The sequence below is a fragment of the Lepus europaeus genome, chromosome 2 (genome assembly GCF_033115175.1).
Source record: "Lepus europaeus isolate LE1 chromosome 2, mLepTim1.pri, whole genome shotgun sequence".
Classification (NCBI taxonomy): Eukaryota; Metazoa; Chordata; class Mammalia; order Lagomorpha; family Leporidae; genus Lepus; species Lepus europaeus.
The window spans coordinates 142,711,342-142,782,776 of record NC_084828.1 but is presented as its reverse complement, the minus strand read 5'-3'; the positions used below and the strand labels follow the sequence as shown (position 1 = coordinate 142,782,776).

The following is a 71,435-nucleotide window of genomic DNA, read 5'->3' as shown; positions in this document are numbered from 1 at the left end:
AGGCAACAGAAAATGTCATAAGTTCCTGGACTCCTATCACTCATGGTGGAGGCCTGGATGGAATATCAGGCTCCTGGTTTTGGCCAGACAGCTCAGACTATTGTAGCCATTTGGGGAATGAAACAAAGGATGGAATCTCTCTCTCTCTCTCTCTCTCTCTCTCTCTCTCTCTCTCTGTCAATCTGCCTTTGAAATAAAGAATCTTATAAAAATAAAAATATGTTCAAACAAATTCCTAAATCATTCAAATGGCATGCTGATGAGGTTTTAGTGTGCCCTTTTAATAAAACCAAGAACTAGTTATTCTAGCCTCTCTCTTCTACTGCCCTAAACTCTAAACTCAAAACAGTAGTGTTGCTTACCATGCATCCCACTTGGCCTGGCTGAAAGGGCTTAGCCCCTGCAAAGCTTCCATGAGCCTCTGCGGAACCAGCACTGGCCTAAACATTGCCGCACTGGTCAGCTCCACGTGCAATACGTGCTTCAACCAACAGAACACACAACAGGTGATTCGTGTTTTATGAAATTGTAGGATGGGGCTTTTTTACTGTGAAGAAACTATGCATGCATTTCAAATTCTTTTGCACAAAAAGAACCTTTTAATTCTGTTTTGCCATGGAACTCTTGGAGATCCCCTTGTCTGACTGTCACTTTCAGGCTCTCATTCACCCCACGGCAGCTCCCCTTAGTTCTGACACTCTGTCGCCTCTACCAAAACAAAGGGAACCTCAGCATCATCTCATCTCCACCAGGGGAATTTCTATTCCTCACTCAGACACACCAGAGACTCCTGCTGAGTAATCTGACCTAATATACCTGTTGACGCAAAATTGAAACTGGAGGTTATTACACAGCATAGGCAACTACTGATCCAAGTTCCCCTTTGGAATAGAGATTCCTCCCAGGGTTGAAATCGACCTAGATGGTAGAAATCAGTGCACCTGCTACAGCTGGTTAATCCCCTCAAGATCAGAGAGTACACATACAGAGGGTCTCCTTGTGGGGCAGTGCATGACTTAAGGATGCCTGGAGACAAAGGAGACTTCCTGCCTCTGCTGGAATCCCTTCAATAATAAACCAATGAAGGAACTTTAGGTGCTAGCACTGTGGCTAGCCACACCTGCAGTACCAGCATCCCATATGTGTGCTGATTCAAGTCCCAGTTGCTCCACTTCACATCTAGCTCCCTGCTAATGCACCTGGGAAAGCAGCAGAAGATGGCCGGACTGCTTGGGCCCCTGCACCTGCATGGGAGACCCGGAAGAAGCTCCTGGCTCCTAGCTTGGTCTGGTCCATCTCTGGCTATTCCAGCCATTTGGAAAGTGAACCAGCAGGTGGAAGATCTCTCTGACTCTCCCTCTCCCTTTCTCTCTCCCTAACTCTGCCTTTCAAATAAATAAATCAATCTTAAAGCAAAAGCAGAGGATGGCTCTGTGGCATAGTGGGTAAAGTCGCCACCTGCAGTGCCTGTCTCCCAAGGCACTCAGAAGGCAGCCTATTGGTGGCACCAGATGATATAAATGCATTACTGAAATTTTTCCAAGAAACTACTCCTCAGGATATAGACAAAGTGAGCAGGTATGTAAAGGGACCCAATTAATTTGAAGTCTTGAAAAAAGGAAAAACATAGTGTTTTACACAAATGCTGCCTAATTAAGAAATAAGTAGCATTTTGAAAACGGGCAATGATAGCATCAGTTTATTGGAGGAAAATAGTATGATAAAGTGTATAAAACAGCATATGGGTACTGAGAGACGTGGTGGGGCTTTGATTGAATAGCATCACTTATTCTCTCAGCAGTTCTAGTTGGAGACCCAGAAGAAGCTCCTGGCATCCGGCTTCGGACTGCCTGAGCCCTAGCTGTAGCAGCCATTTGGGGAGTGAACCAGTGAATGGAAGACCTCTCTCTCTCTTTCCTTTTGCCTCTGCCTCTCTGTAACTCTCCCTTTCAAATACATAAATAAATTTTAAAAAGACTGTCATTTCCTCATTGAGAGTCTCAGCAATTGCTGAATATCGTGAGCTCACGGGAGGAAGGCTTTTTTCTGGGGATTCTATTCTATCCCTCTGTCTGTCTCCATTTTCACACTGTTTTGGTTATTATGGGTTTGTAATAATTTTTTTAGATTTATTCATTTATTTGAAAGGCAGAGTTACTGGGGGAGGGGGCGGTGAAGAGATCGTCCATCTACTGGTTCACTCACCAAAAGGCTGCAACAGCCAGAGCTGGGCCAGGCCGAAGCTAGGAGCCTGGAGCTCCATCCAGGACTCCCACATAGGTGCAATGGCCCAACCCCAGGGCCATCCTCTGCTGCTTTCCCCAGTGTATTTGCAGGGAGCTGCAGCAAATGTAGACTGGAACTGGCACTGCTATGGAATGCCAGAACTCCATCAGCAGCTTCAGCTACTGTGCCACAGCACTGAACTCCTATAATGAGTTTTGAAAGTAGGATGTCTGTGAGTTTTAACATTGTTATTTTTCAAGATAGTTTGGTTACTTGGGGTTCCTTGAAATGCCATATGAATCTTAAGATGGATGTTTCTGCTTCTACAAAAAAATGTTGCTGGGATTGTGATAAGAACTGTGCTGAACTGTAAATGATTTTGGGTGGTACTGGCATCTTCACAATGTTAAGTCTTTCATTCCATGAACACAGAGTATCTTTCCATTTATCCATGCCTTCTTTAATTTGTTTCAGCAATGTTTTGTAGTTTTTCAGTGTTAAAGTGTTTTCCCTTGGTTAAATTTATTCCCAGTTATTTTATTATTTCAGATGCTGTTGTTATAATGAATCATCTTTTTAAAGGTGTCCACATCAATGTTGAGTGAAGAAAGTAATCACTTTGTCTATATCGTGATGAGTAGTTTCTGGAAAAAGGTTCACTGATGCATTAGACATCAGCTGGTGCCACCAATGGGCTGCCTTGTGAGTGCTGAAGATTATCGGGGGAAAAGTAGAGCCAGATTTTTAGAGTAAGATAGTTGTTTTTTGTTTGTTTGTTTAATTATTTATTTATTTATTATCATTCTTCCATTCCAAAATCAGGGGCTAATCACTGATTTAACATAATGACCTTTTGGAATGACTCCAGATTCACGCTGTGAAGGTTTATGTATTTATTGAACACAGAGTGTAAGATTTTATTGTCAGGCCTGGCATTGTGGCCCAGAGGGTTACACTACTGCCTGAGACACCTGCATCTCATATGAGTACAGGTTCGAGTCCTGGCTGCTCCACTCCAATCCAGTGCCCTGCTAAAGCATCCGGGAAAGCAATAGAAGATGGCTCAAGTGCTTGGGCCCCTGCACCTATGTGGGAGACCTGCATGGAGTTCCAGGATCCTGGGTTCAATCTGGCCTAGCCTTGGCAGTTGTGGCCATTTAGGAATTGAATCTCTCTCTTCTCTCTCATTCTCTTCTCTACCTCTCTGTGTCTCTTCCTCTCTGTAACTCTTTCAAATAAACAGATAAATCAGTCTTTTAAAAAAGATGTGACTGCCTTCATGATACAGCAGAAGATGAAGCACAGGTCAGGATCACTCAACCCTTTCTCACTTTATCACCCCCAGTTCAAACGCCTGCACCTTTCAGTACCCATATGATATTTTATACCCTTTATCATAATATTTTCTCCCAATTAACTGATGCTATCTTTGACCATTTTCTTTATTTTTTATTTTTTATTTCTGACAGGCAGAGTGGACAGTGAGAGAGAGACAGAGAGAAAGGGCTTCCTTTTGCCGTTGGTTCACCCTCCAATGGCCGCCGTGGTAGGCGCGCTGCGGCCGGCGCACCACGCTCATCCAATGGCAGGAGTCAGGTACTTATCCTGGTCTCCCATGGGGTGCAGGGCCCAAGGACTTGGGCCATCCTCCACTGCACTCCCTGGCCACAGCAGAGAGCTGGCCTGGAAGAGGGGCAACCGGGACAGGATCGGTGCCCCGACTGGGACTAGAACCCAGTGTGCCGGCGCCGCAAGGCAGAGTAATAGCCTAGTGAGCCACGGCGCCGGCCATTGCCCATTTTCAAAATTCTATTTATTTTCTTTATTAGGCAGCATTTGTTTAAATACTCTATTTTTCACTACTTCAAATTAATTTGGTATTCTTATATGCCTGCTTAATTTCTCTGTATCATGATGAGTAGTTTCATGGTAAAATTCCACAGTTCGGAATAGAACTGATGCCCATATGGGTTGCAGGCACTGAAGGTGGCAGCTTTACTGACTATGCCACAGCGCCATCCCCGCTTTTGTTTTGAGATTTATTTATTTATTTGAAAGGCAGTTACAGAGAGAAAAAGGGAGAGGGAGAGTCAGAGCAAGAATTCCATCTGCTGGATTCCAAATGGCTGGAATAGCCAGAGCTGGACCAGACCAAGCCAGGAGCCAGGAGCTTCTTCTGAGTCTCCCATAAAATTTCATCCAGGGGCCCAAGCAGTTCGGCCATCTTCTTCTGCTTTCCCAGGTGCATTAGCAGGGAGCTAGATGTGAAGTGGAGCAGCAGGGACTTGTACCGGCACACATATGGGATGCTGGCAGCGCAGATGTGGCTAGCCACAGTGCTAGCACCTGAAGTTCCTTCATTGGTCTGTTTTTGATTAGATTCCAACAGAGGCAGGAAGTCTCCTTTGTCTCCAGGCATCCTTCAGTCATGCACTGCTCACAAGGAGACTCTCTGTATGTTTACTCTCTTGATCGTGGGGGAGTGAACCAGCTGTAGCAGGCATAATGAGTTCTAGAATCTGCATTGATGTCACCCCTGGCAGGAATCTCCATTCTAAAGGAGAACTTGGATCAGTAGTTGCCTATGCTATGTAATAACCTCCAGTTTCATTTTTGCGTCAGCAGGTATATGAGGTAAGGATTCTCAGCAGGAGTCTCTGGTGTGTCTGAGTGAGGAACAGAAATTCCTCTGGTGGAGATGAGATGATGCTGAGGTTCCCTTTGTTTTGGTAGAGGGGACAGAGTGGCAGAACTAAGGGGAGCTGCCGTGGGGAATGAGAGCCTGAAAGTGACAGTCAGACAAGGGGATCTCCAAGAGTTCCATGGCAAAACAGAATTAAAAGGTTCTTTTTGTGCAAAAGAATTTGACATGCATGCATAGTTTCTTCACAGTAAACAAGTCCCATCCTACAATTTCATAAAACACGAATCACCTCTTTGTTTTGTGTTCTGTTGGTAGTGACGCCTGTATTGCACAAAGAGCTGTCCAGTGAGGGGATGGTTAGGCCAGTGCTGGTTCCGCAGAGGCTCATGGAAGCTTTGCAGGGGCTAAGCCCTTTCAGCCAGGCCAAGTGGGATGCATGGTAAGCAACACTACTGTATTGAGTTTAGAGTTTAGGGCAGTAGAAGAGAGAGGCTAGAAAAACTAGTTCTTGGTTTTATTAAAAGGGCACCCTAAGCCTCATCAGCATGCCATTTGAATGATTTAGGAATTTGTTTGAACATATTTTTATTTTTTAAAAGATTCTTTATACAAAGGCAGAGAGAGAGAGAGAGAGAGAGAGTGAGACAGAGAGTGATTCCATCCATTGTTTTCACTCCCCAAATTGCTACAATATAGTCTGATGTCAGGCTCAAATCTGGAGCCTGAAACTCCATCCAGGTCTCCACCACAAGTGCTAGGAGTCCAAGTATTTAGGACATTTTCTGTTGCCTTCCCAGGCGTATTAGCAGGGAGCTGGTTCAGAAGTGGATCAGCCGGGAGTCGAACCACTGGCTTTAACCCACTGTGCCAGAGCACCTGCTCCCGAACTGGTTTCTTTTAACACAGTCCTCACATACTGCACATCAAGCAGTCCCCATTTCCTTTCTGCTGTGAGGGTATCAGCTTGTTCTCTTGGTAGAAGCACATTTTTAAAAAATCCTATCCCTGAAGTTCTCTAAAGCATCTATTTTTCTCTCTTACCATTAAAATTAACTTAATTGGGACAGTTTTGGGTTTACAGAAAATTGGGCAGATGGCACAGAGTTTTTCAGCTAGTTACCCCACTGTGATGTCTTGTATTACAATCTATAGGTGTTACCATTAAGAAACCAATAGTGATACATTGTTAATTATGTCTGTTGTTACACTGTGTTCACTCTGTGTTGCAGGGTTCCATGGCTTTCAATAAAGGCACAATATTCTGTGCCTGCTATTTAAGTAGAATAGTCTCTCCACCCTAAAAATCCTCCATGCTCCACTTATTCCTCATCCCCCTCCTTCTAAATCCCTGGCTATCATTTTTTCAAAGCTGTATCTTTAGATTTGCCCCTTTCCAGAATGTCATAGAGTAGGAAACACACAGCGTTTAGTCTTCTCAGACCGGCTTCTTTTACCTGGTAACTGAGGCTTCTCTGAATCTTTTCATGGCTTCATCAGTCAAGCTTTTTAGACCAAGCAATATTCCATTGCATGGTTGTACCATAGTTTGTTTTTCCATTCACCTACTGAGGACATCATAGTTCCAGTTTTCCTAGCAATGTGTTTTCACAGTTATCAACAAGCTGATTTAGGTGGGCATTGTACTCAGTGGGTTATGTCCCCACAGGGGTGTCTACATCCCCTCTCAGAGTGCTGGTCTGAGTCCTGGGACCTCTGCTTCCAGTCCAGTTTCCTGGTTTGTTGTTGTTGTTGTTTAATATTTACTTATTTATTTGAAATGCATAGTTAGAGAGAGAAGGTTCACTTCCCAAATGGCCTCAATGGCGAAGGCTAGACCAGGCCAATCCCAAGAGGCAGGGGTTTCTTCCTAGTACCCCACATGGGTACAGGGGCACAAGGACTTGGGCCATCTCCCACTGCTTTTCCAGGTGCATCAGCAGGGAGAAGTATCAGAAGTGGAGCAACCGGGACTTGAACTGGCGCCCATATGAGTGGGATGCTGGCTCTGCAGATGACGGCTTAATGCACTGCACCACAGCACAGGACCCTCCAGCTTTCTGCTAATGCATCCTGGGAAGCAGCAGATGATGGCTCAAGTGCTTCCCTCCTTGTCTCCCCAGTGGAAAACCCTGATGGAGTTCCTGGATCCCTATTTGGCCTGGTTCAGTAGTGGCTGCTGTGGGCATTTGTGGAGTGAACCAGCAAGTCAGCAATCTATTTCTCTCTCTGGTCCTTCCTCTCCCTGCACTGCTCTGCCTTTCAAGTAAGATGGAAATTAATTTTTAAAAAGAGAGAAAAACTCAAGGACTTGTCTCAATAGTTTATGCAAAAAAAGACACAAGAGTTCCATGTGGTCAGGGTGTGTAGAGAAAGAGGCCACAGAGCAGCTCCCTTCAGATTACAGAAGATCTGTTTCACCTGGCCTGTCTCTGGACCGTTAGTTCAAAGGGAGGCATTTCTGTCTCAAATAAACACTAGCCACTGCTGTCTGCAATAGCCAGTTAAACCCAGAAATATTCGCAGTTGTCTCTTGTGAAGGGTATAGACTATGTCAGGATGATCTTTAGTCTGTTAGGAGAGAATGCTTTTTCCTCAAACAGGTCATACAGTATAATGTGGCAGAGTTGGAATTTACCTTCTAAAACTTGATACCTGTTTTCTGGAAAGCCTGGGGGAAGTCAAAATCATTTTTAGGGGGAGGCTTCCTAGATCTCTGATAGAAATTAGGATGTCCCATAACTATAATGTGAGAACTTAATACAAGGGGGTATTTGACATAGCAGCCATGGGGAATGACGATGTAGCACTGTGGATTAAGCTAACGCCTGGGATGCTGCTTCCTATATGGGCCCTGGTGTAAGTTCCGCCTATTGCACTTCTGATCAAGCTCCCTATTAATGTGCTTGGAAAAGCAGCAGAGAATGGTGCAAGTCCTTGGGCCCCTGCACCCATGAGTGACCCGGAAGGAGCTCCTGTTTTGGTCTGGCTCAGTCATGCCTGTTGCAGCCATCTGGGGAGTGAATCAGAGGATGGAAGATCTCCATCTTGCTCTGTGTAACTCTGGCTTTCAAAAAAATACATAAATATTTTCAAAAAAGGAAGTACCATCAGTGTCATATGTTTATCCTGGGGAGAGCCAAAGCAAAGGCAGCAACACTAAATATATTAACAGAAGCATTTGCATGGTTATTGAAAATGGTCTTGGTATGAATTTTAGGAGACTTTTCAGACTGTTGTTGAGCCCCAGGTTTATGGAGAGAAAGGTGTTGTAGGCTTCTTGTAGAGTAAGTCCCATCTGGTTTTGCCATCCAGGATTTAGCACCTGTGATTCTGTCCAGTATGTGGATGAGTTGAAGTGTCAGGTAATCCTAGATCATCTGTACCCAAAGGAATTCTCTAATCTCATCCATGAATATTTGGTGGTCTTATCTGGAATAGGGAGACTTGCTATTCTTAATTAATCTTCAGTGCAAAGTTTAAATTCTACAACAGTTGCCTAAATACCTGGTACATAAGGGAATGAACCTTTCAAGGTAACTGCCATTGTAGATTCTTGGGGGAGTTGGTGGAGAGAGTAGAGGACAAGAGCAGGGAGGATGGGAGGAAGGAGCCATCAGAGGTGTGGGAAGAGAGGCTGGAAGGGTAAGGGGCAGAGGAGATCTGGATGTAGGACCAGGATGCACGATGTAATGGGGAAATGAATCTAGCTTGTTGTTTGCCCAGTGCTCATTAGCTTTTGACAAAGAATCTTTTTTAAATTTTTTTGGTGCAATTTTAAAAGATTTATTTATGTATTTCTTGAGAGGTAGAGTTACAGACAGAGAAAGGGAAAGACAGAGAGAAAGGTCTCCCATCGCTGGTTCAATCTCCCATGGCTGTAATAAATGGGGCTGGGGCAAACCAAAGACAGGAGCCAAGAGCTTCTTCTGGGTCTCTCACAAAGGTGCAGGGGCCCAAGCACCTGAGGCATCTTCTGCTGCCCAGGCCAGAGTAGAGAGCAGGATCAGAAGAGTAGCCCGGAGATTGAACCAGCAATCTTGCTTGCACCACAGGTGGCAGCTTTACCTGCTATGGCACTGCAGCAGCTCCCACCAACGAATCTTTCTTGAAGCCAAATATGCAATATGTAAGAGATGCACAAATCAAACCAGTCTAATCCTGCCATGGGGAGAGTGCTTGTAAATTCACAGCTGTCCCTTCTGCAGGCTGGCATCCCACATCCCCGGGTGTATACTGAGCCAGTTGATACTACAAGCAGAGCTGATGGGTGGGCCAACGGGTGGTCCACCCCAGCATCACTACCTCACTGACACTGGAAACTGGTGTCCTCAGGCGATTGCTTGAGGATGACAGCTGTGATTTCTGAGTGGCAAAGTCCATGAGCACCACAAATGCTGTCTTATAAAGAACATAAGCAGAGGCCGGTGCCATGGCTCACTAGGCTAATCCTCCACCTGTGGAGCCGGCACCCCGGGTTCTAGTCCTGGTCCGGGTGCTGGATTCTGTCCCAGTTGCATCTCTTGCAGTCCAGCTCTCTGCTTGTGGCCCGGGAGTGCAGCAGAAGATGGCCTAGGCAGTTGAGTCCTGCACCCACATGTGAGACCAGGAGGAAGCACCTAGCTCCTGACTTCGGATGGGCGCAGCGTGCCAGCCTTAGCAGCCATTGGGGGGTGAACCAATCGAAAAAGAAGACCTTTTTTTCTGTCTCTCTCTCTCTCACTAACTCTGCCTGTCAAAAAAATGAAATAAAATAAAAAATAAAAAGAAGTGGCATAGCTGGGACTCCAAGTGACAGCAAAATGGAATGCAGTGTCCCAAGCCACCACTTGACCTGCTGAGTCATGATGCCCGACCCTTGCTATCAAACTTATTAAAAAAAAACCCAGAATTTTGAAAACTGGCAGTGATAGCATATTAAGATGAAGGGTACAGAACAACATGTTGGGTGGGCTTTGAATGGATAGCATCGCTTGTTCTCTCAGCAGTTCTGGAGATTGGAGAGGAGCTAAAATGTACAGAGGAAACTGACTCTTTATTTAAAATGAAACTTGAAGGGCTTAGTTCTCGAGATGTGAAAGGTCACTGGTTGCAGCAGACAGCTTTTCGAACACTGAACACATCCCACTAAACTGTAGAACATCAAAGTCAAGAACGCCAACAGCCTCATCTCATACAAGGAAAAGACAGCAGCCATGGCAGACTTCGAACATGCACTACTAGAACGGCAGGGAAAGGAATACAGGAGTATCTTGAAAGGAGTGAGAGAGTGTAGGCAGTAGTTGAGAACTTCAAACCCACCTGAAACCTAACACATGCTAGCTTGAAGGTGTGATTGAAATATGTGCAGATACACAAAACTAAGATTTGCCACACAGGCCATAGCTGAAAGAATTCTTGGAAAGCACACCTCGGTAGGACAACAGATACCGAGGAAATGAAGCCACGAAATGCAAGTACAGAAAGTGGGCAAAGACACTGATAACATATGTCAGTAAATCTAAATATAAAGAATGGTCAGAAAAAATAACATCTTGTTTTTCAGTAGTAATTTATTTTTCATGAACTATAATACAAACTTGGCAAAAGAATGGACATGAAAAATTAGCAATGCTGTCTAAAACATTAACCCAGCACACAAACAAAAATTAAAACCCCAAACAATCAAGACTAGAAGTAGAATCATTCATAGAAAATGGAATCGCTGACATGTGAAGATACTCAGTGGCTAGAAGTGTAAAGAGTCCAAATTGCCACAGGAATCGATTCAAAACCAAACCACAGTCACGTTAGTGCAATGAGAAAACCATTTCTTAATATGTACAATCTGAAGGTGATGCTACAGTCATTTCATCCCTGAAGATCCACGCTTGCTTTGTTTCCTCTTGTGCAAAGGTTCCACACACAGACATGGCCCCAAGTCTCCACAGACCTATTTGATATACATTCACAATTAAATGCCAACCTTGAAAATAATCTGACAAAGTCATGTAGTCAGATAGCTGAAAAATGAACATAGAAATCTATCGTTTTTTCTCGAGCAAAAAGGAGTTTAAACTAATTTCTTCTGTAGGACAAAGGTTGTTGACAATCACGTCCAGTAAATATCACACTCTATGGTGAAGTTCCAAAGCATTAACACGAGGCTTAAGACAGCAATATTGCTATCAATTATATAGTTCCACTTGGATTTCAAATGAAATCCAGAATAAAAAATTAAGAAAAAAAATAACGACTAAAGAGTAAATATTATTGTCATAATCAACCAAGAGAATCTACCAATGAAACACTACAGAAATTCAATAACTCTCTCGAATGCCAGATCCATGTTAGAAACAAATTGATTCTATACATTAGCAACAATATGCAACAAACACTCAGGATCCTAGAACAACACAAAACAGACATAGAATTGGAACATTTTACTAGCACAGGGCAATATCTTAAAAAAGGGAAGAAATGAATGGGAAAGAGTTGGTATTGGGGGGGTGGTAGACAAACCTAACTCCCAAACCTAACTACTTGCTAACCAGGTCATGAACAAAATGGGGGTACGTGGACAGGGTGCCCAGTGCTTTGTTTGGTCCACGTACAACTATTTTCCAGAACCCCTGAAAGGGACTAGGGCCAGCATCAGGAAGAGTCCACGGTCAGACGTTTGCCAAGAACTTGCAGAGTCTGGGACCTGAAGGAAACAGAGTCCATCATCATTCCAATGTGGGAGACGAGGGGTCAAGTGGTAGGGTGCTGGGGGCGGGCTGGCGTTTTCCAAAGTGCTGAGCTGAGGCTCCAAGCCAACATAAGGGCCATGACAGTGCCTGGGTGCCTTCTGCGCAGAGCAGGGCCCAAGCAGAACCTGAGGTCTCAGGGCGGCTGCGCTGCAGGCAGCATTGTCCTTGGGTGTGTGAGGAGATGGTCCTTCTCCCAGACTTGCTGAGCCAACAGCCCTGGAGAATGGTGCAAGGCCATCTACAGCCAAAGGGCCTCCCTCTCTCCGCCCTTTGTCTCCCCTTGCGGACACACAGCAGGGCACCCAGAAGGGCTCTCAGAAGCCCCTCACCTGGACGTCAGCTGCGTGGTGAGGGGCTGCAGGGGCAGGTCCTTCATTCCTGGAACAGGCGTCTCCGGGCCTTGCAGGCGGGCCGAGGAGGGCGCTGCGGGCGCCCCGGGGGCTCCGGGGACCCTGGACTGGGAGACGGAGGCAGAGGCTGGAGCGGAGAGCCGGGCAGCGGCCGCCACAACTCGAAGTCCAGGTCGAAGCCCGAGCCGCGGCTGGAGCCCCTTGCAGCGCCCAGGCAGAGCCCCGCAGCCCAGCCGGCTGCAGGCTCCCCGCGGAACGCCAGGAGCAGCTCGGGGTCGGCGTGGTCTTCGGAGGCCTCTCCCTGGCCGGCCATCTCCGTGGGGGCTGCGCACACGAATCCCTGCTGCAGCACGACGTCCTCGGCCGCGGCGTCCAGGACAGCGGGTAGCGCCAGGCCGCCCGGCGAGCGGCCCTGGCCGGCGGCCTCCAGGAGGCCCTCGGGGACCAGCAGCAGCGTGTGGCCGGGCAGAGACACGCTGAGGACCGACGTGGGCGCGGGCTCCAGCAGCAGGTCGACGTGGTCCAGCGGCACCTGCAGGGCGCAGCCAGCGGCCAGGACCAGGACGGAGGTGAGCGGCGCGGCGGCGGGCGGGGGCGCGGGCGGGGCCGGGAGGCCGGGCTGGGGCCGGGGCTCGGCGGCCGCGGGCTCCTGCACTCGGCGGCGCTTGGCAGGGCCGGGGGCTCCGGGCGCTCCGGGCGGCGGGGGCCCCGCGCGCTCAGGGCAGGCGCTGGGGCTGCGGGGCCGGACGCCCCTCATGGCCACGGCGCTGTGGGCTGCGCTCCGGGGCCGGGCAGAGGGTGCGAGGGGCGCGGGCTTCGCGGTCCTGCGGGCGCTGTCAGGCCCCGGGGACAGGGCAGGCGGCCTGCGGCGGATGGACGGCTGGGCTGCAGTCTGGCTTTGCAGGAGCAGCGCCCACCTCGGGGTCGGGCCTCGCACCTTGGAACCTTCGGCCTTCCTGCTAGCGCTCCGGATGTGCCGTGCTCCACCAACCGTGTTCCAAGTCGCAAAATGTCCCGCCAGACTCCGCCCCCTGGAGCCTCCGCCCCGAAGCGGAATCCTGGGTACGACCAAGATCCGGGCTCTGATGGTGGCTCAGTGTGGGGGAAAGACTTCGAGGAGTCCACAGGGTGCGGCTGACGACTATCCAGGGCTGTGGTTGGTTGGTCAGTGTGCGGGAACCGTAGGGGGCGGGCCCCTGTGCCACTCCTGGGCTTGTCAGTTCTCGGGCTTTCTCACGTTGAGAACTGGGTAATATTCAGGTCACGTGAGTGGGTTGCAAAACCAGGAATCCCAGGTGACAACGCTGACCTGGAAGTACCCTGGGCGCCATTTTTATTTCTGTGGTTTTTTTTTTTTTTTTTTATTTCAGGTGAGATTCTTAGGCCTGTGTTTCGCCTAAGGTGTCAATGACTGGTGTGGCCCCTCAGGGAGTTGGGAAGGTAGGGGTTGGAACGCGCTCACCCCGTGTGGCGATTTCTTGTCCTGTTTGACCTAAGTGGTAACTCTTAGGTATGTGAGTCTTTAGCCCAAGTTGCGGGTGGTGAGCATGTAGAAGTTATGAAGTAGCTTGCTGGGAGCAGGGGACTGGTTGCAGGGGTGGCGATGCCAGCGCCTGGAAGCCGCAACATTTTAGCGTCAGCGCTCCGAGTGAGTTGGAAAGCAGCCTGCATGGAGCTTGTGTAAGGGAAGGTGCAGCTCAAACCGCCTTCAGTGCTAGAAGGGGAAGAAACCCCACATGGCTTCCAGGATAGGTTATTTTTACAAATGGTTCCTGAGGACTACAAACTCTTTCTTGTCGTCTCTGATTTTATTAAGTCGTCACCTTGGAGATAACCATTGTGAACTCTTACCATTCAAAATATTTTGTGCACTTAAAACCAAATCACATGCATGTTACTCATCTCCCTTTTCTTTTTATAACATTTATTTGTAAGGGCTACCTAGTATTCCTTTGCAAAAATCAAACATTTCTGGGTGGATGTTTAAGTTAGTGGTCTGTCACTTGGTGGCACTGGCATCCATTTGCGGGTTCGTGGGATACGCACATTTAAAAACATAAACTTAATTCCACATCCATTGACTTAAAAAAGAGATTTATTTGAAACGCTGTGTGAGAGAGAAATTTCCAGCTGCTGCTTAATTCCCTAAATGGCTGGGACAGCCAGGCCTGGGCAGGGCAAAAGGCGGGAAAGCGGAACTCCATCTTGGTCCCCCAGTGGGCGTCAGACGCCGTCACCTGCTGCTTTCCTGGGTCCAGTAGCAGGAAGCTAGGTCCGAGGCAGCGTACCGGGGGCTGGGGGGCGACAACCCGGCACATTGGGAGAGGGGGTGCAGGCATCGCAAGCAGAAGCCTGAGGCTTGGCGCCAACAGCCCCGGAAATACGGATTCCTTGGCCCGCCTCAGGGCCACTGAGTAGGAGTCTTGGGACAAGGGCCCTAGGGATTGTGTTGCAATCACCTTCAGAGAATTCTTGGAAGCTGAAGTTGCAGACCGGTGACCCTGTCTCATGTAGCAGTTGAGGGGCTCAGGCAGCGAGCAGGAGCTGTATCTTTGCCACGGGCCCTGCTTCCGGGCCTCGCTCGTTGCCTTTCCCGGCCCCCGGGCCTGCGGCCTGCAGATTGGCTTTTGGCCTGGGTATCCGGTGTTCCCAGCTGCACTGCCAGAAATCTGTGAGAAATTCTTAGAAAAGAAATGACAGAGCACTAATCGAATTTCCAAGATGGCTTCACCTTGGAACCAATGCTTTCCTGTGACTTCCAAGATTCTGAAGAAACTTCAACTCACAAAGATACACCCCACCCCGCCCCCAAACCAACACATCCAAATCCCACGGGAAATTCCTGTAATGCATGCAAATCATTTTATATCAGGAGTAAATGGTGAAAACACATTTCGTTTCAAGAATGGAATGTGCTGTTGAAATACTTAGGTGAACCCTTTGTGATATATTTGTCCTGAAGGTCAAGGCTGTTACAAAGTTATCGATTGAGAAAACAGTGCAATCAATTCAATAGATATACATCTATTTGTTTATTGGAAAGGCAGAATGTCAGAGAGAGTTAAGGTATAGGGAGATCTTCTTTCTGCTGGTTCACTTCAAATTGACCACTAAAACCATGGCAAGGCCAGGAGTCAGGAACTCCATTCTGGTCTCCCACAGCGGTGCAGGGTCCCACGTACTTGAGCCATCATTCACTGCCTTCCCAGGTACACTAGCAGGAAGAAGAGCCGCTGGGACTTCACACAGCAGGCTGACATAGGATGCCAACATCACAAGTCCCACCCCCTCCCCTTTTTTCAAAATATGTTTCCCCAGTTTATATTCTTGGAAGCCAATTATGTTGCCATTTTACTACACGCTTGCTAATGTTTCTTCTTGCTAGAATCTTAAAACTTTTGTAATCTAGTGTAGAAACAAGCTATCCTATTGTGTTTTCATTTTGCATTTCTTATTAGCATTAGGGTGGATCATTGTTTCATATGCATTTCAGCGGTCCTTGTGTCTTCTTTGAAATGTTCCATCTTCTAATTTTCTGCTACTTTTTAAGAACTGAGATTCAGAATACTATATTCCAGTGATTGGTCTGAGGTTTGTGTCGTTTATACAACTAGTACTCCCTTTTTTTAAGAAATGAAATCTTTATTTGCAAATAACATAGTTTTGTGTATCTGTGTAAACACATAAATATAAATGTCATAGGATATATCACTAAAAACATATACTTGGAGCAATAAATGTATAGTAAGGTCATAAAGTACAAGATCAACATGTGAAATAAAATATATCTATGTCAATGAACTATTGGAAACATTGAATGAATTATTTATTTGAAAGTTTGAGTACAGAGACAGAGGGAGAGACATTTCATCTGCAGGTTCATTCCCCAAAATGAGCACAATGGCTGGGGCTGGGCCAGGCTCGAGTCAGGAGAAAGGAGCTTCATCCAGGTCTCCCATGGGTGGGGGGGTTAGGGGCCCAGGAATTTGGGCTTTTTTTTTTTTGCTGCCTGGAGCATTTAGATTGGTCTGTTAAACATCCAGACTCTATCAGTCTGTCAGCCACTGTCTGTCAGGTCTTTCTGTATGATTCCCCACTTCCCTGTAAGCAGCTCTGTCTCTGAAGCTGGCTCTGGGCACTTCAGCTAAATGAACAGTCCCAGACTCTCCTCCCTCCCTTCCCTGCCTTAATCCAATCGTTCACACTTCTCAGTGGGACTCAGTATATGATGGCTCAATGTACTATTGCTTGACTTTATGCTGGTGCAAAAGCAATGCACATTTGGTGGAAGTGATACTGGGACTCTGAATTTTGATCTTCTCCTGGGGTGCTGGATAGCGGCTGGATAGTGGCTGCAAGTGCAGCTCTCAGTCAGTCATGGCACTGGGAGGATAAAGAACCGGCACCCCATGGGGTGCTGTGTTGCCAAGGGTTTGTGGATACTGTCCTGTGTATATTGCTTCCATCACTTTCTATAAAGCTCCCTTCTGTGTATGTACATCAGATATTCAATGTTTTATTATCAAAAGACTTAGTGTTGGATGATTTTGCTCAAGTTTAGGCTAAAGTAAATACTCTGAGCGTGTTTAAGGCAGGCTAGGCTAAGCTACGATGTTTGGTAGGTTAGGTGGATTACATGACCTTTTGATTTTTGATAATTTTCAGCATAAGTTGATTTTTCAACTAATTATGGGATTATCAGAATGTAAACCTGTTGTACATCAAGGAGCATCTGGTATTAAACATGTTGCACATTTCTCTTACCATGTTCTCTATCTATATTCTTTCTAAAAAAGATCTATTTTATTTATTTGAAACAGTTACAGAGTAAGATAGAGACAGAGGTGGGGGGGGGTCTTCCATCTGCTGGGTCACTCCCCAAATAGCCTCAATGACTGGAACTGAGCCAATTTGAAGGCAGGAGACAGGAGCATCTTCCAGGTCTCCTAAGTGGTGCAGGGTCCCAATAACTTGGACCACCCCCTACTGCTTTCCCAGGCCATAGCAGAGAGTTAGATCGGAAGTGGAGCAACCAGGGTGCACACCAGTGCCCATATGGATGCCAGCACTGCAGGTGGAGGCTTTTACCCACTCTACCACTGCACTGGCCCCAAATGTTTTTCTCTTTGCTGTATTCATAGTTTTGGGACCTTTTTAACCATTGAGTGTGCACTAAAAATAGATGTTGAATAGGTAACTAACTTTTTTCTTCTATCAATTATGAGCAGTTTTCATTTATTATGAACCTATTTAAGTATTGTCCACTACATTTTCTCCTCTTGGAACTTCCACATGTTTGAGCTTTCCTGTACTAGCTCTTGTTGCCTACTTAGAATTTTTTGCCTGCATTCTTCTATGGTAAATTGTAAGTTTGTAAATTGTAAGCCTGATAACCTAAAATCTGAGCATCTTTTATTATCTTCTCTTTTATGCCTTTAGCAGCACAGCAAGTGGTAGCTATTTTTAATCTCATTTTAAAAGGCAAGAAAGTAGAAGCTTCAAGAAGTCTTAAAAACCCCTTCCTTTAAAAAAATACATGTATCCCACCCTGCCCCTACCGCCAAGATCCCAGCTTTGACCATACTCATGGTCATAGTTCCTCTGGGCTTCTAATTCTCTCTCCACTTGTTTCTAATCTTTTGTTTAAAGGCATAAATTATATTTTTATCAACATGTGTCTCTAGCGTGTCTAAGGAGGTTCATTTTAACCAACTTCTTTAAAAAGCAGTTCTGTTCTTTGTATCGTTCCATCTCCCTTAGCCTCATTTTCCTCTTCTTTGGTTGAACAATTTATAGATGACTTTTCAATAATATGGATCCAGTAAATATCTTCATTGTTTGAGGGACTGATTTTGCAGCTACTTTCAGCGTTCCGTCGTTTATGTTGGCTTGCTTTTGAATGTCTGCATTGGGCAGTGAAGGCACACTTACTGGAACTTTAAATTTGATTTTGAATTTTCATTTATTTATTTGAAAATCAGAGGGGGGAGGTAGGAGGGGAGAGAGAAAATGAGAGAGGGAGAGGGAGAGTGAAGGAGAGAAATGGAAAGGGGGGTTGAAAGAGAGAGAGAAAGAGAGAGAGAGAGAGAGAGAAAGAGAGAGAGAGAGAGGGAGGTATTTTTCCTCTGTTGATTTAGTCTCCAAAGCCAGGAGTCCAGAACTCCATCTGGATCTCCCACTTAGGTGTCAGAGACCCAAGTACTTGAATCATCAGCTGCTGTCTCTCAAGGTGTGCATTGGCAGGAAGTTGGATTGGAGACAGCGCTGGGACCCAAGCCAGGAACTCTGACACGGTAAGTGGGTGTCCCACGCAGTGTCTTAACCACTGGGTTAAATGCTGACCGTGGAGTTTGACATCTGAGAGGACTTTGAGGCTCTTTCTCAGAGAGGCTGAGGTTTGCTCTGGAAAGCTCCCTGAAGCATTGGCAAGCAGTGGATCCTTTGAAGAGCACTCTCTCCCTCCCCACCCAGCCCTCTCTTTCCTTCTCCCTCTCTTCCCCCTATCTGTTGCCTTTCCTTGCTTCTCCTTGTCTTGTCTTCCCCCCTCTTCCTTCCTCCTCTCTGTTTTCTTATAGACCACGTGACTTTTTCTTAGTGCATTTTCTGCTGCTATAGCAGAGTGCCTGAGAAGGGATAACTTATAAAGAAAAGCTGTTTATTCTGGTTCAAGATGTTGAGGCTAGGAAGTTCAAAATCAGGTGGCTGCATTTACTGAGGCCCCAGGGCTGCATCCAGCATGGAGGAAAAGCAGAAGAGCAGGCAGGGCTGGAGAAGAGGAACGGAGCTGGACTCCATGACGGCTGGCCTGTTCCCATGGCAAGGGTGCTGCTCCACTCAAGAGGCCTCCGCATCCAGCACCCAGCACTCACACCAGACCCTGCTTCCCAACACTGCAGTATCGGGGAGCAACTCTGTACGTGAGTTTCGGTGGGGACAACCATACTCAACCCAGAGCAGAATTCCAGATCAACTTCTGTGAGGGCCACCCTTGCCTTGCACTTCCCATGGATCTTGTGGCTTCCGTGGGAGGGAGACCAAACCATGACCTCTGAGAGTAGTGAGCCCCTCATACCAGTGAATCACCTGGGTGCCAAAAATATTCTCCCCTGCCCTCAATGTGAAATTTTAGATGAGCCTTTCGTTTGCCCTGCTATTGAGCCAAGATGCGGGTAGACAAAATGTGCCACTACTTCCTTTGAAAGATATCATCTTTTTATTTGCCCACAGATATATCATATTTGGGAGTCTGAGATCCATGCAGGTGGGCTCTTACACAATTCCCATCCTGTATGCACACTTAGGTTTATTTCATGATCCCCAAATTTGGTTCATTAAAACAAAACTCCAAGCTGCTGTAGACTTCTTATCTTAGTCCCAGCATTTCCTTTACTTGACAGGTTTTTTTGTGATTTTGAAGGGTGTCTTGAAAAATGTACCCAGCACTTTTACATGTTTGGTTCTTTTTTAAAGATTTATGTATGTATGTGAAAGGCTGAGTTGCAGAGAGAAAGGAAGAGAAAGAGAGAGAGACACATACACACACACAGAGAGAGAGATAAGAGACAGACAGAGAGAGATATAGAGCGCTCAATCTTCCATCTGCTGGTTTACTCTCTGAATGGCTGCAACAGCTGCGGCTTCGTCAGGTTGAAGCCCAAATCCTGGAACCATTGTGTCTCCTATGTGGTTGGCAGAGGCCCAGGCACTGGGAGCACAGCTGCTTTCCCAGGTGCACTAGCAGGGAGCTGAGTTGGAGGTGGAGCAGCCAGGACTTGAACCAATGCCCATATTGGATGCCACCATTACAAATGGCAGCTTCACACAATGTGTGGCCATGCTGGCTCATGTGTTTTGTCCTTGAGGAATTTTTTCTGGCTATTCTAGTCCAAAATGAATGTCTTCAGTTATTTCTTTATGTGTAGAATATGATGCTTTGGAGAAATTCAGAATTTGTAGAAGTAGAATCATCGTTGACTGAGACTTGGAGTTCATTAACCACTGACTCTTACGTATGTGCTATATGGAAGAACACGTGATTGTGTGTGTGTGTGTGTGTGAATCCTAGTCAAGATGGTAGCTGGTATAGAGAGGGGATAGTCTTTCTTTCCTGTTAAAATTGACAAGGAAAAATATTATATTTGGATGTCAGTTTTCAAAATGAACACACTTATAGAGTCTAGAAACAGAAGTCCAAATTTTAAGGCCACAGCTTTCTGTCAGTGAAAACAGAATAAATTTTCTAAAAGTTCTACTTAAATTTTAAAAATATTGCCTGACATTTAGTAAACCCTTTGAGGTACAACATTATTAATATATTTGCCCACATTTAATTTAGCTTGTACCTCAAGGAGTCATTAAAAATTGGTGCTCTTCTTCCTAACAGGCCACTGTTGATGACTGGGAAAGCATGGCCCAAGACCTTGGGCCCCTGCACATGCGTGGGAGACCCAGAAGAAGCTGCCGGCTCCTAGCTTTGGTCTGGCCAAGCCCTAGCTGTTGTGCCCATTTGGGGAGTGAACCAGCAGAAGGAAGAACTCTCTCTCTCTCTCTCTCTCACTTTCTTTTTGCCTCTGCCTCTCAGTAACTCTCCCTTTCAAATTCATAAATAAATTTTAAAAAGACTGTCATTTCCTCATTGAGAGTCTCAGCACTTGCTGAATATTGTGAGCTCACGAGAGGAAGGCTTTTTTCTGGGGATTCTATTCTATCCCTCTGTCTATATGTTTGTCTCCCTTCTCACACTATTTTGATTATTATGGGTTTATAGGAATATTTTTAAATTTATTTATTTATTTGAAAGGCAGAGTTACTGGGGGTGGGGGTGGAGAAGAGATCCTCCATCTACTGGTTCACTCACCAAAAGGCTGCAACAGCCAGGGCTGGGCCAGGGCTCAGCTAGGAGCCTGGAACTCCATCCAGGCTTCCCACATAGGTACAACGGTCCAACCCAGGGCCATCCTCTGCTGCTTTCCCCAGTGTATTTGCAGGGAGCTGCAGCAAAAGTAGACTGGAACTGGCACCTCTATGGGATGCCAGCACTGCAGGCAGCAGCTTCAGCTACTGTGCCACAACACTGAACTCCTATAATAAGTTTTGAAAATAGGATATCTGGAGTTTTAACTTTGTTGTTTTCAAGATAGTTTGGATACTTGGGGTTCCTTGAAATTCCATATGAATCTTAAGATGGATTTTTCTGCTTCTACTAAAAAAAGTTGCTGGGATTGTGATAAGGACTGTGCTGAATTATAAATGATTTTGGGTGGTACTGACATTTTAACAATGTTAACTCTTTCAATATATGAACACAGAGTATGTTATCATTTATCTGTGCCTTCTTTACTTTGTTTCAGCAATGTTTTGTAGTTTTCAGTGTTGAGTGTTTTGCCTTGGTTCAATTTATTCCCAGTTATTTTATTATTTCTGATGCTATTGTTGTAATTAATCATCATTTTAAAGGTGTCCACATCAATGCTGAGTGAAGAAAGTAATCAATTTGTCTATATCGTGATGAGTAGTTTCTCGAAAAATGTTCACTGATGTATTTGATATCAGCTGATGCCACCAATAGGCTGCCTTGCGAGTGCTGAAGATCATTGGATGAAAGGTAGATCCAGATTTTTATTCATTTATTGATTGATTGATTTTCCATTCTTCCGTTCCAAAATCAGGGGCTAATCACTGATTTAACATAATGACCTTTTGGATTGACTTCAGAGATTCACTCTTATTCTATTTATTGAGCACATAGTGTAAAATTTTATTGTCAGGCCTGCCTTTGTGGCACAGAGGGTTACACCACTGCCTGAGACACCTGCATCTCATATGAGTGCAGGTTCGAGTCCTGGCTGCTCCACTTCCTATCCAGTGCCCTGCAAATGCATCTGGAAAAGCAATGGAAGATGGTCCAAATGCCTGGGCCCCTGCACCTATGTGGGAGACCTGCATGGAGTTCCAGGATCCTGGGTCAGTCTGGCCTAGCTTTGGCAGTTTTGGCCATTTGGGGGAGTGAATCTTTCTCTGTTTCTCTCTCTTTCTTTCACTCTCTTTCTCTGTGTGTGTCTCTTCCTCTCTGTAACTCTTTCAAATAAACAGATAAATCAGTCTTTAAAAAAAAGAGATCTGACTGCCTTCCTGTTACAGCACAAGCTGAAGCACAGGGCTGGATCACTCAGCCCCTTCTCTCATTATCAACCCAATTTGAAAGAGCAAAATAATTTATTTGAAAGGCAGAGTTACAGAGGCAGAGAGAAAGAGAGAGAGAGGTTTTCCATCTGCTGGTTCATTCCCTAATGGGCACAACGGCCAGAGCTGTGCCGATTCGAATCGAGGTGCTTCTTACAGGTCTCCCATATGGGTGCAGGGACCCAAGGACTTGAGCCATTCTCTACTGTTTTCCCAGGCCATAGCAGAGAGCAAGATTGGAAGAAGAGCTACAGAGAGGCAGAAGCATGCACACACACGCGCACACACACACACACAGAGAGAGAGAGAGAAGGTCTTTCATCTACTGGTTTACTCCCCAGCCATGGCCACAATGGCTGGAGCCAGGCCCATCTGAAACTAGGAGCCAGATGCCTCCTCTTGGTCTCCCAAGTGGGTGCAGGGACCTAAGGACTTGAGCCATCTTCTGCTGCTTTCCTAGGCCATAGCATAGAGCTGGATCAGAAGTTGAGCAGTTGGGACTAGAACTGACACCCATATGGGATGCAGGCACTGCCGGTGGTGGCTTTACCCACTGTGCCACAGCACCATCCCCCCTTTTGTTTTGAGATTTATTTATTTATTTGAAAGGCAGAGTTACAGAGAGAGAAAGGGAGAGGGAGAGTCAGAGTGAGATCTTCCATCTGCTGGTTCACTTTCCATATGGCTGGAATCACCAGAGCTCGAACAGACCAAGCCAGGAGCAAGGAGCTTCTTCCGGGTCTCCCATGGAATTGCATCCAGGGGCCCAAGCACTTTGGCCATCTTCTGTGGATTTCCCAGGTGCATTAGCAGGGAGCTAGATGTGAAGTGGAGCAGCAGGGACTTGTACCAGCACACATATGGGATGCTGGCAGCGCAGATGTGGCTAGCCACAGTGCTAGCGCCTCAAGTTCCTTCATTGGTCTATTTTTGATGGGATTCCAGCAGAGGCAGGAAGTCTCCTTTGTCTCCAGGCATCCTTAAGTCATGCACTGCTCCACAAGGAGACCCTCTGTATCTGTACTCTCTGATCTTGGGGGAGTGAACCAGCTGTCGCAGGCACACTGAGTTCTACCATCTGGGTTGATGTCACCCCTGGGAGGAATCTCTATTCCAAAGGAGAACTTGGATCAGTAGTTGCCTATGCTGTGTAATAACCTCCAGTTTCATTTTTGCGTCAACAGGTATATGAGGTCAGGATTCTCAGCAGGAGTCTGTGTGTGTTTGAGTGAGGAATAGAAATTTCCCTGGTGGAGATGAGATGATGCTGAGGTTCCCTTTGTTTTGGTAGAGGGGACAGAGTGGCAGAACTAAGGGGAGCTGCCGTGGTGACTGAGAGCGTGAAAGTGACAGTCAGACGAGGGGACCCCAAGAGTTCATGGAAAAACGGAATGAAAAGGTTATTTTTGTGCAAAAGAATTTGAAATACATGCATAGTTTCTTCACAAAACAAGCCCCATCCTAGAATTTCATAAAACACGAATCACCTGTTGTGTGTTCTGTTGGTAGTGATGCCTGTATTGCATGTGAAATTGTCATTCCTTTGGCTTCCAAAGATATTGTGGGAAATTTGGGTAACAGTTTGGTAGACTCTATCTAAACTTTCATAAGCCCTGCTCCCAATCCTGTTGTTTTTTTCTATGTCAGTGGTATTTCTAGCTCAGAGAAGGTAATTTACAGTGTCAAAATGTTTATCTGGGATATGCACCAGCTCCTATAGATAATGCAAAGATATGTCCAGAACAGATAAACTTGATGATGAGTAGAAAAATCCTCTGAAACTCATAAAATAGTCCCAATGGGGAGCCTGTGCTATTAAATTTCCATGTGCAGATCAGTCTCCTACTCACTTGAGGGTGTGTTATCAGAAAGCAGAGAGGAGTATTTTGAGTCAAGGACCCAAGGGTTGCAGTTAAAGGCTGGGCAATAGGGGAAAAGATGTGCTATTTGACATACCAGCCATAGGCATGGCATTGTAGCTCTGTGGATTAAGCAAACACCCGGGATGCAGCTTCCCACATGGGCCCTGGTTCAAGTTCTGCCTGTTGCACTTCTGATCCAGCTCCCTATTAATGTGCTTGGAAAAGCAGCAGAGGATGGTCCAAATCCTTGGACCGGGCACCCTTGAGGGACTGGAAGAAACTCTTGGCTCCTGGCCATGGTCTGTCTCAGTCTTGCCTGTTGTGGCCATTTGGGGGGTGAACCAGAGGATGGATGATCACCATCTCTCTCTGTGTAACTCTGCTTTTCAAATAAGTAAATCTTTTAAAAAAGGAAATACCACCGGTGTTGTATGTTTATCCTGGGAAGATCCAAGCAAAGGCAGCAACACTAAATATATTAACAGAAGCATTTGCATTGTTATTGAAATGGTTTTGGTATGGATTTTAGGAGACTTTTCAGACTGTTGTTGAGCCCCAGGTTTATGGAGAGAAAGATGTTGTAGGTTTCCTGCTGAATAAGTCCCATCAGGTTTTGCCATCCAGGATTTAGCACCTGTGATTCTGTCCAGTATGTGGATGAGTTGAAATGTCAGGTAATCCTAGATCATCTGTACCCAAAGGAATTCTCTGATCCCTTCCATGAATATTTGGTAGTCTTGTCTGGATTTAGGGAGACTTGCTATTCTTAATTAATCCTGAGTGCCAAGTTTAAATTCTACAACAGTTGCCTAAATACTTGGTATATAAGGGAATGAACCTTTCAAGGTAACTGGCATTTTAGATTCTTGGGAGAGTTGGTAGAGAGATTAGAGGGCATGGGCAGGGAGGATCAGAGGAAGGAGCTATCAGAGGAGTGGGAAGAGAGGTTGGAAGGGTAAGGGGCAGTGGAGATCTGGATGTAGGACCAGGATGCACAATTTAATGGGGAAATGAATCTAGCTTGTTGTTTACCCAGTGCTCATTAGCTTTTGACAAAGAATCTTTTTGTTTTTTTATTGTTTTGGTGCAATTTAAAAAGATTTATTTATGTATTTCTTGAGAGGTAGAGTTACAGACAGAGAAAGGGAAAGACAGAGAGAAAGGTCTCCCATCGCTGGTTCAATTCCCAATTGGCTGCAATGAATGGGGTTGAGGCAATCTAAAGCTGGGAGCCAGGAACTTCTTCTGGGTCTCTCACACAGGGGCAGGGGCCCAAGCACCTGGGCCATCTTCTACTGCTTTCCCAGGCCATAGTAGAGAGCTGAATCGGAAGAGTAGCACCGGAGATTGATTCAGCACCTATATGGGATGCTTCCACCACAGGTGGCAGCTTTACCTGCTATTCCACAGCAGCAGCTCCTACCAAAGAATCTTTCCATGAAGCCAAATATGCTATATGTAAGAGATGCACAAACCAAACCAGTCTAATCCTACAATGGGGAGAGAGCTTGTAAATTCACAGCTGTCCCTTCTGCAGGCTGACATCCCGCATCCTCAGGTGTATACTGGTTTATGTTGGGTGATTCCTGCATCTCTTCCAGGATGTGTAAAAACATTCCCAGATGCTTTAGCAGGGCACTGGATTGGAAGTGGAGCAGCCAGGACTCGAACCTGCACTCATATGAGATGCAGGTTTCTCAGGCAGTGGTGTTACCCTCTGTGCCACAATGGCAAGCCTGACAATAAAATCTTACACTCAGTGTTCAATAAATACATAAATCTTCAAAGTGTGAATCTGAAGTCAATCAAAAAGGTCATTATGTTAAATCAGAGATTAGCCCCTGAATTTGGAAAGGAAGAACGGTTAAAAAAAAAACTATCTAACAAATAAAAATCTGGCTCTACCTTCCCCCCGATGATCTTCAGATCTCACAAGGCAGCCTATTGGTGGCACCAGCTGAATTTCATAAAACACGAATAACCTGTTGTATGTTCTGTTGGTCGTGACGCCTATATTGCACAAAGAGCAGTCCAGTGAGGGGATGGTTAGGCCAGTGCTGGTTCCACAGATGCTCCAGGAAGCTCTACAGGGGGCTAACCCCATTCAGCCAGGCCAAGTGCGATGCATGGTAAGCAACACTACTGTTTTGAGTTTAGAGTTTAGGGTAGTAGAAGAGAGAGGCTAGAAAAACTACTTCTTGGTTTTATTAAAAGAGCACACTAAAGCCTCATCAGCATGCCATTTGAATGATTTTGGAATTTGCTTGAACGTATTTTTATTTTTTAAAAGATTCTTTATTTCAAAGGCAGATTGAGAGAGAGAGAGAAAAGAAGAGAGAGAGAGAGAGAGAGAGAGAGAGAGAGATTCCATCCATTGTTTCATTCCCCAAATGGCTACAATAGTCTGAGCTGTCTGGCCAAAACCAGGAGCCTGATATTCCATCCAGGCCTCCACCATGAGTGGTAGGAGTCCAGGAACTTATGACGTTTTCTGTTGCCTTCCCAGGCATATTAGCAGGGAGCTGGTTCAGAAGTGGATCAGCCAGGAGTTGAACAACTGGTTGAACCCACTGTGCCAGAGCACAGCCCCGGAACAGGCTTCTTTTAACACAGTCCTCATATACTGTTCATCAAGGAAGTCCCCCTTTCCTTTCTGCTGTGAGGGTATCAGCTTGTTCTCTTGGTAGAAGCACATTTTTTAAAAATCCTATCCCTGAAGTTCTCTAAAGCATCTATTTTTCTCTCTTACCATTAAAATTAACTTAACTAGGACAGTTTTGGGTTTACCGAAAATTGGGCAGATGGCACAAAGTTTCTCAGCTCAGTTTCCCCACTGTGACGTCTTGCATTACAATCTATAGGTGTTACCATTAAGAAACCAATAGTGATACATTGTTAATTACGTCTGTTGTTACACTGTGTTCACTCTGTGTTGTAGGGTTCCATGGCTTTCAACAAAGGCACAATATTCTGTGCCTGCCATTTAAGTAGAATAGTCTCTCCACCCTAAAAATCCCCCATGCTCCACTTATTCCTCATCCCCCTCCTTCTAAATCCCTGGCTATCATTTTTAAAAGCTGTATCTTTAGATTTGCCCCTTTCCAGAATGTCATAGAGTTGGAAACATACAGCATTTAGTCTTCTCAGACTGGCTTCTTTCACTTGCTAACTGAAGCTTCTCTGAATTTTCATGGCTTCATCACTTAAGATTTTGATGACCAAGCAATATTCCATTGTATGGATGTACCATAGTTTGCTTATTCATTCACCTACTGAGGTCATCTTAGTTCCAGTTTTCCTAGCAATGGGTTTTTGGTGCTTACCAACAAGCTGAGTGAGGTGGGCATTGTGGCAGAGTGGGTTGTATCACCATGGGGGAACCTGCATCCCCTCTCAGAGTGCTGGTCTGAGTCCTGGGACCTCTGCTTCCAGTCCAGTTTCCTGGTTTGTTGTTGTTGTTGTTTAATATTTACTTATTTATTTGAAAGGCATAGTTAGGGAGAGAGAGAGTTCACTTCCCAAATGGCCTCAATGGCGAAGGCTAGACCAGGCCAATCCCAAGAGGCAGGAGTTTCTTCCAGGTCCCCCACATGGGTACAGGGGCACAAGGACTCGGGCCATCTCTCACTGCTTTGCCAGGTGAATCAGCAGGGAGATGTATCAGAAGTGGAGCAACCGGGACTTGAACTGGCGCCCATATGAGTGGGATGCTGGCTCTGCAGATGACGGCTTAATGCACTGCACCACAGCACAGGACCTTCCAGCTTTCTGCTAATGCATACTGGGAAGCAGCAGATGATGGCTCAAGTGCTTCCCTCCTTGTCTCCCCAGGGGAAAACCCTGATGGAGTTCCTGGATCCCTATTTGGCCTGGTTCAGTAGTGGCTGCTGTGGGCATCTGGCGAATGAAACAGTTGATGAGTAATCTCATTTTCTGTCTCTGGCCCTTCCTCTCTCTGCACTGCTCTGCCTTTCAAGTAAGATTTGGAAATAAATTTAAAAAAAACAAAAGAGAGATAAAAACTCAAGGACTTGTCTCACCTGCTTATGCACAGACACAAGAGTTCCATGTGGTCAGGGTATGTAGAGAAAGAGGCCACAGAGCAGCTCCCTTCAGGTTACAGAAGACCTGTTTCACCTGCTTTGCCTCTGGACCGTTAGTTCAAAAGGAGGCATTTCTGTCTCAAATAAACACTAGCCACTGCTGTCTGCAATAGCCAGTTAAACCCAGAAATATTCGCAGTTGTCTCTTGTGAAGGGTATAGACTATGTCAGGATGATCTTTAGTCTATTGGGAGAGAATGCTTTTCCCTCAAACAGGACATACAGTTTTATCTGGCAGAATTGGAGCTTACTTTCTAAAATTTGATGGCTGTTTTCTGCAAAACCTGAGGGGAAGTCAACAATCAAATTTTTGAGGGGTCATTGTTCTTTGATATAATTTAGGATAGCTCATACCTACAATGTGAGAACTTAATACAAGGGGGTTATAGATCTTCTTAATCTTGGCTGAGAAATTCGAGGATGCTCCAACACACTCCAGGGGTCTTAGTGTCTCTGGTAATACTGCTCTCCTTCCACTTGAATACATAAAGTTATCGACCAGACCAGTCTAGATGTATGTCCCAAAAAGAGAGCAGACATTCACGATCTTGAAGCCAGTAGCTTCAGGGGGAACTGATTGCAGGAGAGTGCTTGGTCAACTTCTGCTGGGAAGGAGGCGTAACGATTGTCTGGGTGGCCTTGAGGTCTTGAGCAATCCACATCCTTGTAGTCCTGCTTCTTTGCTAGCAGCCTAGGAGGGTCACAAGGGCTAGTGTTGGGTAGGAAAAGACCTTTGTGTGTGAGGCCTTCTACCATGGGCTTGAGCCATTCCTTTGGCTTCCAAAGATACTGTGGGAAATTTGGGTGACAGTTTGGTAGATTCTATCTAAACTTTAATAGGGCCTGCTCCCAATCCTGTTGTTTTTCTCTGTGTCAGTGGGATTTCTAGCACAGAGAAGGTAATTTACAGTGTCAAGATGTTTATCACGGCTATGCCCCAGATCCAATAGATAATGCAAAGATATGTCCAGAACAGATACAACTTGATGATGAGTAGAAAAATCCTCTGAAACTCATGAAATAGTCCCATTGGGGAGCTTGTGCTATTAAATTTCCAGGTGCAGATCAGTCTCCTACTCACCTGAGGGTGTGTTATCAGAAAGCAGAGAGGAGTATTTTTAGTCAAAGCCCAAGGGTTGCAGTTAAACCTGGGCAATAGGGAAAACCATGGGGGCTGACGTTGTGGCACAGTGGATTAAGCTAACGCCTGGGATGCGACATCCCACATGGGCCCTGGTTCAACTGCTGGCTGCTCCACTTCCAATCCTTCTCCCTATTATGTGCCTGGGAAAGCAGCGGAGGATGGTTCAGGTCCTTGGTCCCCTGCACCCATGAGAGACCTGGAATAAGCTCCTGGGTCCTAGCTTCAGACTGACTCAGTCTTGGCTGTGGAGGCCATTTGGGGAGTGAAGCAGAGGATGCATGATCTCCTACTCTTTCTCTTTTTGAAGCTCTGCCTTTCAAATAAAAAATAAATCTTTTTAAAATGGTACTACCATCGGTGTCATATGTTCATGTAGGGAAGAGTCCAAGAAAAGGTAGCAACACTAAGTTTATAAGCAGTAGCATGTGCATTGTTATTGAAATGTATTGGGTATGGATTTTAGGAGATTTTTCAGACTGTTGTTGAGCCCCAGGTTTATGGAGAGAAAGTTGTTGTAGGTTTCCTGCTGAGTAAGTCCCATCAGGTTTTGCCATCCAGGATGTAGCACCTGTGATTCTGTCCAGTATGTGGATGAGTTGAAATGTCAGGTAATCCTAGATCATCTGTACCCAAAGGAATTCTAATCTTTTCCATAAATATTTGGTGGTCTTGTCTGGATTTAGGGAGACTTCCTATTCTTAATTAATCTTGAGTGCAAAGTTTAATTCTACAAATGTTGCCTAAATACCTGGTACATAAGGGAATGAACCTTTCAAGGTAACTGCCATTGTAGGTTCTTGGGAGAGTTGGTGGAAAGGGTCGAAGGTATGGGTAGGGAGGATCGAAGGAAGGAGCCATCAGAGGTGTGGGAAGAGAGGTTGGAAGGATAAGGGGCAGAGGAGATCTGGATGTAGGACCAGGATGCACGATTTAATGGGGAAATGAATCCACCTTGTTATTTACCCAGTGCTCATTAGCTTTTGACAAAGATCTTTTTGTTTTGATATTTAATGCTTTTTAAAAAATATTTGTTTATGTATTTATTGAGAGGTATACCGACAGAGAAAGGGAAAAATAGAGAGAAAGGGCTTCCATCGCTGGTTCAGTCCCCCATGGCTGTAATGAATGGGGCTGCGGCAATCCAAAGCCAGGAGCCAGGAGCTTCTTCTGGGTCTCTCACACAGGGGCAGGTCCCAACACCTCAGCCATCTCCCACTGCTTTCCAGACCATAGTAGAGAGCTGGTTCAGAAGAGGAGCACCAGAGATTGAACCAGTACCCAGTTGGGATTCTTGCACCACAGGTGGCAGCTTTACCCACTATGGCACAGCAGCAGGTCCTGCTAAAGAATCTTTTCTTGAAGGCAATTATGCTATATGTAAGAGATGCACAAACCAAACCAGTCAAATCCTATATTGGGGAGAATGCTTCTAAATTGACAGCTGTCCCTTCTGCAGGCTGACATCCCACATCCTCAGGTCTAAACTTGACTTCCACTGGTTTATATTGGCTGATTCCTGCATCTCTCCAGGATATGTAGAGAGCCCTACCTTACGATGTACCTAACTGGGCTATTTGTGCTTGAGCTACTTGCGTTGTGGTAAAGAGAGGCTGTGAGAGCAGATCAAATGGTTGGTGCATTTGTCTTTCTAAGTAGACACTTCTGCATCATTTTTTAAAGAAAATTATTTATTTATTTATTTGAAATGTAGAGCAACAGAGAGAGAGGGAGAGACTGATAGAGAGATCTTCCATCTACTGGTTCACTTCTCAACAGGCTGCCATGCCTAGGACTGGAACAGGCCTAGGCCAATAGCCTGGAACTTCTTCCAGGTCTCTGATTGGGTGGCAAGGGCAAAAGTGATTGGCCCATCATCTGCTGTTTTCCTAGACACATTAGCAGGGAACTGGATGAGAAGCAGAGTTGCCAGGACTCACACTGTGCTCTGATATGGGATGGGATGTTGTTGCAAGCAGTGGCTTAACCCCCTTGTGCCACAATGCCTGCCATTCTGCATCATCTTAGAGAGCTATACAGAGGAGGGGGTCACTCATGCAGCAAAGAGATTGGGAGGCACCTGCAGATTTAAGATTCTGACATCTGTCTACCTGGTTGTTTTCATCCAGTGTTATGGCTAATCAGGGCTGTGACTTCACCATTACACACTTCTTTGAGAACTTTAACCTTTTCTTGTACTCCACTGTCCTACACTAAATCCTGGGTCAGACATACAGTATCCCCTCACTCACTCCACCATTAGCCTGGGACAGGAAAGGCTACCTTTATTCTGCCAAGGGCCTTTTTGAATCTCATATTAAGTTTTGATTGGCAATTAATCACTCTGTTTCATAAGTGCACTGACTCTCCTGGAACAACCATTTCACCCCATGCTATTTGTACATATTAGCTCTTGTAATGATTCTGTGCCCTAAATTTTCCAATGCCCAGGATACTGAAAATATCAGTGTTGTTCCTTCCACCAGTGTCCCAGTACGTTCACCACAGATTCAGAGCTTATCCGCGTTGCTGCAGCATGTCACAAGCTATTCCAAGTCCGTTTTATTAGCTGCTTCCTACGACAACTCCTGGCCCATTTGGGAAGATGGAGATTTACAAGCAGGACTTAGGAGAATGGAGACTATATGGCCAGGCAGATAGAGAAGTTGACCTGGGATGCTACTGTAACAAAGGCCTCATCCAACTCACAGCTCTACAAATGGGATGGCCCTTCAGAGTTGATTTAACTAAAATTGTGGGCTGGCTGAGCTACTTACTAATAGAGCAGTCACTGAAGTGCACTACCCATGGAGGTAGAGGGTCATTCCTGGGGAACAACCCAGCTGAGTCAACTGATACTTCCAGCAGTGCTGCTCCGTGGGCCAAGGGGCCATCCATCCCAGCATCACTACCTCACCCACACTGGAACTGGTGTCCTCAGGCGATTGCTTGAGGATGACAGCTGTGATTTCTGAGTGGCAAAGTCCATGAGCACCACAAATGTTGTCTTATACAGAACATAAGCAGAGTTTTGAAAACAGGCAATGATAGCATATTATGATGAAGGCTACAGAATGTCAAGTTGGGTGGGCTTTGATGGAATAGCATCACTTGTTCTCACAGCAGTTCTTGAGATTGGAGAGGGGCTAAAATGTACAGGAGAAACTGACCCATTTTTTAAATTGAAATTTGAAAGGCTTACTTCTCAAGATATGAAAGATCACAGGTTGCAGCAGACAGCTTTTCGAACACTGAACACATCCGACTCAACTGTAGAACATCAAAGTCAAGAAAGCCAACAGCCTCATCTCATACAAGGAATAGACAGCAGCAACGGCAGACTTCAAACATGCACTACTAGAATGGCAGGGAAAGGAATACAATAATATCTTAAAAGCAGTGAGGGAGCGCAGGCAGTATTTTAGAACTTCAAACCCACCTGAAACCTAACACATGCTAGCTTGAAGGTGTGATTGAAATATGTGCAGATACACAAAACTAAGATTTGCCACACAGGCCATAGCTGAGAGAATTCTTGGAAAGCACACCTCGGTAGGACAACAGATACCGAGGAAACGAAGCAGCAAAATGCAAGTAGAGAAAATGGGCACAGACACTGATAATGTATGTCAGTAAATCTGAATATAATGAATGGTCAGAAAAAATAACATCTTGTTTACCAGTAATAATTTTTATTTTTTATGAAATGTAAAACAAACTTGGCAAAAGAATGGATATGAAAATTTAGCAATGCATATTTAAAAACCCAAACACAGAAACAAAAATTAAAACCCCAAAGAAGACTAGAAGTAGAATCATATTATAGATGATCAGTGGCTAGAAGTTTAAACAGTATAATTGCCACAGGAATTGATTCAAACCAAACAAAAGCCATATTAGTACAAAGAGAAAACCATTTCTTAATATGTAAAATCGGAAGGTGATGCTACAGTCATCCAGCTCAGATCAACCTTTTTTCTTGGGAAGAACGAGTTTAAACTAATGTCTTCACTAGGACATGGGTTGTTGATAATCACGTCCAGTAAAGATCACACTCTATGGTGAAATTCCAAAGCATTAACACGAGGCTTAAGACAGGAATATTGCTATCAATTATACAGTTCAACCTGGATTTCAAATAAAACCCAGTATAAAAAACTAAGAAAAAAGTCAAGAGAAAATACTATTATTATTGTCATAATCAACCAAGAGAATCTGCGAATGAAACATTAAAGAAATTCAATAGGACTGGCGCCATGGCTCACTTGGTTAACCCCCTGCCTGTGGCACTGGTATCCCATATGAGCACTGGGTTCTAGTATTGGTTGCTCTTATTCCAGTCCAGCTCTCTGCTGTGGCCCGGGAAGGCAGTGGAGGATGGCCCAAGTGCTAGGGTGCCTACATCCGCGTTGGAGACCGAAGGAAGTACCTGGTGGCTGGTTTCAGATCTGCATAGTACCACCTGTGGCACCCATATGGGGGATGAATGAATGAAAGGAAGACCTTTCTGTCCATCACTCTCTGTCTCAATGTGTAACTCTGCCAGTCAAAAATAATAATAATAATAATAATAATTCTGTCTCAATCACTTCCCTCAATTTCACTTTAACAGTTATAAATAAAAAAAGAAATCTAATAAATCTATCAGAAGTGAGATCAATATAAGAAACAAATTATTTCTATACATTAGCAACAATGAACAACATATACTCAGGATCCTAGAACAACACAAAACAGAATTGGGAACTTTGAACTAGCATGGGGCATTATCTTAAACATAGACAGGAAGCAATGAATGGGAAAGAGTTGGTATTTGGGGTGGGGGTGCAGAAACCTAACTCCCAAACCTAACTACTTTTGCTAACCAAGTCATGAACAAAATGGGGGTACGTGGTCAGGGTGCCCAGAGCTTTGTTTGGTGCATGTACAATTGTTTTCCACCCCCCGAAAGCGACTAGGGCCAGCATCAGGAAGACTCCACGGTCAGACGTTTGCCAAGAACTTGCAGAGTCTAGGGCCCGAAGAAAACAGAGTCTGTCATCATTCCAATGTGGGAGATGAGGGGTCCAGTGGTAGGGTGCTGGGGGCGGGCTGGCGTTTTCCAAAGTGCTGAGCTGAGGCTCCAAGCCAACGTAAGGGCCATGACAGTGCCTGGGTGCCTTCTGCGCAGAGCAGGGCCAAGCAGAACCTGAGGTCTCAGGGCCGCTGCGCTGCAGGCAGCATTGTCCTTGGGTGTGTGAGGAGATGGTCCTTCTCCCAGACTTGCTGAGCCAACAGCCCTGGAGAATGGTGCAAGGCCGTCTACAGCCAAAGGGCCTCCCTCTCTGCCCTTTGTCTCCCCTTGTGGACACACAGCAGGGCACCCAGAAGGACTCTCAGAAGCCCCTCACCTGGACATCAGCTGCGTGGCGAGGGGCTGCAGGGGCAGGTCCTTCATTCCTGGAACAGGCGTCTCCGGGCCTTGCAGGCGGGCCGAGGAGGGCGCTGCGGGCGCCCCGGGGGCTCCAGGGACCCTGTACTGGGAGACGGAGGCAGAGGCTGGAGTGGAGAGCCGGGCAGCGGCCGCCACAACTCGAAGTCCAGGTCGAAGCCCGAGCCGCGGCTGGAGCCCCTTGCAGTGCCCAGGTAGAGCCCTGCGGCCCAGCCGGCTGCAGGCTCCCCACGGAACGCCAGGAGCAGCTCGGGGTCGGCGTGGTCTTCCGAGGCCTCTCCCTGGCCGGCCATCTCCGTGGGGGCTGCGCACACGAATCCCTGCTGCAGCACGACGTCCTCGGCCGCGGCGTCCAGGACAGCGGGCAGCGCCAGGCCGCCCGGCGAGGGGCCCTGGCCGGCGGCCTCCAGGAGGCCCTCGGGGACCAGCAGCAGCGTGTGGCCGGGCAGAGACACGCTGAGGACCGACGTGGGCGCGGGCTCCAGCAGCAGGTCGACGTGGTCCAGCGGCACCTGCAGGGTGCAGCCGGCGGCCAGGACCAGGACGGAGGTGAGCGGCGCGGCGGCGGGCGGGGGCGCGGGCGGGGCCGGGAGGCCGGGCTGGGGCCAGGGCTCGGCGGCCGCGGGCTCCTGCACTCGGCGGCCCTTGGCAGGGCCGGGGGCTCCGGGCGCTCCGGGCGGCGGGGGCCCCGCGGGTTCAGGGCAGGCGCTGGGGCTGCGGGGCCGGACGCCCCTCATGGCCACGGCGCTGTGGGCTGCGCTCCGGGGCCGGGCAGAGGGTGCGAGGGGCGCGGGCTTCGCGGTCCTGCGTGCACTGTCAGTCACCGGGGACAGGGCAGGCGGCCTGCGGCGGATGGACGGCTGGGCTGCAGTCTGGCTTTGCAGGAGCAGCGCCCACCTCGGGGTCGGGCCTCGCACCTTGGAACCTTCGGCCTTCCTGCTAGCGCTCCGGATGTGCTGTGCTCCACCAACCGTGTTCCAAGTCGCAAAATGTCCCGCCAGACTCCGCCCCCTGGAGCCTCCGCCCCGAAGCGGAATCCTGGGTACGACCAAGATCCGGGCTCTGATGGGGGCTCAGTGTGTGGGAAAGACTTCGAGGAGTCCACAGGGTGCGGCTGACGACTATCCAGGGCTGTGGTTGGTTGGTCAGTGTGCGGGAACCGTAGGGGGCGGGCCCCTGTGCCACTCCTGGGCTTGTCAGTTCTCGGGCTTTCTCACGTTGAGAAGGGCGTAATATGCCGGTCACGTGAGTGGATTGCAAAACCAGGAATCCCAGGTGACAACGCTGACCTGGAAGTACCCTGGGCGCCATTTTTATTCCTGTTTTTTTTTTTTTTTTTTTTTTTTTAATTTCAGGTGAGATTCTTAGGCCTGTGTTTCGCCTAAGGTGTCAATGACTGGTGTGGCCCCTCAGGGAGTTGGGAAGGTAGGGGTTGGAACGCGCTCACCCCGTGTGGCGATTTCTTGTCCTGTTTGACCTAAGTGGTAACTCTTAGGTATATGAGCCTTTAGCCCAAGTTGCAGGTGGTGAGCATGTAGAAGTTATGAAGTAGCTTGCTGGGAGCAGGGGAGTGGTTGCAGGGGTGGCGTTGCCAGCGCCTGGAAGCCGCAACATTTTAGCATCAGTGCTCCGAGTGAGTTGGAAAGCAGCCTGCATGGAGCTTGCGTAAGGGAAGGTGCGGCTCAAACTGCCTTCAGTGCTAGAAGGGGAAGAAACCCCACATGGCTTCCAGGATAGGTTATTTTTTCAAATGGTTCCTGAGGACTACAAACTCTTTCTTCTCATCTCTGATTTTATTAAGTCGTCACCTTGGAGATAACCATTGTGACTTCTTACCATTCAAAATATTTTGTGCACTTAAAACCAAATCACATGCATGTTACTCATCTCCCTTTTCTTTTTATAACATTTATTTGTAAGGGCTACCTAGTATTCCTTTGCATAAATCAAACATCTCCAGGTGGACGTTTAAGTTAGTGGTCTGTCACTTGGTGGCATTGGCATCCATTTGCGGGTTCGTGGGATACGCACATTTAAAAACATAAACTTAATTCCACATCCATTGACTTAAAAAAGAGATTTATTTGAAACGCTGAGCGACAGAGAAATTTGCAGCTGCTGCTTAATTCCCTAAATGGCTGGGACAGCCAGGCCTGGGCAGGGCAAAAGGTGGGAACGCGGAACTCCATCTTGGTCCCCCAGTGGGTGTCAGACGCCGTCACCTGCTGCTTTCCCGGGTCCAGTAGCAGGAAGCTAGGTCCGAGGCAGCGTACCGGTGTGTGCGGGGCGACAACCCGGCACATTGGGAGAGGGGGTGCAGGCATCGCAAGCAGAAGCCTGAAGCTTGGCGCCAACAGCCCCGGAAATACGGATTCCTTGGCCCACCTCAGAGCCACTGAGTAGGAGTCTTGGGACAAGGGCCCTAGGGATTGTCTGCAATCACCTTCAGAGAATTCTTGGAAGCTGAAGTTGCAGACCGGTGACCCTGACTCATGTAGCAGTTGAGGGGCTCAGGCAGTGAGCATGAGCTGTATCTTTGCCACGGGCCCTGCTTCCGGGCCTCGCTCGTTGCCTTTCCCGGCCCCCGGGCCTGCGGCCTGCAGATTGGCTTTTGGCCTGGGTTTCCGGTGTTCCCAGCTGCACTGCCAGAAATCTGTGAGAAATTCTTAGAAAAGAAATGACAGAGCACTAATCGAATTTCCAAGATGGCTTCACCTGGGAACCAATGCTTTCCTGTGACTTCCAAGATTCTGACGAAACCTCAACTCACAAAGATACACCCCCCCCCGCCCCCAAACCAACGCATCCTAATCCCACGGGAAATTCCTGTAATGCATGCAAATCATTTTATTTCAGGAGTAAGTGGGGAAAACACATTTCGTTTCAAAGATGGAAAGTGCTGTTGAAATACTTAGGTGAACCCTGTGTGATATATTTGTCCTGAAGGTCAAGACTGTTACAAAATTATCGATTGATAAAACAATGCAATCAATTCAATAGATATACATCTATTTATTTATTTGAAAGGGATTGTGATAAGGACTGTGTGGAATTATAATGATTTTGGGTGGTACTGGCAACTTAACAATGTTAAGTCTTTCAATATATGAACACAGAGTATCTTTCCATTTTTCCATGACTTCTTTAATTTGTTTCAGCAATGTTTTTTACTTGTCAGTGTTACAGTGTTTTACCTTGGTTAAATTTATTCCCAGTTATTTTATTATTTCTGATGCTGTTGTTGTAATTAATCATCTTTTTAAAGGTGTCCACATCAATGTTGAGTGAAGAAAGTAATCACTTTGTCTATATCGTGATGAGTAGTTTCTCGAAAAATGTTCACTGATGCATTTGACATCAGCTGGTGCCACCAATAGGCTGCCTTGTGAGATCTGACGATCATTGGGGAAAGAGAGAGCCATATTTTTATTTGTTAGATAGTTTTTTTTAACCATTCTTCCTTTCCAAAATCAGGGGCTAATCACTGATTTAACATAATGACCGTTTTGATTGACTTCAGATTCACACTTTGAAGATTTATTTATTTATTGAACACAGAGTGTAAGATTTTATTGTCAGGCCTGCCTTTGTGGTACAGAGGGTAACACCACTGCCTGAGAAACCTGCATCTCATATGAGTGCAGGTTCAAGTCCTGGCTGCTCCACTTCCAATCCAGTGCCCTGCTAAAGCATCTGGGAAAGCAGTAGAAGATGGCTCAAGTGCTTGGGCCCCTGCACCTATGTGGGAGACCTGCATGGAGTTCCAGGAATCTGGGTTCAATCTGGCCTAGCCTTGGCAGCTGTGCCCATTTGGGTGAGTGAATCTCTCTCTCTGTTTCTCTCTCTCACTCTCACTCTCTGTCTCTGTCTCTCTCTCTCACTCTCACTCTCTTTTTTTTCACATTTTTAAAAAATTATTTATTTATTTAATTTGAAAGACAGAGTTACAGAAAGGCAGAGAGAGACAGGGTGAGAAAGGTCTTCCTTCCTCTGGTTCACTCCCCAGATGGCTGCAATGGCTGGAGCTGCACCAATCCGAAGCCAGGAGGCAGGAGGTTCTTCCAGGTCTCCCATGGGAATGCAGGGCCCAACCACTTGGGCCATCTTCTACTGCTTTCCCAGGCCATAGCAGAGAGCTGGAGCAGAAGTATAGAAGCTGGGACTCACACTGGCACCCATATGGGATGTGGACACTGCAGGCGGTGGCTTTACCTGATAAGCCACAGCGCCAGCCCCAAAACATACTTTGAAATTGAAGTATTAATATTTTTCTCTATTCCTTTTTTTAAGTCTAGATTAAATAAAGAACAATGTCATTCTCTTATTTGTAGGGTTTTCTGATTTCCATGGTGTTAGTGATCCTATCATGGCTACTTTTAAGCAACTAAATGACTTCGCTGGACATGGAGTTGGAAAAAGATATATATCACGGGCCAGAGCTGTGGTGCAGTGGGTTAACACCCTGGCCTGAAGCACCAGCATCCCATATGGATGCCGGTTCTAGTCCCGGCTGCTCCACTTCTTTTTTTATTTTTTATTTATTTTTTTTAATTTCATAAATGAGAATTTACAAAGTGCAACTTTTGTATTGTTGGGCTTCCCCCCCAACCTCCCTCCCTCCCATGGCCCTCCCCTCTCCCTCTCCCTCTCCCATCCCGCCCTTTATTGAGTTTCATTTTCAATTACCTTCATATACTGAAGATCAACTTAGTATACACTAAGCAAGGGTTTCAACAGGCTGCATTCACACAACCGCACAAGGTATAGGGTATTGTTCGACTAGTAGTGTTTTTTTAAGTTTCATAGTAAAACACATTAAGGACAGAGATCCTACATGGGGAGCATGTACCCAGTGACTCCCGTTGTTGATTTAACAATTGGCACTCTTATTTGTGACGTCAGCAATCACCCGAGACTCTTGCTATGAGCTGTCTAGGCTATGGAAGTCCCTTGAGTTCACCGACTCTGAACTTGTTTAGTCAAGGCCGTGTCACAGTGGAGGTTCCTTCCTCCCTTCAGAAAAAGGCGCCTCTCTCCTTGATTGCATGTTCCTTCTGCTGGGGTCTTGTTCAACAGGGTCTTTCATTTAGATTGTTTTTTGCCATTGTGTCATGGCTTTCCATGCCTGTGTCTCTCACTCTCACTCTCTGTCTCTTTCTCCCTCGGTGTGTGTGTGTGTGAGTGGGTGTGGGTGTGTCTGCCTCTCTGTAACTCTTTCCAATAAACAGAAAAATCAAACTTTCAAAAAGAGATGTGACTGCCTTCATGATACAGCAGAAGGTGAGGCACAGGGCTGGATCACTCAGCCCTTTCTCTCCTTACCAGCCCCAGTTGAAACCACCTGCATCTCTCTCTCTCTCTCTCTCCCTCTCTCTTTTTAAGTAAATAATGCATTTGAAAGGCAGAGTTATGCGAGGCAGAGAGAGAGAGAGAGAGAGAGAGAGAGAGAGAGAGGTCTTCCCTCTGCTGGTTCACTTCCTAAATGTCACAATGGCCAGAGCTGTGCCAATCCAAAGCCAGGAGCTACTTCCGGGTCTCCCACGTGGGTGCAGGGACCCAAGGATTTGAGCCATCCTCTACTGTTTTCTGACACTCTTAAATCTACAGCTGGACCCACCACACTTGAACCTCAGCACGATCTCTGTGACTGTAACCTTTTCCCTGGAAAATCTGCTTGATAGACCCAGCACAACTACTCTGTTTCCTGTCACAACAGCGCTTTCCCTGGACACACAGAATCCTCATCCTTCTTGAGGGGCTGGCACGTGCCACACTTCCTACAGAAGGCACGGCAGGTTTCAAGCATGTCCGCCGTGTTTGTTGGAGCACTGTCACCGTGGACAGCCCTTTGAGGGTTTAGAAGAGATCCTAACATTGCTTAAGGCTACTCGTTTGCCATAACGAGCTGCTTTACCTTACATATAATATCCTCCTGAATGGGCTTCAACCATTAGAGGAGCAGCCTTGCCATGAAGTGGGAGTGCCTCTTAAAGTTCCCTTTTCACTTTTTTAAGATTTATTTATTTGAAAAGCAAAGTTACACAGAGGGAGAGGTGCACACCCACACCCACACACACACAGAGAAAGACAGAGAGAGAGAGAGAGAGTGAGAGAGAGAGATCTTTCATTCTTTCATGCACTGGTTCACTCCCCACATGGCCACGATGGCTGGAGCCAGGGCGATCTGAAGCTAGGAGCCAGGTGCCTCTTCTTGGTCTCCCACGTGGGTGCAGGGGCCTAAGGACTTGAGCCATCTTCTACTGCTTTCCCAGGCCATAGCAGAAAGCTATGAGCAGGAGTTCCTGACTCCTGGCCCTGCCATGGTTGCTGTGGTCATTTAGGGGAGTGAACCAGCAGAAAGAAGATCTCTCTCTAGCTTAACTCTCTCTGACATTCTGCCTTTCAAATAAACAAATAGATGTATATCTATTGAATTGATTGCATTGTTTCATCAATGAATAATTTTGTAACAGTCTTGACCTTCAGGACAAATATATCACACAAGGTTCACCTAAGTATTTCAACAGCACTTTCCATCTTTGAAACGAAATGTGTTTTCCCCACTTACTCCTGAAATAAAATGATTTGCATGCATTACAGGAATTTCCCGTGGGATTTGGATGCGTTGGTTTGGGGGCGGGGTGGGGTGTATCTTTGTGAGTTGAGGTTTCGTCAGAATCTTGGAAGTCACAGGAAAGCATTGGTTCCCAGGTGAAGCCATCTTGGAAATTCGATTACCGCTCTGTCATTTCTTTTCTAAGACTTTCTCCCAGTCCCCTGCACCCTGTAGACTCGTCGAAGTCTTTCCCGCACACTGACCTAACCCACCATCAGAGCCTGGATCTAGGTCGTACCCAGGATTCCGCTTCGGGGCGGAGGCTCCAGGGGGCGGAGTCTGGCGGGACATTTTGCGACTTGGAACACGGTTGGTGGAGCACGGCACATCCGGAGCGCTAGCAGGAAGGCCGAAGGTTCCAAGGTGCGAGGCCCGACCCCGAGGTGGGCGCTGCTCCTGCAAAGCCAGACTGCAGCCCAGCCGTCCATCCGCCGCAGGCCGCCTGCCCTGTCCCCGGAGCCTGACAGCGCCCGCAGGACCGCGAAGCCAGCGCCCCTCGCACCCTCTGCCCGGCCCCGGTGCGCAGCCCACAGCGCCGTGGCCATGAGGGGCGTCCGGTCCCGCAGCCCCTGCGCCTGCGCTGAGCCCGCGTGGCCCCCGCCGCCCGGAGCGCCCGGAGCCCCCGGCCCTGCCAAGCGCCGCCGAGTGCAGGAGCCCGCGGCCGCCGAGCCCTGGCCCCAGCCCGGCCTCCCGGCCCCGCCCGCGCCCCCGCCCGCCGCCGCGCCGCTCACCTCCGTCGTGGTCCTGGCCGCTGGCTGCGCCCTGCAGGTGCCGCTGGACCACGTCGACCTGCTGCTGGAGCCCGAGCCCACGTCGGTCCTCAGCGTGTCTCTGCCCGGCCACACGCTGCTGCTGGTCCCCGAGGGCCTCCTGGAGGCCGCCGGCCAGGGCCCCTCGCCGGGCGGCCTGGCGCTGCCCGCTGTCCTGGACGCCGCGGCCGAGGACGTCGTGCTGCAGCAGGGATTCGTGTGCGCAGCCCCCACGGAGATGGCCGGCCAGGGAGAGGCCTCGGAAGACCACGCCGACCCCGAGCTGCTCCTGGCGTTCCGTGGGGAGCCTGCAGCCGGCTGGGCCGCGGGGCTCTGCCTGGGCGCTGCAAGGGGCTCCAGCCGCGGCTCGGGCTTCGACCTGGACTTCGAGCTGTGGCGGCCGCTGCCCGGCTCTCCGCTCCAGCCTCTGCCTCCGTCTCCCAGTCCAGGGCCCCCGGAGCCCCCGGGGCGCCCGCAGCGCCCTCCTCGGCCCGCCTGCAAGGCCCGGAGACGCCTGTTCCAGGAATGAAGGACCTGCCCCTGCAGCCCCTCGCCACGCAGCTGATGTCCAGGTGAGGGGCTTCTGAGAGCCCTTCTGGGTGCCCTGCTGTGTGTCCGCAAGGGGAGACAAAGGGCGCAGAGAGGGAGGCCCTTTGGCTGTAGACGGCCTTGCACCATTCTCCAGGGCTGTTGGCTCAGCAAGTCTGGGAGAAGGACCATCTCCTCACACACCCAAGGACAATGCTGCCTGCAGCGCAGCCGCCCTGAGACCTCAGGTTCTGCTTGGGCCCTGCTCTGCGCAGAAGGCACCCAGGCACTGTCATGGCCCTTACGTTGGCTTCGAGCCTCAGCTCAGCACTTTGGAAAACGCCAGCCCACCCCCAGCACCCTACCACTGGACCCCTCGTCTCCCACATTGGAATGATGACGGACTCTGTTTCCTTCGGGCCCCAGACTCTGCAAGTTCTTGGCAAACGTCTGACCGTGGAGTCTTCCTGATGCTGGCCCTAGTCGCTTTCGGGGGGTCTGGAAAACAGTTATACTTGGACCAAACAGAGCTTGGGCTCCTTGATTTGGTTAGCAATAGTTAGGTTTGGGAGTTAGGTTTGTGCACCCCCACCCCAAATACCAACTCTTTCCCATTCATTGCTTCCTGTCTATGTTTAAGATAATGCCCCATGCTAGTTCAAAGTTCCCAATTCTGTTTTGTGTTGTTCTAGGATCCCGAGTATATGTTGACCGTTGTTACTAATGTATAGAAATAATGTGTTTCTTCTATTGATCTGACATCCAACAGAATTATTGAATTGCTGTAGTGTTTCTTTGGTAGATTCTTCTCTTTCTTAGTTTTTTAGACTGGATTGTATTTGAAATCCAGGTTGAACTGTATAATTGATAGCAATATTCCTGTCTTAAGCCTCGTGTTAATGCTTGGAATTTCACCATAGAGTGTGATCTTTACTGGACGTGATTGTCAACAACCCTTGTCCGAGTGAAGAAATTAGTTTAAACTCTTTTTGCCCGAGAAAACAGGATGGTTCTGTGCTCATTTTGTGTTTTCCGGCTATGTGACTAAACAGCCTTTGTCAGATTATTCAAGGTTGGCATTTAATTGTGAATGTATATCAAATAGGTGTGTGGAGCCTTGGGTCCATTTCTCTGTGTGGAACCCTGGCACAAGAGGAAACCAAACCAGCTTGCAGCTTCAGGGATTTTGAAGGAAATGAGCTTCAGGGATGAAATGACTGTAGCATCACCTTCAGATTGTACATATTAAGAAATGGTTTTCTCATTGCACTAACGTGACTGTGGTTTGGTTTTGAATCGATTCCTGTGGCAATTTGGACTCTTTACACTTCTAGCCACTGAGTATCTTCACATGTCAGCGATTCCATTTTCTATGAATGATTCTACTTCTAGTCTTGATTGTTTGGGGTTTTAATTTTTGTTTGTGTGTTGGGTTAATATTTTAGATAGCATTGCTAATTTTTCATGTCCACTCTTTTGCCAAGTTTGTATTATATTTCATGAAAAATAAATTACTACTGGTAAACAAGATGTTATTTTTTCTGACCATTCTTTATATTTAGATTTACTGACATACACTCTCAGTGTCTTTGCCCACTTTCTGTACTTGCATTTCGTGGCTTCATTTCCTCGGTATCTGTTGTCCTACCGAGGTGTGCTTTCTAAGAATTGTTTCAGCTATGGCCTGTGTGGCAAATCTTAGTTTTGTGTATCTGCACATATTTCAATCACACCTTCAAGCTAGTATGTGTTAGGTTTCAGGTGGGTTTGAAGTTCTCAAATACTGTCTACACTCTCTCACTCCTTTCAAGATACTCCTGTATTCCTTTCCCTGCCATTCTAGTAGTGCATGTTCGAAGTCTGCCATGGCTGCTGTCTTTTCCTTGTATGAGATGACGCTGTTGGCTTTCTTGACATTGATGTTCTATAGTTTAATGGGATGTGTTCAGTGTTAGAAAAGCTTTCTTGAGAGAGTGGCAAGATGGTGGAATAGCAAGGGAGCACACTGATAGTCCAGGAAGATAAAGTTTAATAAACATGGAGATACTGCAGGTTCAAGGAAGAGTAGGGGAAGAAACAGCAGAGGAAACTCTTCCAGAACTAGTGATTCACAGTGGACCTGCGTGTGGAGCGTGGGAGCCCAAGTTCGAGACACCAGCGGCAGAATCAACACACCAGCGCTGGAACCCGAGGTGAGCCGAACCTCAATAGTCCGAGACACCAGCGAGAAAGCAGAAAGAGGAGACTAGAGGGAATGAGGCTTGAAACCCCGTGGGGAAAAGTTCGCCAGGGTATCTCGAAGAGAGATAGGAAAAAAAAAGTGACCTATACGGACACAAGTTTCTCTCTCTATGCTCACCTCTCAAAGCGAGCAATACAAAGAACAGGCACCATTTTGGACATACATCATAAGCAGGGCGACCTCAGGTCTGCACCGGCCCTGAGCCTAGCAGAAACACCTGACTCTGGGGGGGGGGTGTGAAATAACAGGAGATTGGGATCTAACTTGGCAACCCAGTGGGAGACTGCAGGAGAATGGAGCCAACACGGAGGGCAGCACAGATTCCCTGTGTGGTCCTTTGGAAAGAGCTTCTGATCTCTGGCTCCTGTGGATATATCATTCGCCTGCTAACTACCTCCAATTACGTTCAGCTGTGTGGAATTACTTCCCTTTTGAATCAAAAAAAAAGAATGAAAGAGAGATTTACCATGCCTAATCTGGGAGTGTCACCATTGACACACCCTCAACCCTGAGGAGCCAAACAGAGCTCTCAGGCCACACCCATCTCAAGCCTCTAAGGCTCCATGGAAAGCAGACAGTCCACTTAACCTAGAGCCATAGTATAACAAGAAAAAACACCACAGTGAAGATACCAAATATCTCCAACATGCCAAAGAACAAATGCCAAAACCGAGGTAACAAGAACAAGGAAGACACTATGACGGCCCCAAATGAAAAAGACACCCCAATTCAAGATTATGAAGATGATGAGATAGAGAAATGCAAGAAGCAGATCTCTAAAAATTGATAAGAACATTAAGCTCTCAAAAACAAATACTTAAACTACAGAAATCCTTAATTGACAAGATAGAATATCTCTCACACAAAAATGAAATATTAAGGAGGAATCAAAATGAAAGGAAACAACTAGTAGAACAAGAAACTGTGATAGTGACAAGAAATCATAATGAAATGAAAAATTCAATAGATCAAATGACAATCACATTAGAGAGCCTTAAAAACAGAATGGGTGAAGCAGAAGAGAGAATATCAGACTTAGAAGACAATGAACAGAAAAGGAAACAGGCAAACCAAAGAAAAGGAGAGGAAATTAGAAATCTAAAAAATATTGTCAGGAATCTACATAATACTAATACAAAACCTAACATTCCGGTTCTAGGAGTTCCTGAAGGCATGGAGAGGGAGAAAGGATTAGAAGGCCTTTTTAGTGAGATAGTAGCAGAAAATTTCCCAGGTTTGGAAAAGGACAGAGGCATCATAGTACAGGAAGCTTATAGAACCACTAATAAACATGACCAAAAGAGATCCTCACCACGACATGTTGTAATCAAACTCACCACAGTGAAACATAAAGAAAGGCTTCTAAAATGTGCAAGGGAGAAACGTCAGATTACTCTCAGAGGATCTCCAATTAGACTCACAGCAGACTTCTCATCAGAAACCCTACAAGCTCAAGGGAGTGGCAAGACATATCCCAGGTACTAAGAGAGAGAAACTGCCAGCCCAGAATATTATATCCTGCAAAGCTCTCATTTGTGAATGAAGGTGAACTAAAGACTTTTCATAGCAAACAGAAATTGAAAGAATTTGTTGCCACTCGTCCTGCCCTGCAAAAGATGCTTAAAGATGTGTTACACACAGAAACACAGAAACATGGTCATCAATAGGAAAGAAGGTAAAGGAAGGAAACCTCACAGCAAAAGATCACAGGAAGCTCAATTTCTCTTTGACATAGAATTAAAATCTGATTCTCTGTTAAAGCAATGTGTTCAAGTAATCTATTATGTTCTCTTGATGTCTGTTACATTTTAATTGTTCAAAAACAGCTGAATTCTTATTAAGAGCTATGGGTTATTTAAATATGTGCTTATTTTTAAAGATTTGAATAATCACCTTGTAACAACGATCAAATTTGGTCTGTGTTATGTCATGATTTTAAAGAATCTTATTTCAAACAGATATTTTGGATTTTGAGCCTTCTTGGCATTCTTGAAAGGCATCCAAAAAATCAAAGTTCCAAACAATCTGGACTCTAAAATTTCCAGTAAATCTTGGACTTAGCATTTTCCAGGTTGGGTCCAACTGAGAAAAATCAAAGGACCTATGTCTCTAATCCTATAGAGACACCAACTAATCAGGCTATTTGGATTATATTAGAAGTACTGTCAAGATGTGACGTGGTACTAAATTTTAAGTGTCTATACTGGAAAATGCTCTTAATACAAATGTTTGAGAAACAAAAAGTCTAATGATCTTGTGTGACTAGACATGATAGTTATCTTAATGAGAAAGCCCCAGAGGCCTAAAGGGTTAAATACTTCTAAAATCCTATAGGTGCTTTCAAAAATACTGTGAAGTAAGCAAGTGCCTCTTGTTGTTTGATGAGTTTATAATTTTAAACATGGCGACTTAAAGTCTTTTGTCATCCACAGTTATATATGATGTGCTGCTCATAAAATGAAAGCGTTGTTGGTTCTCTGTTTAGCTGTCCTCCTAGAGGTTCCTATGGACTTTTTCCAGCCACTTCTATTGGATTCAGTACTTTGGGATGGCTCAGTAAACAGATGAAGCCAATAATGTATGAACAGTACCAACTGATAGAAAGTATGGTTAACAGGTTACTAAAAACAAAAAGCAATTCAAATCAATTGGCAATCTACAAAAAGAGTTAAAGATCTTAAAAGCTATTATTAAAATTGCTATGTTGGTCTATTATGTTATGTTATATGTGTGTACATATTGTATGTCCACATGGGAAAATTTTATTTTAATTGACTTATAGATAAGATTGTCCATAAATTTAAGCTGCTAAATTTAATCAGAGATGCATTTTAATTCGTGTGACCTGAATCTCTGTATCATATGTTTTATACTTGTTGGTAGAAAGAAACTAAAAACATTTTATATGGTTGTGCTTAAGTTTACTGGTTAAACAAACTACACCATGTTAGATATTTAAGAGGTGTTTTCAAATACATGATTCTTAAAATTTATGGAAGGCATTGGTCCTGCTGGTAAATGTTTTCTTAAGTTGTTATCTAATGGCTGAAACGGTTTGCTAAGTATTCATGTGATATTGCTATTGTCAGCAAGCGATCTAGGACTTGCTCCCTCATTTCTCTATTCTAAGCCCAACTTGTTCTTTCATTTCTCTATTCTCTTCAAGGTAGGAAACTAATTCTATTATGCAGGAATCTGTAGGATGCACAATTTAATCTTTAGACCTTATAAAAGAGATGACTAACATTTTTCTGTAATAGCATAGCCAAAATAAGAGCTTAAATTATAATCTCATAGCTAGATTTACTTTGCCATCTGCCAAGTAAACAGTAAGTAGAAAAAACCTCCCTTTCAGACCAAAGGGAAAGAAAGTTTTAAAGTAAGAATATAATTTTCTTCCTGGGCATTGTCTACCTTAGAAAAAGTACTACAGAACATGCCTGTGACTATAGACTTGTAGTTCAGGCCATCGAAGATTAGAGATGGGACATGTGCACTTCCTTGACTTGCATCCTCTGGTCTGCTTTAACAAAAACCAGGGGGAAAGAAAGCTAGGCATCAGAAGCAATGGGTGGCAGGCCTATTAATGGCTGTTCTGTACAGTGATCTGCCCTCAAGGAGACCCAACAGGCCAGTCCACTGCAGTGGCTTTCAATGTGGTAAGCCTGGGCTTCAGCAGAAGTCAGCTTGTGAAGAGCCCTGGCAGCTCTGCCAAGAGTTGGATCACTGGAAATGGACCTGCCCTGGAGTCGAAGGATGCCCAGATCAGAACCACAGATCTTATTGCCTCTAAGCTGAAAAGCCCTTCACACAGCCCAGCTTCCAAAGTGAACACTGCAGCTGAGGGGATGGCCAAGCAGGGTCAGCAACATTGCAGGCAAAACTGTAAATTTCTTGTTAGAGATGCCACCTGCCTTTACCTGGCCAGCTCTCCTCCCAGGCCAGCTAAGTAATGAAAGTCAACAGGGTGCCTTCCCTCAGTTGGTTCACACCTCCCTTAGGATGTACCCCATGTGAAGAGATAGATAGGTCTGGGCCTCTTAACTTACAAGGCCTAAAGCCCACCAGATTATTACCAGGCCCCTTCTGTCAGGTTCTATTTCCCTCTCAATCAGAAAACTTAATTGTAGCTTAGACAGCACCTTTCTTAGCTCCTCTAATAATGACTCTGTCCTTTGTTCTAGACCCTGTCTAGTGCACTTGGGCCTCATTCCTTCGTAATCATAACCTCTACTCTACCACCCATGGCTCTACTACCAACCTATGTCTACTGATGGTCCTCTTCCTCACTTAATGTTGCATAATTGTTCAGACCTGGTTAACACCACTCTTAGGAACATTGGTTACTATCCTCACCCTGTCTTTTATGACCTTGTCTAAATATGATCAGAGTCGGCAAACTTGGAAGGCTTCCATAGCTTTTGCAACTCATGACAAGAGCCTAGGGTTGTTACTGGTGCCATAAACTAGAGTGTCAATTTGTTGGGTCAACAACAGGAGTCACTATGCACTTGCTCCTCATGTGGGATCTGTCCTTGATGTGCTGTACATTTTGATTTAATGCTATAACTAGTACTCAAACAGTATGTTTCACCTTGTGTTTCTATGTGGGTGCAAACTGTTGAAATCTACTTAATGTATACTAAATTGATCTTCTGTATAGAAAGAGAATTGAAAATGAATCTTGATGTGAATGGAAGGGGAGAGGTAGTGGGATAGGGGAGGGTTGCGGGTTGGAGGGAAGTTATGGGAGGGGGAAGCCATTGTAATCCATAAGCTGTACATTGGAAATTTATATTCATTAAATAAAAGTTAAAAAGAAAATCAGTGATTAGCCCTTGATTTTGAAAAGGAAGAATGGTAAATAAATAAATAAACAAACCAACTATCTGACTAATAAAAAGTTGGCTCTACCTTTCACTCCGATGGTCTTCAGCTCTCACAAGGCAGCCTATTGTTGGCACCAGCTGATATCAAATGCATCAGTGAAAGTTTTTCCAGAAACTACTCATCACCATATAGACAAATTGATTACTTTCTTCACTCAACATTGATGTGGACACCTTTAAAAAGATGCTTAATTACAACAACAGCATCAGAAATAATTAAATCACTGGGAATAAATTTTAACAAGGCAAAACACTTTAACACTAAGAAGTACAAAACATTGCTGAAACAAATTAAAGAAGGCATGGAGAAATGGAAAGATACTCTGTGTTCATGGAATGAAAGACTTAACATTGTTAAAATGTCGGTAGCATCCAAAATCATTTACAATTCACCACAGTGCTCATCACAATCCCAGCAACTTTTTTTAGTAGAAGCAGAAAAATCCATCTTAAGATTCATATGGAATTCCAAGGAACCCCAAGTGAACAAACTATCTTGAAAACAACAAAGTTAAAACTCCAGATATCCTATTTTCAAAACTTATTATAGGAGTTCAGTGCTGTGGCACAGTAGCTGAAGCTGCTGCCTGCAGTGCTGGCATCCCATAGAGGTGCCAGTTCCAGTCTACTTTTGCTGCAGCTCCCTGCAAATACACTGGGGAAAGCAGCAGAGTATGGCCCAGGTGAACCGTTGCACCTACGTGGGAGGCCTGGATGGAACTTCAGGCTCCTAGCCTAGGCCTGGCCCAGCCCTGGCTGTTGCAGCCTTTTGGTGAGTGAACCAGTAGATGGAGGATCTCTTCTCCACCCCCACCCCCAGTAACTCTGCCTTTCAAATAAATAAATGATTTCTAAAATATTACTACAAACCCAAAATAATCAAAACAGTGTGAGAATGGAGACAAACATATAGACAGAGGGATAGAATAGAATCCCCAGAAACAAAGCCTTCCTCCTGTGAGCTCATGATATTCAGGAGGAAATGACAGTCTTTTTAAAATTTATTTATGTATTTGAAAAGGGAGAGTTACAGAGAGGGAGAGGCAAAAGGAAAGAGAGAGAAAGAGAGAGAGAGAGAGAGAGATCTTCCATTCGCTGTTTCACTCCCCAAATGGCCTCAACAGCTAGGACTTGGGCTGTCCAAAGCCAGAAACCAGGAGCTTCTTCTGGGTCTCCGACTAGAACTGCTGAGAGAACAAGTGATGCTATTCAATCAAAGCCCCGACACATCTCTTAGTACCCATATGCTGTTTTATACCCTTTATCATACTATTTTCCTGCAATTAACTGATGCTATCATTGCCCGTTTTCAAAATTCGACTTATTTTATTAGGTAGCATTAGTGTAGCATATTATGTTTCTCATTTCTCAAGACTTCAAATTAATTGGGTCCCTTTATATACCTGCTCACTTTGTGTATATCGTGAGGAGTAGTTTCTTGGAGAAGTTTCAGTAATGCATTTATGTCATTTGGTGCCACCAATAGGCTGCCTTGCGATTGCCTTGGGTGGCAGGCACTGAAGTTGCGGCTTCACCCACTAAGCCACAGAGCCATCCTCTGCTTTTGTTTTAAGATGGATTTATTTATTTGAAAAGCAGAGATGGAGAGAGAGAAAGGGAGAGGGAGAGTCAGAGAGAGATCTTCCATCCGCTGGTTCACTTTCCAAATGGCTGGAATAGCCAGAGTTGGACCAGACCAACTAGGACCCAGGAGCTTCTTCCGGGTCTCCCATGCAGGTGCAGGGGCCCAAGCAGTCTGGCCATCTTCTGCTGATTTCCCAGGTGCATTAGCAGGGAGCTAGATGTGAAGTGGAGCAGGTGGGACTTGTACCGGCACACATATGTGATGCTGGCACTGCAGGTGTGGCTAGCCACAGTGCTAGCAGCTAAAGTTCCTTCATTGGTCTGTTGCTGATGGGATTCCAGAAGAGGCAGGAAGTCTCCTTTGTCTCCAGGCATCCTTCAGTCATGCACTGCTCCACAAGGAGACCCTCTGTATCTGTACTCTCTGATCTTGAGGGAATTAACCAAGTGTAGCAGCTGCACTGATTTCTACCATCTGGGTTGATTACACCCCTGGGAAGAATCTCTATTCTAAAGGAGAACTTGGATCAGTAGTTGCCTATGTTGTGTAATAACCTCCAGTTTCAATTTTGCGTCAACAGGTATATTAGGTCAGAGTTCTCAGCAGGAGTCTCTGGTGTGTCTGAGTGAGGGACTGAATATTCCCTGGTGGAGATGAGATGATGCTGAGGTTCCCTTTCTTTTGGTAGAGGTGACAGAGTGGCAGAACTAAGGGGAGTTGCTGTGGTGAATGAGAGCATGAAAGTGACAGTCAGATGAGGGGACCTCCAAGAGTTCTATGGAAAAACGGAATGAAAAGGTTCTTTTTGTGCAAAAGAATTTGAAATGCATGCATAGTTTCTTCACAGAAACAAGCCCCATCCTGGAATTTCATAAAACACGAGTCACCTGTTGTGTGTTCACTTGATAGTGATGCCTGTATTGCACAAAGAGCTGTCCAGTGAGGGGATGGTTAGGCCAGTGCTGGTTCCACAGATGCTCCGGGAAGCTCTGCAGGGGGCTAACCCCATTCAGCCAGGCCAAGTGGGATGCATGGTAAGCAACACTACTGTATTGAGTTTAGAGTTTAGGGCAGTAGAAGAGAGAGGCTAGAAAAACGAGTTCTTGGTTTTATTAAAAGAGCACACTAAACCTCATCAGCATGCCATTTGAATGATTTTAGAATTTGCTTGAACATATTTTTATTTTTTAAAAGATTCTTTATTTCAAAGGCAGATTGAGAGAGAGAGAGAAAAGGAGAGAGAGAGAGAGAGAGAGAGAGAGAGAGAGAGAGAGAGATTCCATCCATTGTTTCATTCCCAAATGGCTACAATAGTCTGAGCTGTCTGGCCGAAACCAGGAGCCTGATATTCCATCCAGGTCTCCACCATGAGTGGTACGGGTACAAGTACTTATAACGTTCTCTGTTGCCTTCCCAGGCATATAAGCAGGGAGCTGGTTCAGAAGTGGATCAGCCAGGAGTTGAACAACTGGTTGAACCCACTGTGCCAGAGCACAGCCCCGGAACAGGCTTCTTTTAACACAGTCCTCATATACTGTTCATCAAGCAAGTCCCCCTTTCCTTTCTGCTGTGAGGGTATCAGCTTGTTCTCTTGGTAGAAGCACATTTTTAAAAAATCCTATCCCTGAAGTTCTCTAAAGCATCTATTTTTCTCTCTTACCATTAAAATCAACTTAATTAGGACAGTTTTGGGTTTACCGAAAATTGGGCAGATGGCACAGTTTCTCAGCTCAGTTTCCCCACTGTGACGTCTTGCATTACAATATATAGGTGTTACCATTAAGAAACCAATAGTGATACATTGTTAATTATGTCTGTTGTTACACTGTGTTCACTCTGTGTTGTAGGGTTCCATGGCTTTCAACAAAGGCACAATATTCTGTGCCTACCATTTGAGTAGAATAGTCTATCCACCCTAAACATCCCCCATGCTCCACTTGTTTTTCATCCCCCTCCTTCTTAATCCCTGGCTATCATTTTTTAAAAGCTGTATCTTTAGATTTGCCCCTTTCCAGAATGTCATAGAGTAGGAAACATACAGCGTTTAGTCTTCTCAGACCGGCTTCTTTCACTTGGTAACTGAGGCTTCTCTGAATTTTCATGGCTTCATCAGTCACTGCTTTTGATGACCAAGCAATATTCCATTGTATGGATGTACCATAGTTTGCTTATTCATTCACCTACTGAGGCCATATAGTTCCAGTTTTCCTAGCAATGGGTTTTTGGTGCTTACCAACAAGCTGAGTGAGGTGGGCATGTGGCACAGTGGGTGGTATTACCATGGGGGAACCTAAATTCCCTCTCAGAGTGCTGGTCTGTGTCCTGGGACCTCTGTTTCCAGTCCAGTTTCCTGGTTTGTTGTTGTTGTTGTTTAATATTTACTTATTTATTTGAAAGGCATAGTTAGGGAGAGAGAGAGTTCACTTCCCAAATGGCTTCTATGGCGAAGGCTAGACCAGGCCAAACCCAAGAGGCAGGAGTTTCTTCCATGTCCCCCACATGGGTACAGGGGAACAAGCACTCGGGCCATCTCTCAATGCTTTGCCAGGTGCATCAGCAGGGAGATGTATCAGAAGTGGAGCAACCGGGACTTGAACTGGCGCCCATATGAGTGGGATGCTGGCTCTGCAGATGACGGCTTAATGCACTGCACCACAGCACAGGACCTTCCAGCTTTCTGCTAATGCATCCTGGGAAGCAGCAGATGATGGCTCAAGTGCTTCCCTCCTTGTCTCCCCAGTGGAAAACCCTGATGGAGTTCCTGGATCCCTATTTGGCCTGGTTCAGTAGTGACTGCTCTGGGCATCTGGGGAATGAAACAGCTGATGGGCAATTGCATTTTCTCTCTCTGGCCCTTCCTCTCTCTGCACTGCTCTGCCTTTCAAGTAAGATTTGGAAATAAATTTAAAAAAGAGAGAGAGAAAAAAAACTCAAGGACTTGTCTCAATTGCTTATGCACAGACACAAGAGTTCCATGTGGTCAGGGTGTGTAGAGGAAGAGGCCACAGAGCAGCTCCCTTCAGGTTACAGGAGACCTGTTTCACCTGGTCTGTCTCTAGAGCATTAGTTCAAAAGGAGGCATTTCTGTCTCAAATAAACACTAGCCACTGCTGTCTGCAATAGCCAGTTAAACCCAGAAATATTCGCAGTTGTCTCTTGTGAAGGGTATAGACTATGTCAGGATGATCTTTAGTCTATTGGGAGAGAATGCTTTTCCCTCAAACAGGACATACAGTTTTATCTGGCAGAATTGGAGCTTACTTTCTAAAATTTGATGGCTGTTTTCTGCAAAACCTGAGGGGAAGTCAACAATCAAATTTTTGAGGGGTCATTGTTCTTTGATATAATTTAGGATATCTCATACCTACAATGTGAGAACTTAATACAAGGGGGTTATAGATCTTCTTAATCTTGGCTGAGAAATTCGAGGGTGCTCCAACACACTCCAGGGGTCTTAGTGTCTCTGGTAATACTGCTCTCCTTCCACTTGAATACATAAAGTTATCGACCAGACCAGTCTAGATGTATGTCCCAAAAAGAGAGCAGACATTCACTATCTTGAAGCCAGTGGCTTCAGGGGGAACTGATTGCAGGAGAGTGTTTAGTCAACCTCTGCTGGGAAGGAGGTGTAACGATTGTCTGGGTGGCCTTGAGGTCTTGAGCAATCCACATCCTTGTAGTCCTGCTTCTTTGCTGCCAACCTAGGAGTGTCACAAGGGCTAGCATTGGGTATGAGAAGACCTTTGTGTGTGAGGCCTTCTACCATGGGCTTGAGTCATTCCTTTGGCTCCCAAAGATACTGTGGGAAATTTGGGTGACAGTTTGGTAGATTCTATCTAAACTTTAATAGGCCCTGCTCCCAATCCTGTTGTTTTTCTCTGTGTCAGTGGGATTTCTAGCACAGAGAAGGTAATTTACAGTGTCAAGATGTTTATCAGGACTATGCCCCAGACCCAATAGATAATGCAAAGATATGTCCAGAACAGATACAACTTGATGATGAGTAGAAAAATCCTCTGAAACTCATGAAATAGTCCCATTGGGGAGCTTGTGCTATTAAATTTCCAGGTGCAGATCAGTCTCCTACTCACCTGAGGGTGTGTTATCAGAAAGCAGAGAGGAGTATTTTTCATCAAAGCCCAAGAGTTGCAGTTAAAGGCTGGGTAATAGGGGAAAACATGGGGGCTGGCGTTGTGGTACAGTGGATTAAGCTAACACCTGGGATGCAGCATCCCACATGGGCCCTGGTTCAATTTCTGGCTGCTCCAATGCAATCCATCTCCCTAGTATGTGCCTGGGAAAGCAGCGGAGGATGGTTCAGGTCCTTGGTCCCCTGCACCCATGAGAGACCTGGAATAAGCTCCTGGGTCCTAGCTTCAGATTAGCTCAGTATTGGCTGTGGAGGCCATTTGGGGAATGAACCTGAGGATGCATGATCTCCTACTCTTTCTCTTTTTGAAGCTCTGCCTTTCAAATAAAAAATAAATCTTTTTAAAATGGTACTACCATCGGTGTCGTATGTTCATCTAGGGAAGAGTCCAAGAAAAGGTAGCAACACTAAGTTTATTAGCAGTAGCATGTGCATTGTTATTGAAAATGGTTTTGGTATGGATTTTAGGAGACCTTCCAGACTGTTGTTGAGCCCCAGGTTTATGGAGAGAAAGATGTTGTAGGTTTCCTGCTGAGTAAGTCCCATCAGGTTTTGCCATCCAGAATTTAGCACCTGTAATTCTGTCTAGTATGTGGATGAGTTGAAATGTCAGGTAATCCTAGATCATCTGTACCCAAAGGAATTCTAATCTCTTCCATGAATATTTGGTGGTCTTGTCTGGATTTAGGGAGACTTCCTATTCTTGATTGATCTTGAGTGCAAAGTTTAAATTCTACAACCGTTGCCTAAATACCTGGTACATAACGGAATGAACCTTTCAAGGTAACTGGCATTTTAGGTTCTTGGGAGAGTTGGTGGAAAGGGTCAAGGGTATGGGCAGGGAGGATCAAAGGAAGGAGTCATCAGAGGTGTGGGAAGAGAGGCTGGAAGGGTAAAGGGCAGTGGAGATCTGGATGCAGGACCAGGATGCATGATTTAATCTGGAAATGAATCTAGCTTATTGTTTGTCCAGTGCTCACTAGCTTTTGCCAAAGATCTTTTTGTTTTGTTATTTAGTGCTTTTTAAAAAGATTTATTTATATATTTATTGAGAGGTATACTGACTGGGAAAGGGAAAAATAGAGAGAAAGGGCTTCCATCGCTGGTTCATTCCCCTGTGGCTGTAATGAATGGGGTTGGGGCAATCCAAAGCCAGGAGCCAGGCTCTTCTTCTGGGTCTCTCATACAGGGGCAGGTCCCAACACCTCAGCCATCTCCCACTGCTTTCCAGACCATAGTAGAGAGCTGGTTCAGAAGAGGAGCACCACACCAGAGATTGAACCAGTATCCATTTGGGATACTTGTACCACAGATGGCAGCTTTACCCGCTATGGCACAGCCGCAGGTCCTGCCAAAGAATCTTTTCTTGAAGGCAATTATGCTATATGTAAGAGATGCACAAACCAAACCAGTCAAATCCTATATTGGGGAGAATGCTTCTAAATTGACAGCTGTCCTTTCTGCAGGCTGACATCCCGCATCCTCAGGTCTAGACTTGACTTCTACTGGTTTATGTTGGGTGATTCCTGCATCTCTTCCAGGATATGTAGAGACCCCTTCCTTAGCATGTACCTAACTGGGCTATTTGTGCTTGAGCTACTTGCGTTGTGGCAAAGAGAGGCTGTGAGAGTAGATCATATGGTTGGTGCATGTTGTCTTTCTAAGTAGACACTTCTGCATCATTTTTTAAAGAAAATTATTTATTTATTTATTTATTTGAAATGTAGAGCAACAGAGAGAGAGGGAGAGACTGATAGAGAGATCCTCCATCTACTGGTTCACTTCTCAACAGGCTGCCATGCCTAGGACTGGAACAGGCCTAGGCCAATAGCCTGGAACTTCTTCCAGGTCTCTGACTGGGTGGCAAGGGCAAAAGTGATTGGCCCATCATCTGCAGTTTTCCTAGACACATTAGCAGGGAACTGGATGAGAAGCAGAGTTGCCAGGACTCACACTGTGCTCTGATATGGGATGGGATGTTGTTGCAAGCAGTGGCTTAACCCCCTTGTGCCACAATGCCTGCCCATTCTGCGTCATCTTAGAGATCTATACAAAGGAGGGGGCCACTTTTGCAGCCAAGAGATTGGGAGGCACCTGCAGATTTAAGATTCTGAAATCTATCTACCTGGTTGTTTTCATCCATTGTCAGGGCCCAATCAGGGCTGTGACCTTATCATTACACCCTTTAACCTTTTCTTGTACTCCACTGTCCTACACTAAATCCTGGGTCAGATATACAGTATCCCGTCAATCTCCCCACCATTAGCCTGGGATAGGAAAGTCTATCCGTAGGCTGCCAAGGGCCTATTTGGATGTCATATTAGTTTGATTGGCAATTAATCACTCTGTTTCATAAGTGCGCTGACTATCCGGGAACAACCATTTCACCCCATGCTATTTGTACATATTACTCTTGTAATGATTCTGTGCCCCAAATTTTCCAATGCCCAGGATACTGAAAATATCAGTGTATTTCCTTCCACAGGTGTCCCAGTACGTTCACCATGGATTCAGAGCTTATCTGCATTGCTGCAGCATATCACGAGCTATTCAAAGTCCATTTTATTAGCTGCTTCCTACGACAACTCCTGGCCCATTTGGGAAGATGGAGATTTACAAGCAGGACTTAGGAGAGTGTAGACTATATGGCCAGGCAGATAAAGAAGTTGACCTGGGATGCTGCTGTAGCAAAGGCCTCATCCAACTCATGGCTCTACAAGTGGGATGGCACTTCAGAGTCTATTTAAATTGAATTGTGGGCTGGATGAGCTACTTCCTAATACAGCAATGAAGTGCACTACCAATGGATGCAGAGTTTCATTCCTGGGGAACAACCCAGCTGAGTCAGCTGATACTCCCAGCAGTGCTGCTCCGTGGGCCAAGGGGCAGTCCATCCCAGCATCACTACCTCACTGACACTGGAAACTGGTGTTTCCTCAGGCGATTGCTTGAGGATGACAGCTGTGATTTCTGAATGGCAATGTCCATGAAGACCACAAATGCTGTCTTATACAGAACATAAGCAGAGTTTTGAAAACAGGCAACGATAGCATATTATGATGAAGGGTATAGAATATCATGTGGGGTGGGCTTTTACTGAATAGCATCACTTGATGTCTCAGTAATCTAGAGATTGGAGAGGGGCTAAAATGTACAGGAGAAACTGACTCTTTTTAAATTGAAATTGAAAGGCTTAGTTCTCAAGATGTGAAAGGTCACAGGTTGCAACAGACAGCTTTCAAACACTGAACACATCCGACTAAATTGTAGAACATCAAAGTCAAGAAAGCCAACAGCCTCATCTCATACAAGGAAAAGACAGCAGCCATGGCAGACTTCGAACATGCACTACTAGAATGGCAGGGAAAGGAATACAGGAGTATCTTTAATGGAGTAAGAGAATGTAGGCAGTATTGGAGAACTTCAAACCCACCTGAAAGCTAACACATACTAGCTTGAAGGTGTGATTGAAACATGTGCAGATACACAAAACTAAGATTTGCCACACAGGCCATAGCTGAAAGAATTCTTGGAAAGCACACCTCGGTAGGACAACAGATACCAAGGAAATGAAGCAGCAAAATGCAAGTACAGAAACTGGGCAAAGACACTGATAACGTATGTCAGTAAATCTAAATAATAATTATTAATCTTCAACAAACAATAACATCTTGTTTACCAGTAATAATTTTTATTTTTTATGAAATGTAAAACAAACTTGGCAAAAGAATGCATATGAAAATTTAGCAATGCATATTTAAAAACCCGAACAAACAAGCAAAAATTAAAACCCCAAAGAAGACTAGAAGTAGAATCATATTATAGATGCTCAGTGGCTAGAAGTGTAAACAGTCTAAATTGCCAAAGGAATTGATTCAAAACCAAAGCAAAGTCACGTTAGTACAATAAGAAAACCATTTCTTAATATGTACAATCTGAAGGTGATGCTACAGTCATTTCATCCCTGAAGCTCAGACTAACCTTTTTTCTCAGGCAGAAAGTGTTTAATTTCTTCAGCAGGACAATGGTTGTTGACAATCACATCCAGTGAAGATCACACTCTATGGTGAAATTCCAAAGCATTAACACGAGGCTTAAGACAGGAATATTGCTATCAATTATACAGTTCAACCTGGATTTCAAATAAAACCCAGTATAAAAAACTGAGAAAAAAAGTCAAGAGAAAATATTATTATTATTGTCATAATCAACCAAGATTCTGCAAATGAAACATTAAAGAAATTTAATGGGGCTTGCGCCATGGCTCACTTGGTTAATCCTCTGCCTGTGGCACTGGTATCCCATATGAGCACTGGGTTCTAGTACTGGTAGCTCTTCTTCCATTCCAGGTCTCTGCTGTGGCCCGGGAAGGGAGTGGAGGATGGCCCAAGTGCTTGGGTGCCTCCATTGCTTTGGAGACCAGAGGAAGTACCCGGCGCCTGGTTTCAAATCTGCATAATACCACCTGTGGAGCCTATATGGGGGATGAATGAGTGAAAGGAAGACTTTTCTGTCCATCTCTTTCTCTCAATGTCTAATTCTGCCAGTCAATAATAATAATAATTCTGTCTCAATCTCTTCCCTCAATTTCACTTTCACAGTAATAAATAAAAAAAGAAATCCAATAATTCTATCAGAAGAGAGATCAATATAAGAAAAAAATTGTTTCTATACATTAGCAACAATGTACAACATATACTCAGGATCCTAGAACAACACAAAACAGACTTAGAATTGGGAACTTTGAACTAGCATGGGGCATTATCTTAAAAATAGACAGGAAGCAATGAATGGGAAAGAGTTGGTTTGGGGGGGAGTGAAAAACCTAAGTCCCAAACGTAACTTCTTGCTAACCAAGTCATGAACAAAATGGGGGTACGTGGTCAGGGTGCCCAGTGCTTTGTTAGCCCACGTATAACTGTTTTGCAGACCCCCCAAAAGCGACGAGGGCCAGCATCAGGAAGAGTCCACGGTCAGACGTTTGCAAAGAACTAGCAGAGTCTAGGGCCCGAAGAAAACAGAGTCCGTCATCATTCCAATGTGGGAGACGAGGGGTCCAGTGGTAGGGTGCTGGGGGTGGGCTGGCGTTTTCCAAAGTGCTGAGCTGAGGCTCGAAGCCAACGTAAGGGCCATGACAGTGCCTGGGTGCCTTCTGCGCAGAGCAGGGCCCAAGCAGAACCTGAGGTCTCAGGGCGGCTGCGCTGCAGGCAGCATTGTCCTTGGGTGTGTGAGGAGATGGTCCTTCTCCCAGACTTGCTGAGCCAACAGCCCTGGAGAATGGTGCAAGGCCGTCTACAGCCAAAGGGCCTCCCTCTCTGCGCCCTTTGTCTCCCCTTGTGGACACACAGCAGGGCACCCAGAAGGGCTCTCAGAAGCCCCTCACCTGGACATCAGCTGCGTGGCGAGGGGCTGCAGGGGCAGGTCCTTCATTCCTGGAACAGGCGTCTCCGGGCCTTGCAGGCGGGCCGAGGAGGGCGCTGCGGGCGCCCCGGGGGCTCCGGGGGCCCTGGACTGGGAGACGGAGGCAGAGGCTGGAGCGGAGAGCCGGGCAGCGGCCGCCACAGCTCGAAGTCCAGGTCGAAGCCCGAGCCGCGGCTGGAGCCCCTTGCAGCGCCCAGGCAGAGCCCCGCGGCCCAGCCGGCTGCAGGCTCCCCGCGGAACGCCAGGAGCAGCTCGGGGTTGGCGTGGTCTTCCGAGGCCTCTCCCTGGCCGGCCATCTCCGTGGGGGCTGCGCACACGAATCCCTGCTGCAGCACGACGTCCTCGGCCGCGGCGTCCAGGACAGCGGGTAGCGCCAGGCCGCCCGGCGAGGGGCCCTGGCCGGCGGCCTCCAGGAGGCCCTCGGGGACCAGCAGCAGCGTGTGGCCGGGCAGAGACACGCTGAGGACCGACGTGGGCTCGGGCTCCAGCAGCAGGTCGACGTGGTCCAGCGGCACCTGCAGGGCGCAGCCGGCGGCCAGGACCACGAGGGAGGTGAGCAGCGCGGCGGCGGGCGGGGGCGCGGGCGGGGCCGCGAGGCCGGGCTGGGGCCAGGGCTCGGCGGCCGCGGGCTCCTGCACTCGGCGGCGCTTGGCAGGGCCGGGGGCTCCGGGCGCTCCGAGCACTCCAGGCGGCGGGGGCCCCGCGGGCTCAGGGCAGGCGCTGGGGCTGCGGGGCCGGACGCCCCTCATGGCCACGGCGCTGTGGGCTGCGCTCCGGGGCCGGGCAGAGGGTACGAGGGGCGCGGGCTTCGCGGTCCTGCGGGCGCTGTCAGGCCCCGGGGACAGGGCAGGCGGCCTGCGGCGGATGGACGGCTGGGCTGCAGTCTGGCTTTGCAGGAGCAGCGCCCACCTCGGGGACGGGCCTCGCACCTTGGAATCTTCGGCCTTCCTGCTAGCGCTCCGGATGTGCCGTGCTCCAAGTCGCAAAATGTCCCGCCAGACTCCGCCCCCTGGAGCCTCCGCCCCAATGCAGAATCCTGGGTACGACCAAGATCGGGCTCTGATGGGGGCTCAGTGTGCGGGAAAGACTTCGACGAGTCTACAGGGTGCAGGGGACTGGGAGAAAGTCTTAGAAAAGAAATGACAGAGCGGTAATCGAATTTCCAAGATGGCTTCACCTGGGAACCAATGCTTTCCTGTGACTTCCAAGATTCTGTCGAAACCTCAGCTCACAAAGATACACCCCACCCCGCCCCCAAACCAACGCATCCAAATCCCACGGGAAATTCCTGTAATGCATGCAAATCATTTTATTTCAGGAGTAAATGGGGAAAACACATTTCGTTTCAAGGATGGAAAGTGCTGTTGAAATACTTAGGTGAACCCTGTGTGATATATTTGTCCTGAAGGTCAAGGCTGTTACAAAGTTATCGATTGAGAAAACAGTGCAATCAATTCAATAGATATACATCTATTTGTTTATTGGAAAGGTAGAATGTCAGAGAGAGTTAAGCTAGAGAGAGATCTTCTTTCTGCTGGTTCACTCCCCAAATGACCACAGCAACCATGGCAGGGCCAGGAGTCAGGAACTCCATTCTGGTCTCCCACAGTGGTGCAGGGTCCCACGTACTTGAGCCATCATTCACTGCCTTCCCAGGTACACTAGCAGGAAGAAGAGCCGCTGGGACTTCACACAGCAGGCTGACATAGGATGCCAACATCACAAGTCCCACCCCCTCCCCTTTTTTCAAAATATGTTTCCCCAGTTTATATTCTTGGAAGCCAATTATGTTGCCATTTTACTACACGCTTGCTAATGTTTCTTCTTGCTAGAATCTTAAAACTTTTGTAATCTGGTGTAGAAACAAGCTATCCTATTGTGTTTTCATTTTGCATTTCTTATTAGCATTAGGGTGGATCATTGTTTCATATGCATATCAGCCATCCTTGTGTCTTCTTTGAAATGTTCCATCTTCTAATTTTCTGCTACTTTTTAAGAACTGAGTTTCAGAATACTATATTCCAGTGATTGGTCTGAGGTTTGTGTCATTTATACAACTAGTACTCCCTTTTTTTAAGAAATGAAATCTTTATTTGCAAATAACATAGTTTTGTGTATCTGTGTAAACACATAATTATAAATGTCATAGGATATATCACTAAAAACATATACTTGGATCTACAAATGTATAGTAAGGTCATAAATTACAAGATCAACATGTGAAATAAAATATATCTATGTCAATGAACTATTGGAAACATTGAATGAATTATTTATTTGAAAGGTGAGTTACAGAGACAGAGGAAGAGACATTTCATCTGCAGGTTCATTCCCCAAAATGAGCACAATGGCTGGGGCTGGGCCAGGCTCGAGTCAGGAGCAAGGAGCTTCATCCAGGTCTCCCATGGGTGGGGGGGTCAGAGGCCCAGGAATTTGGGCTATTTTTTTTTTTTTTGCTGCCTGGAGCATTTAGATTGGTCTATTAAACATCCAGACTCTATCAGTCTGTCAGCCACTGTCTGTCAGGTCTTTCTGTATGATTCCCCACTTCCCTGTAAGCAGCTCTGTCTCTGAAGCTGGCTCTGGGCACTTCAGCTAAATGAACAGTTCCAGACTCTTCTCCCTCCCTTCACTGCCTTAATCCAATCGTTCACACTTCTCAGTGGGACTCAGTATATGATGGCTCAATGTACTATTGCTTGACTTTATGCTGGTGCAAAAGCAATGCACATTTGGTGGAAGTGATACTGGGACTCTGAATTTTGATCTTCTCCTGGGGTGCTGGATAGCGGCTGGATAGTGGCTGCAAGTGCAGCTCTCAGTCAGTCATGGCACTGGGAGGATAAAGAACCGGCACCCCATGGGGTGCTGTGTTGCCAAGGGTTTGTGGATACTGTCCTGTGTATTTTGCTTCCATCACTTTCTATAAAGCTCCCTTCTGTGTATGTACATCAGATATTCAATGTTTTATTATCAAAAGACTTAGTGTTGGATGATTTTGCTCAAGTTTAGGCTAAAGTAAATACTCTGAGCGTGTTTAAGGCAGGCTAGGCTAAGCTACGATGTTTGGTAGGTTAGGTGGATTACATGACCTTTTGATTTTTGATAATTTTCAGCGTAAATTGATTTTTCAACTAATTATGGGATTATCAGAATATAAACCTGTTGTACATCAAGGAGCATCTGGTATTAAACATGTTGCACATTTCTCTTACCATGTTCTCTATCTATATTCTTTCTAAAAAAGATTTATTTTATTTATTTGAAAGAGTTACAGAGTAAGATAGAGACAGAGGTGGGGGGGGAAGTCTTCCATCTGCTGGGTCACTCCCCAAATAGCCTCAATGACTGGAACTGAGCCAATTTGAAGGCAGGAGACAGGAGCATCTTCCAGGTCTCCTAAGTGGTGCAGGGTCCCAATAACTTGGACCACCCCCTACTGCTTTCCCAGGCCATAGCAGAGAGTTAGTTTAGAAGTGGAGCAACCAGGGTGCACACCAGTGCCCATATGGATGCCAGCACTGCAGGTGGAGGCTTTTACCCACTCTACCACTGCACTGGCCCCAAATGTTTTTCTCTTTGCTGTATTCATAGTTTTGGGACCTTTTTAACCATTGAGTGTGCACTAAAAATAGATGTTGAATAGGTAACTAACTTTTTTCTTCTATCAATTATGAGCAGTTTTCATTTATTATGAATCTCTTTGAGTATTGTCCACTACATTTTCTCCTCTTGGAACTTCCACATGTTTGAGCTTTCCTGTACTAGCTCTTGTTGCCTACTTAGAATTTTTTGCCTGCATTCTTCTATTGTAAATTGTAAGTTTGTAAATTGTAAGCCTGATAACCTAAAATCTGAGCACCTTTTATTATCTTCTCTTTTATGCCTTTAGCAGCACAGCAAGTGGTAGCTATTTTTAATCTCATTTTAAAAGGCAAGAAAACAGAAGCTTCAAGAAGTCTTAAAAACCCCTTCCTTTAAAAAAATACATGTATCCCACCCTGCCCCTACCGCCAAGATCCCAGCTTTGACCATATTCATGGTCATAGTTCCTCTGGGCTTCTAATTCTCTCTCCACTTGTTTCTAATCTTTTGTTTAAAGGCATAAATTATATTTTTATCAACATGTGTCTCTAGCGTGTCTAAGGAGGTTCATTTTAACCAACTTCTTTATAAAGCATTCCTGTTCAATGTATCATTTCGTCTCCCTTAGCCTCATTTTCCTCTTCTTTGGTTGAACAATTTATAGATGACTTTTCAATAATATGGATCCAGTAAATATCTTCATTGTTTGAGGGACTGATTTTGCAGCTTCTTTCAGCGTTCCGTCGTTTATGTTGGCTTGCTTTTGAATGTCTGCATTGGATAGTGAAGGCACACTTACTGGAACTTTAAATTTGATTTTGAATTTTCATTTATTTATTTGAATATCAGCGGAGGGAGGTAGAAGGGGAGAGAGAAAACGCAAGAGGGAGAGGGAGAGGGAGAGTGAAGGAGAGAAATAGGGAGGGGGGTTGAAAGAGAGAGAGAGATAGATTTTTCCTCTGTTGATTTAGTCTCCAAAGCCAGGAGTCCAGAACTCCATCTGGATCTCCCACTTAGGTGTCAGAGACCCAAGTACTTGAATCATCAGCTGCTGTCTCTCAAGGTGTGCATTGGCAGGAAGTTGGATTGGAGGCAGCGCTGGGACCCAAGCCAGGAACTCTGACACGGTAAGTGGGTGTCCCACGCAGTGTCTTAACCACTGGGTTAAATGCTGACTGTGGAGTTTGACATCTGAGAGGACTTTGAGGCTCTTTCTCGGAGAGGCTGAGGTTTGCTCTGGAAAGCTCCCTGAAGCATTGGCAAGCAGTGGATCCTTTGAAGAGCACTCTCTCCCTCCCCACCCAGCCCTCTCTTTCCTTCTCCCTCTCTTCCCCCCATCTGTTGCCTTTCCTTGCTTCTCCTTGTCTTGTCTTCCCCCCTCTTCCTTCCTCCTCTCTGTTTTCTTATAGACCACGTGACTTTTTCTTAGTGCATTTTCTGCTGCTATAGCGGAGTGCCTGAGAAGGGATAACTTATAAAGAAAAGCTGTTTATTCTGGTTCAAGATGTTGAGGCTAGGAAGTTCAAAATCAGGTGGCTGCATTTACTGAGGCCCCAGGGCTGCATCCAGCATGGAGGAAAAGCAGAAGAGCAGGCAGGGCTGGAGAAGAGGAACGGAACTGGACTCCATGACGGCTGGCCTGTGCCAATGGCAAGGGTGCTGCTCCACTCAAGAGGCCTCCGCATCCAGCACCCAGCACTCACACCAGACCCTGCCTCCCAACACTGCAGTATCAGGGAGCAACTCTGTATGTGAGTTTCGGTGGGGACAACCATACTCAACCCAGAGCAGAATTCCAGATCAACTTCTGTGAGGGCCGCCCTTGCCTTGCATTTCCCATGGGTCTTGGGGCTTCCCTGGGAGGGAGACCAAACTATGACCTCTGAGAGTAGTGAGCCCCTCATACCAGTGAATCACCTGGGTGCCAAAAATATTCTCCCCTGCCCTCAATGTGAAATTCTAGATGAGCCTTTTGTTTGCCCTGCTATTGAGCCAAGATGCGGGTAGACAAAATGTACCACTACTTCCTTTGAAAGATGTCATCTTTTTATTTGCCCACAGATATATCATATTTGGGAGTCTGAGATCCATGCAGGTGCGCTCTTACACAATTCCCATCCTGTATGCACACTTAGGTTTATTTCATGATCCCCAAATTTGGTTCATTAAAACAAAACTCCAAGCTGCTGTAGACTTCTTATCTTAGTCCCAGCATTTCCTTTACTTGACAGTTTTTTTTGTGATTTTGAAGGGTGTCTTGAAAAATGTACCCAGCACTTTTACATGTTTGGTTCTTTTTTAAAGATTTATGTATGTATGTGAAAGGCTGAGTTGCAGAGAGAAAGGAAGAGAGAGACACACACACACACACACAAAGATAAGAGACAGACAGAGAGATAGATAGAGCGCTCAATCTTCCATCTGCTGGTTTACTCTCTGAATGGCTGCAACAGCTGCGGCTTCGTCAGGTTGAAGCCCAAATCCTGGAACCATTGTGTCTCCTATGTGGTTGGCAGGGGCCCAGGCACTGGGAGCACAGCTGCTTTCCCAGGTGCACTAGCAGGGAGCTGAGTTGGAGGCGGAGCAGCCAGGACTTGAACCAATGCCCATATTGGATGCCACCATTACAAATGGCAGCTTCACACAATGTGTGGCCATGCTGGCTCATGTGTTTTGTCCTTGAGGAATTTTTTCTGGCTATTCTAGTCCAAAATGAATGTCTTCAGTTATTTCTTTATGTGTAGAATATGGTGCTTTGGAGAAATTCAGAATTTGTAGAAGTGGAATCATCGTTGACTGAGACTTGGAGTTCATTAACGACTGACTCTTACATATGTGCTATATGGAAGAACACGTGATTGTGTGTGTGTGTGTGTGTGTGTGAATCCTAGTCAAGATGGTAGCTGGTATAGAGAGGGGATAGTCTTTCTTTCCTGAAGATAGTCTTTCTTTCCTGTTAAAATTGACAAGGAAAAATATTATATTTGGATGTCAGTTTTCAAAATGAACACACTTATAGAGTCTAGAAACAGAAGTCCAAATTTTAAGGCCACAGCTTTCTGTCAGTGAAAACAGAATAAATTTTCTAAAAGTTCTACTTAAATTTTAAAAATATTGCCTGACATTTAGTAAACCCTTTGAGGTACAACATTATTAATATATTTGCCCACATTTAATTTAGCTTGTACCTCAAGGAGTCATTAAAAATTGGTGCTCTTCTTCCTACCCAACTCACTATTGATGACCTGGGAAAGCATGACCCAAGACCTTGGGCCCCTGCACATGCGTGGGAGACCCAGAAGAAGCTCCCGGCTCCTGGCTTTGGTCTGGCCAAGCCCTAGCTGTTGTGCCCATTTGGGGAGTGAACCAGCAGAAGGAAGAACTCTCTTTCTTTCTCTCTCTCTCTCTCTCTCTCTCTCTCTCTCACTTTCTTTTTGCCTCTGCCTCTCAGTAACTCTCCCTTTCAAATTCATAAATAAATTTTAAAAAGACTGTCATTTCCTCATTGAGAGTCTCAGCACTTGCTGAATATTGTGAGCTCACGAGAGGAAGGCTTTTTTCTGGGGATTCTATTCTATCCCTCTGTCTATATGTTTGTCTCCCTTCTCACACTATTTTGATTATTATGGGTTTATAGGAATATTTTTAAATTCATTTATTTATTTGAAAGGCAGAGTTACTGGGGGTGGGGGTGGAGAAGAGATCCTCCATCTACTGGTTCACTCACCAAAAGGCTGCAACAGCCAGGGCTGAGCCAGGGCTCAGCTAGGAGCCTGGAACTCCATCCAGGCTTCCCACATAGGTGCAACGGTCCAACCCCAGGGCCATCCTCTGCTGCTTTCCCCAGTGTATTTGCAGGGAGCTGCAGCAAAAGTAGACTGGAACTGGCACCTCTATGGGATGCCAGCACTGCAGGCAGCAGCTTCAGCTACTGTGCCACAGCACTGAACTCCTATAATAAGTTTTGAAAGTAGGATATCTGGAGTTTTAACTTTGTTGTTTTCAAGATAGTTTGGATACTTGGGGTTCCTTGAAATTCCATATGAATCTTAAGATGGATTTTTCTGCTTCTACTAAAAAAAGTTGCTGGGATTGTGATAAGGACTGTGCTGAATTATAAATGATTTTGGGTGGTACTGACATTTTAACAATGTTAATTCTTTCAATATATGAACACAGAGTATGTTATCATTTATCCGTGCCTTCTTTACTTTGTTTCAGCAATGTTTTGTAGTTTTCAGTGTTGAGTGTTTTCCCTTGGTTAAATTTATTCCCAGTTATTTTATTATTTCTGATGCTATTGTTGTAATTAATCATCATTTTAAAGGTGTCCACATCAATGCTGAGTGAAGAAAGTAATCAATTTGTCTATATCGTGATGAGTAGTTTCTCGAAAAATGTTCACTGATGTATTTGATATCAGCTGATGCCACCAATAGGCTGCCTTGCGAGTGCTGAAGATCACTGGATGAAAGGTAGATCCAGATTTTTATTCATTTATTGATTGATTGATTTTCCATTCTTCAGTTCCAAAATCAGGGGCTAATCACTGATTTAACATAATGACCTTTTGGATTGACTTCAGAGATTCACTCTTATTCTATTTATTGAGCACATAGTGTAAAATTTTATTGTCAGGCCTGCCTTTGTGGCACAGAGGGTTACACCACTGCCTGAGATACCTGCATCTCATATGAGTGCAGGTTCGAGTCCTGGCTGCTCCACTTCCAATCCAGTGCCCTGCAAATGTATCTGGGAAAGCAATGGAAGATGGTCCAAATGCCTGTGCCCCTGCACCTATGTGGGAGACCTGCATGGAGTTCCAGGATCCTGGGTTCAGTCTGGCCTAGCCTTGGCAGTTGTGGCCATTTGGGGGAGTGAATCTTTCTCTGTTTCTCTCTCTTTCTTTCACTCTCTTTCTCTGTGTGTGTCTCTTCCTCTCTGTAACTCTTTCAAATAAACAGATAAATCAGTCTTTAAAAAAAAGAGATCGGACTGCCTTCCTGTTACAGCACAAGCTGAAGCACAGGGCAGAATCACTCAGCCCCTTCTCTCATTATCAACCCAATTTGAAAGAGCAAAATAATTTATTTGAAAGGCAGAGTTACAGAGGCAGAGAGAAAGAGAGAGAGAGGTTTTCCATCTGCTGGTTCATTCCCTAATGGGCACAACGGCCAGAGCTGTGCCGATCCGAATCGAGGTGCTTCTTACAGGTCTCCCATATGGGTGCAGGGACCCAAGGACTTGAGCCATTCTCTACTGTTTTCCCAGGCCATAGCAGAGAGCAGGATTGGAAGAAGAGCTACAGAGAGGCAGAAGCATGCACACACGCGCACACACACACACACAGAGAGAGAGAGAGAGAGAAGGTCTTTCATCTACTGGTTTACTCCCCAGCCATGGCCACAATGGCTGGAGCCAGGCCCATCTGAAACTAGGAGCCAGATGCCTCCTCTTGGTCCCCCAAGTGGGTGCAGGGACCTAAGGACTTGAGCCATCTTCTGCTGCTTTCCTAGGCCATAGCATAGAGCTGGATCAGAAGTGGAGCAGTTGGGACTAGAACTGACACCCATATGAGATGCAGGCACTGCCGGTGGTGGCTTTACCCACTGTGCCACAGCACCATCCCCCCTTTTGTTTTGAGATTTATTTATTTATTTGAAAGGCAGAGTTACAGAGAGAGAAAGGGAGAGGGAGAGTCAGAGTGAGATCTTCCATCCGCTGGTTCACTTTCCATATGGCTGGAATCACCAGAGCTGGACCAGACCAAGCCAGGAGCCAGGAGCTTCTTCCGGGTCTCCCATGGAATTGCATCCAGGGGCCCAAGCACTTTGGCCATCTTCTGTGGATTTCCCAGGTGCATTAACAGGGAGCTAGATGTGAAGTGGAGCAGCAGGGACTTGTACCAGCACACATATGGGATGCTGGCAGCGCAGATGTGGCTAGCCACAGTGCTAGCTCCTCAAGTTCCTTCAGTGGTCTGTTTTTGATGGGATTCCAGCAGAGGCAGGAAGTCTCCTTTGTCTCCAGGCATCCTTCAGTCATGCACTGCTCCACAAGGAGACCCTCTGTATCTGTACTCTCTGATCTTGGGGGAGTGAACCAGCTGTCGCAGGCACACTGAGTTCTACCATCTGGGTTGATGTCACCCCTGGGAGGAATCTCTATTCCAAAGGAGAACTTGGATCAGTAGTTGCCTATGCTGTGTAATAACCTCCAGTTTCATTTTTGCGTCAACAGGTATATGAGGTCAGGATTCTCAGCAGGAGTCTGTGTGTGTTTGAGTGAGGAATAGAAATTCCCCTGGTGGAGATGAGATGATGCTGAGGTTCCCTTTCTTTTGGTAGAGGGGACAGAGTGGCAGAACTAAGGGGAGCTGCCGTGGTGACTGAGAGCGTGAAAGTGACAGTCAGACGAGGGGACCCCAAGAGTTCCATGGAAAAACGGAATGAAAAGGTTATTTTTGTGCAAAAGAATTTGAAATACATGCATAGTTTCTTCACAAAACAAGCCCCATCCTAGAATTTCATAAAACACGAATCACCTGTTGTGTGTTCTGTTGGTAGTGATGCCTGTATTGCATGTGAAATTGTCATTCCTTTGGCTTCCAAAGATATTGTGGGAAATTTGGGTGACAGTTTGGTAGATTCTATCTAAACTTTAATAGGCCCTACTCCCAATCCTGTTGTTTTTCTCTGTGTCAGTGGTATTTCTAGCTCAGAGAAGGTAATTTACAGTGTCAAAATGTTTATCTGGGATATGCACCAGCTCCTATAGATAATGCAAAGATATGTCCAGAACAGATAAACTTGATGATGAGTAGAAAAATCCTCTGAAACTCATAAAATAGTCCCATTGGGGAGCCTGTGCTATTAAATTTCCATGTGCAGATCAGTCTCCTACTCACTTGAGGGTGTGTTATCAGAAAGCAGAGAGGAGTATTTTCAGTCAAGGACCCAAGGGTTGCAGTTAAAGTCTGGGCAATAGGGGAAAAGATGTGCTA

General features: G+C 46.0%; 3 protein-coding genes across 3 annotated transcripts; 1 reads left to right on the top strand and 2 right to left on the bottom strand.

The window, feature by feature from the left end:
• Positions 1 to 11,970: 11,970 nt before the first annotated feature.
• On the bottom strand, positions 11,971 to 12,705 carry LOC133751900 (proline-rich protein 23A-like). The gene has a single exon (XM_062182110.1). It carries the CDS (start codon positions 12,703 to 12,705, stop codon positions 11,971 to 11,973), a length of 735 nt encoding a protein of 244 aa, XP_062038094.1.
• Positions 12,706 to 34,669: 21,964 nt separating this feature from the next.
• On the bottom strand, positions 34,670 to 35,245 carry LOC133751893 (proline-rich protein 23A-like; the record flags this gene model as incomplete). Its single annotated transcript, XM_062182097.1, has 1 exon — positions 34,670 to 35,245. A coding segment is annotated over one exon (576 nt), but the record flags the coding sequence as incomplete, so codon positions are not given.
• A 656-nt stretch (positions 35,246 to 35,901) lies between these two features.
• LOC133751887 (proline-rich protein 23A-like) lies at positions 35,902 to 42,561 on the top strand. Its single transcript, XM_062182084.1, has 3 exons — positions 35,902 to 35,912; positions 39,896 to 39,947; positions 41,515 to 42,561. The coding sequence occupies exons 1-3, from the start codon at positions 35,902 to 35,904 to the stop codon at positions 42,559 to 42,561; spliced, it is 1,110 nt and encodes a 369-aa protein (XP_062038068.1).
• Positions 42,562 to 71,435: the final 28,874 nt, after the last annotated feature.

Excerpts from the sequence above, each read along its gene's own strand:
- LOC133751887 (XM_062182084.1), top strand. Across the intron at positions 39,948-41,514 it reads CCTTCATGATACAGCAGAAG|GTCGTACCCAGGATTCCGCT; the intron begins GTGAGGCACAGG and ends GCCTGGATCTAG.
- LOC133751900 (XM_062182110.1), bottom strand. The coding sequence starts at position 12,705 with ATGAGGGGCGTCCGGCCCCGCAGCCCCAGCGCCTGCCCTGAGCGCGCG.